The 53,193-nt window shown below is 39.6% G+C and overlaps 2 protein-coding genes across 5 annotated transcripts; both read right to left on the bottom strand.

The window, feature by feature from the left end:
* Positions 1–11,395: 11,395 nt before the first annotated feature.
* LOC122651980 (flowering time control protein FY) lies at positions 11,396–46,889 on the bottom strand. Of its 4 annotated transcripts, none has more exons than XM_043845585.1 (19): positions 46,766–46,889; positions 46,439–46,686; positions 42,518–42,609; positions 40,173–40,241; positions 39,427–39,531; positions 38,881–38,976; positions 38,701–38,783; positions 38,536–38,607; positions 38,352–38,449; positions 35,419–35,478; positions 35,261–35,321; positions 35,098–35,185; positions 34,540–34,603; positions 28,053–28,131; positions 27,234–27,323; positions 23,546–23,634; positions 22,857–23,401; positions 22,516–22,767; positions 11,396–11,836 (listed from the first exon to the last, which is right to left on the bottom strand). In XM_043845585.1, exons 2-19 carry the CDS (start codon positions 46,626–46,628, stop codon positions 11,741–11,743), a joined length of 2,229 nt encoding a protein of 742 aa, XP_043701520.1. In that variant the 5' UTR covers positions 46,629–46,686; positions 46,766–46,889; the 3' UTR covers positions 11,396–11,740. The 4 variants fall into 4 exon arrangements, with proteins under 4 accessions (XP_043701520.1, XP_043701521.1, XP_043701523.1 ...); XM_043845586.1 differs by having other exon boundaries at positions 46,439–46,680; XM_043845588.1 differs by having other exon boundaries at positions 22,516–22,758; positions 46,766–46,883.
* A 2,428-nt stretch (positions 46,890–49,317) lies between these two features.
* Positions 49,318–51,461, bottom strand: LOC122649984 (L-type lectin-domain containing receptor kinase IX.1-like). The gene has a single exon (XM_043843263.1). It carries the CDS (start codon positions 51,432–51,434, stop codon positions 49,344–49,346), a length of 2,091 nt encoding a protein of 696 aa, XP_043699198.1. The 5' UTR covers positions 51,435–51,461; the 3' UTR covers positions 49,318–49,343.
* Positions 51,462–53,193: the final 1,732 nt, after the last annotated feature.

The raw sequence follows: 53,193 nt of genomic DNA, 5'->3' as shown, positions 1-53,193 counted from the left end.
AGGCAAGTGGGTAGAAGAGCTACCAAGCATCCTGTGGGCATATCGAACTACAGTACGGATGCCCACAGGAGAGAGCCCATTCCGCCTAGCATATGGCACTGAAGCATTGGCGCAAGTAGAGGTCTGCGCCATGTCCCATAGGATTCTGCACTTCAATGAACGTACCTATGTCGACGGACTGCGGGCGAACCTAGACTTTATAGATGAGGTCTGCGAGAGAGCACTACTAAGGAATGTCGCCTACCAGCAACGTACTGCCAGGTACTATAATGTCAGGGTCAAGGAAAGGCTATTCCACCAGGGAGATTTAGTACTACGGAGGGCAAGTGCATCACAGCCACAGAAGGCAGGAAAGCTGTCACCCAACTGGGAAGGACCCTACATAGTCTCCAAGCAAATACGCCCAGGGACTTACCGCTTGAAGACTCCAAGGGACAAGAAGGTAGACCGTACCTGGAACTCAGAACATCTGAAGAAGTACTACCAGTAGAAGCATAGCAGTACTGGTAGTGATAACAGAAGCAGTAGCAGTAGACGACATCACTGTTTCAAGGTCAATTTGAATTTTATTCAAAATAAAGAGATGTTGCAGGAATACTTGTCTTCTTCTACCACTCAATCGAATCACTGCCACTACATTAAGGCGACATGCCAACACTGAGGCTTCATGCCTAAGGCGACAAGCCAACACTAAGGCTTCATGCCTAAGGCGACATGCCAACACTGAGGCTTCATGCCTAAGGCGACATGCCAACATTGAGGCTTCATGCCTAAGGCGACATGCCAACACTGAGGCTTAAGGCGACATGCCAACACTGAGGCTTTATGCCTAAGGCAACATGCCAACATTGAGGCTTCATGCCTAAGACGACATGCCAACACTGAGGCTTCATACCTAAGGCGATATGCCAACACAGAGGCTTTAGGCCTAAGGCGACATGCCAACACTGAGGCTGTATGCCTAAGGCGACCTGCCAACACTGAGGCCGTGTGCCTAAGGCGTCATGCCAACACTGAGGCTCTACGTCTAAGGCGTTAACCCACCAAGGTCTGAGGATCACCAAGGCACGACGCCACTACCAAAATCCCATGACTATCAAGGGTCAAAGAGTATCAACGCGCAAACAATCACCAAGAGACAATGCAGTCAAAGAGAAGCAAAAACGATCACATAGAAAAGTCATAGTAGTTACAAACTCAAGTTCAAAAAAGGAAAAAGGTTGAGACGTCTACAGGATCGGTACGGCCGTAGGGTCAAGGGATCACAGAGTGGTGGGTCACCTCCGACCCAGCAGGAGACATCATGTCCACCTCAAGAAGACGCGCAGCAGCACCCCCCTCAGGCAGGGCAGCCTCCACCTCTGACATCGAAATGCTCTCCACCACAGCTACACCCGGAAGCGCCGCAGCAAACTCAGAGAACCCCAAAACAAAGAAGTCATAATCGGGGGTCACCTCCAGGACATAAGCAGCTAAGTTCCGGACCCCTCCCTCATAGGCGGGCTAAAGCTGCGCCTGATACAGCGTCGAGAATGCAGAGGATGCCTGGAACTCAGCCACAGCTCGCTCACCTGTAGATGCCAGCTCCACCTCATGCCTTCCCCTCAATGAATGAAGCTCCTCCTCCAAGGCAAGAACCCTAGCCGAGCTCTCGGCCGCACCAGCAGAGGTCACACGCAGCTCCTCAGACATCTCCAGGAGCTTCCCGGACGCCACCATGAGCTCCACCGACACCCTCTGCGCATCGGCCTCGGCCCTCTCACGGGCATCGATCTGTCCCTGGAGCTCCCTCTCCACGTCACGCAAGGTGCGCTGTATCTGCACCTCACGAGAAGCGTGACCCTCCAATCGAAGCACCGCCTCAGCAATACGGTGATGGACCTACAATCAACATGGCAGGCGATAAAACAATCTAAAAATAAATGGAGCAATGAACATGACGAGACAAAAAAGGGATAACTCACCGAAGCCATATCATGGTAGAGGGTCTAAGCCAGACAAGCATCGCTAAGCCTCTGCAAGGCCATCCTCGCGGTAGGGAGCCTGCCCCTATCTACCTACTCCCGTGACATGCCGGCTTCGGCCAAGGTCGAGCCCTCCGGCACGCCCAAGGTGATCACCAGGGACTCACCCAGCGTGGGAAGATCAGTGGCAGTACCGTCAGAGGAATTCGCACCTTTCCCCTTAGAAAGGGGCAATACAGAAGATCTGGAAGGAGCGACAGAGAGAGGCAGAGGCACAGAGCCTGAAACGCCATCATCATCAAGAGAAGTACGGGGAAGGAGGACATACACACCAGAGCTCGTCACGCGGGCATGTCCTGGTCCACCCTTCCGCTTCGCTCCAACAACCACAGGCGCAGAAGCACCACTAACATCGGTCACTCCAGCAGATGGACCACCCTGAGAAGTGGCCTTCCTCCGCAGATTGCCACGGAGCAAACTGAAGTCCGGACGCGTATCCACTGCATAGACCACCCAACCAATCAGATGACATATACATTCAAATACCAACATGCCAATCAAGTACAAAAGACAATGCTCTTACCAGGACTCAGCTTCCAGAGAGACAGGAAGGCCTACGAGTCCAACTCCTGGACGTGGAACTGATCGCGACCCAGGCACAGCTTGAGGGAGTCACCCTCAAAATCACTCAGCTCAAGCCCCTGATTGACCCTCTTGAGGTCAATAACCTCCCTAACAGTCTGTAATGGGCATTGGGGGACCGTGGCAAAAAAGAAGTGATCCCTCCAATACTTCACGTGGCTAGTGATCCCCGTGAGAAGCTCCACAGAGGCATAGGGCCCCTTGAGCACGCGGCGAGCAAAGTGATAACATCCATGGTTCCCCTTCTTCAACAGATAAAAGTGGGAGAACAGGGGAACAGTGGCGGCACGCCCCAAGCGGGCGAAGAAGACATAGAAACCCAAGATCACCCTCCAAGAGTTGGGCAACACCTGCCCAGGGGTGAGGTGCCAATGCTCTAACACCAACTCGACAAAGCGAGGGATAGGAAGGCGAAGGCCCTGGAGAAAAAATGAACGGTAGAGACAGATCTCACCCGCACGGTGAGAGAAGGCATACTCACCAGGCCCAGGAGCACGCAACATGACCTTGGCGGGAATATGGAACTCCTCACGGAGGGAGACCAAGTCAGAAGGTGACAAGATGCTAGCAACAGGGCCCAACCTATCAGCAGGACCGGCGGCTGAGGATGCCGCCCCCGAGGGCCGACGATCCCTACTGGGACCGGAGACACTAGAAGGTCCCACACCTCCATCAGTAGCACTAGGGGAGGGTATAGAGGAGGGAGTACCCACAGAAGAAGGCGATCCGGGGGAACGCTCCTCTGAAGATCCAACCCCGACAAAAGCAGGGCCAAGGTCACCCGGGAACGACATGAAGGACAAGAGAGGAACGAACTACTAACTCAAGAAAGCGATCTCCCCGAAGCTGGTAAGAAAAAATGAAAGGAATGCCACCTGCAAAATATAAACAGCAGATCCATCACATACAAGAGGAAGAAAAGAGAGGAAGAGCGAGGGTCCATCACACCCACGCCGCGGCCACCCCAGGCGCGGCCACCCAGGCACGGCCAGCTAGGCGCGACCACACCTACAAGGCGCGGGCCACACCCGCAAGGCGCGGCCACACCAAGGCGAGGCCACACCCAGGCACGGCCACCCCAAGCGCGGCCGCCCAGGCGCGGCCACACCCACAGGCGTGGCCACCCAGGCGCGGCCACACCCGCAGGCGCGGCCTCACCGAGGCACCGCCCTATAAAAAAATAAAAAAAAGAAAAAGAAAAAGAAAGAAAAGGGACCGAATTTACCTCAGAGAAAAGGCGACCGCACGGGGAGACAGGCACACGACGATGATGCAGCCACACCACGGGCACGATGAAGTGACAAAGATCACAAGAGGTAAGGCACTCAAGCCAAGCACCACTCAAGCCTTCCAAGCAAACCAAGGCACCAAGTGAGCACAAACCAAACACAAGGACCCAAAATCAAGCAAAGTGGATACTAGTGGAGGTGACCCAAAAACAAGCACATGGTGGGCACCAAAGAGAGGACAAAAGACAAAAAGTGGAATGCAAGGGGGGAATTAAAGAAGAGAAAAATGTGAGACAAAAAGTAAGAAAGAGAGATGAGAAGTGAAAGAAGAGAAAGTGAAAGAAAGGAACATATACCTACAAAAAACAAAAGAAGAAAAAGTGTAGGAGGAAAGGTTTGAACCCCCAACCTCTCCTACCTCATTAGTGGATTTACAGGCAAACCCCGCAAGGAAAGTCTATTCGCAGCGGACCCCTCACTATGTAACGGCATCTACTCTCTTGGGTATCCTATCCCAAGAGAGTGGGGGGCAAATGATACATCCAATATTCACCGGGCCAATCAACGACTGCCATGTGTCACAGACGACCCGCTCCATAACCAAGGGGAACGAACCGGGGTCCCAGCACCCAGGTGCCGCCACCACTCGGGCGCAGCCTCACCTAGGCGCGGCCTCACCCAGGCGCGCGGCCACCACTCGGGTGCGGCCTCACCTAGGCGCGGCCACACATCCGGGCGCGGCCTCACCCAGGCTCAACCTGCACCCAGGCACAGCATCGAGGGCACGTGAGGTGGGGGCTACCCACCTATGACCCGATCGTATCGCTACAGACTCATGTCACCACCAGGATTCTAGGCTGCCGCTTAGAAGTCACGTCACCCAGACGGATTCAAGCACCAAGGACGTTATCACCACACGCGGGTATCTTTCCACCAAGGATCTTGATACCACTAGGACACACCCTCCCGTGGGGAGATGATCAATCAGGATAGAGCCCCGTTACCCAGGGCCTCTATCCACTCAACGGGACAATCGCCATCAAACTGGGACTCTCCACACCGCCATACGCTACTATAAAAGGCAAGGTACACAACCCCATCAAGGGACATCTAAACTCATACTGAATAATCACTATTCATCTATTTGCACCAGGAGATCTAACTTTGGCATCGGAGAGCCCTAGGCCGGAACCACACCGGTTCTCTCTGTTGACCCCTTGGTCCACTTGCAGGTGACGACACTCGCAGGACCGCTCGACGATTTCTTGACGCAACAAGTATGTTCCTTGAAATACCCTCTCAATATCCTCCCGCATGCATCTAAAGCCCCACAGTGAATGAATTCCCATTCACAGTGTTTGAAGGAAAACATAGTAGCATTCAAGTAATGTCCTTTGATTTCACCCGTTTCGGCCTATGCTTTATAAATTGCTTCAACACACAATAAGAAACAGTCTCTCCAACACATAAATGGTTGGGAGTTGACGTTCTCATCATCCTTGGTAAAATCAAGTCCACCGCGAAGACATTCATAAACCGTGCTACCATAGTTCTTAGTATATAACCCTAATTTTGGTTTAATAGTACATCCCCATAGGGGTCAACCATATTTGTTCAATTTATCCCTCTCAACTTGGATACCATGAGGCGGGCCTTGAGAAGGTTAAGCATAAGCGGAAGGGATTCACAGATCCTTCAAATGTAGAGCGCGTAGGACTTTGAACCCAAATACATTACCCATAATCGAAGTAAACATGTCAGCAACATAATCTTTTTCAAAAAGATCTATTTATTTAAGACCCTTGATATACTTAAGGCAATAAAAGAAAGATCAATTAAATTAATTAAATATTTCATTCGTATGTGACTACTCTTACAAGTAACCGGGTTGATAGAATAAAAGTTCAGCAAAAAGAAAGTAAAGTTGATTAAATTATACCAAGATTCTCTCCCATAAAATCCGTCCTCTCTCTCTCCCCCAATCCCCTAGGTATCTTCATCTACATCTTCTTCTTGCAACAATATAATTGGATTCTTCATGAGAAGTGCCCTTTTCTTATAGCGATGGCTACATGATTTCAGGAAATATTAAAAAAACGTGTAATAAGCAAAAAGTTCATATGATTTCAGTATGAATTTCTCGAGTGATTAAATAAAGTTGGATCACTGTAAATCAATTCTTAAGACTAAAGTTTAACTCGATAAACCGATTAAGCAGCAAGTGGAATGTGAAGAAGCGGCCATGGATTCAGGAATGGATGGGATAAGTTTGCAGGAAAAGGTGTGAGATAGACTTGAAGAAGAAGAAGATTATGATGAAAATATGTAGGGGTTAAGAGAGAAAACAGATTTTCTAAGAGAAAATCATGCCTTGCCATAAATCAATTTTTTGTATGGCAAACCTTAATTATATCAATTGGTTACCTGTAAATGTAGTATTCATATACAAATTGAATAATTATTTAATTCAATTGGGCTTTTTTATTGCCTTAATTGTTTCAAGGGTCTTAAATGGATAGTACTAATCCGATTGTAAGAAGACTGCCTACGTGGAAAATGTGCCAAGTTATTTGATGTAGGGGTAATCTTTTTATTTCACATGGTTAATGACAACTTTTGAAAATGACATAATGTTAAGCCACTTTTAACTTATTTTGAATTTTTGCTACCGATTATTAAAATAACTTTTGAGAACAAAACGAGGGGCAACTTGCTAACTTGTTGGGAAGTTCATGCTCCATGGTTCACCCACTTTGTAGCAAAAATTCACAATTAATAAAAAAAAATTTCAGTTCAGCATAAATTAATCTGAATAAGAATGAAAATTTTGGAAAAATTCTTGATGTCAATAAAATTCCACATGTCATACTTGGAAATGAACAAGTACCTATACCTAAGCATGTCCCACCTTAGAGATTATACAACCACAACAATAATTCAGTCTTATCCCTTATAAGTGAGGTTGGTTACATGGATACTTACCCTCCAATCAGTTCTATTTCATAATGGATACAAGGCCTAAGCTATACATCACTTCTCCATACTAGAACATCTAAAGGCCTCCATTGAACATGACCATGCCACCTCAAACGTTTTTCTCTTAGCTTATTATGTATCGGAGCTACTCCTAAATCAGCTCTAATTTGATAATTTTTTTTAAAACTTTTCTTTCCTAGTTTTACCATACATTCATCTCAATATTCTCATCTTAGCTATACTAATTTTATTTATACGATGCTTCTTAACTGCCCAACATTCTGCACCATAGATCATAGCCGGTTGTATGACTATTTTATAAAAATTTTCTTTTAGTTTTAAGAGATGACATTGATCGCACAATACTCGAGACACCTCTCCATTTCAACCATCATATTTTAATTATCTATGAAACAACATCCTCTATATCACCTTCTTTAATTATGATTGAATCCAGATGCTTAAAATAATCACTTTGTAGAATTTCTATCTCATCAATTTTCACCACCTCATTATCCATCCTAGTGTAACTAAAGTTATATACCATATACTCCGTTTTTGTTCTACTAATTTTAAAATCTTTTGATTCCAAGGTTGATCTCTATAACTCCAACTTAACGTTAATCACTGCTTTGATCTCATTTATCAAAACAATATCATCAACAAAAAGCATACATCAAGGAACTTGATCTTAAATGTGTCATACCCCGGTCCGGTTATTAAGGGCCAGGTGTGGCGGGATGTCTCTGACATCCAACCAATCCCCAAGGATCACAAGTGCAATACCCTATTCACAATCATTGCTCACAGACATAGTAATCAGAGGCAGCGGAAACAATTTAATTAATAGAGATAACATCATTAGTAAGAGAAGTCTAAGTGATATTTTATTTATATAAAAGATAAGGCTTGTGATACAACTATACAGTTCTCAAAGGTACCACAGAGTAAAAGTATACAAGAAACTATACTATAACTATATAAAGCATTTATAAAGCATAAAAGAGTGAGGAGCTTGGACTATCAGGCCAAGATCAGGAGGTTGCGCAATCATCACGTGCGCACGAAGTATCGTGCACTTCAAACTCCAGCGCCGTAAATCCAACATTAGAAGTAACTAAATCACCTAAAAAATAAGAATATCCACAGGGGTGAGTTCTCAACTGAACCCAGTAAGGGGGGTATAAGCATACAAACATAATAAATCCATGATGCATGTGCTAAACTAATATGTTCCTAGCACAGATACTAAGTCTCATGGGGTATAAGTACTACTACTAATGGTAGATGCTAACCTCGGTCCCGGAACTAACCCTTCGGTCACCCGAGCGAAACCATTCTACCATGGTGAGGACTCGCCAGTTCCGAAACTAACACATCGGACCCCGACAGACCCCCAAATGACCAACCCTGACTGTTTATTCCCATAGCGGAATTAAGGACCCGCTAACATGGGACAGAAGATGACATCTTGGAACTAACACATCGGTCTCTGCCACGGCTTGTCCAACACCTTTCCCCCTGTTGGTAAGGGGCGCAGTACTGGGTAATGAATATCAACCTAGCCCAGTGCAGTCTAAACATGATGAGGCAAGCATGATATGAGTTATAAATTATTGAATTCCATCATCATAAATTCACATCATATAAATAATCAATGCAAATGCAATGCAGTATGTCTTTGTGCAACCTATTTTAATGCAGTTTAATGCATTAAATAAAAGCTAGAAAACTACATGCTCCAGGTATAAAGGAAATGATGCATGAATATGGCATTCAGCATAAAGTTGAAATTAATGTGATAAACACGCAGGAAATTAAAGTCGAATCTCCTTACCTATATTGGAGTCTAGTTCAACTAGGGAGTTCTCCAATAGATCAGCAAAACACACAAAGACAGCAGAGAAACAGACATAAATATCATGACAAAATAGTGTTTATTAGGTCCATGAAGTGTCAGGGCAAACCCCAACATAACAGGGCATCAAGGGCTTAAAAAATGACCAGCCGGATGCAAACTCCAAAGGAGCCGGTCGACCTCCTTTGGGCCTGCAACTCCATTCTGGAGTGTGTCCGAATTTGGGGTTTTTCCTATTTTTGGGCAGATCCTTACATGTAAGGGTAAATCTTGGTGTTTTAACACCATATTAAGGTGGGTCTACCTACATAGGGGTTCAATTTTATAAACAACTTCCTAATTTTGATAATTTCAAGAATTAAACCTAATTAACTAGATTAAGGTTTATGAAATACTATTAAAAAAACAATACAGCCTGCAGACTTGATGAATTATTGAATTTCAGGTCTCATAGGGACAGAAATTGTTTCCAATTAGTCCAAACATGCTCAATCTCTAAATCCCATGCTTGGTCTTCAAGCTTTAATGGTAGAATTTCCTAATAGATGAACTAGAGATGGAGAAGAAGTGAAATAAAGAGGGAGATAGCAAGTATTCAAGGCTTACCTTAATATAGGAGCAGGAAACAAGGTTCAATAGCCTTCTAGTGGAGTCTCTAAGTTCAATTTCAGAAGTAGAAGGTAGGTTGTAGGGTTCTTCTTCTTCTTTTCCTTTCTTCTCTATTTTTCCTTCTTGCTTTCTGGTTCTTCCAAGAGAGAATTCGTTTCTCTCAGCCCCTTTAGTTTGTTGTGATTGTAATAGTAAAGAGAAGGTTATATATATATATATATATATGGTAATGGCATTTAAGCACTAAAAGGCATTTCAGTCTTTTTGATTGAAATTAGACTTAAATCAATTTCTATAACAATTTATATATCTGAAATTTGTATTTAATACACTATTCTGTCCATAATTCGATGCCGAGCGACATTAAAGGTCATCCGAGTACTGGTAACTATCGGGGACAGCATTGTCTACTGGGAAAGTGGGTCCCACATGATCAATTTTACTAAAATACCCCTGAATTTCTATTTGGTCGTACACACAATATGTATAAATTCATTTAAAATAATACTTGCAATGTTTTAAGGAAAGGCTCTGCATAGCCATCAATCCAGCATGTCAAGCTTATGTGTTGTCTTCCGTTAGACACCTTAGACTCATTTAAGGCCACGGTAGTTGGCTGATCGAAATGCCTTTAAAGACGAGTCATGAGATAGGTCTGAATTTCTTAATCAAGACGGCCCACAACTTAGAGGCTAGCATGGCCAAATATTGAACCAGAACCTGAAATCACACAGGTTCCAAAAGTTCAAATTTATTCAGAAATTTGACCGGGTTTCACAAAATGTCTTTGGTTAAATCATGATAAATATAAATGAATAAGAACTTAAGGTTGATCCTGGATGTAACCCAATTGTAATTGAGAATTCATTACCTTAACCCCCCACAGTTCTTACACTAGTCACCACACCATTATACATATTAATTTAGAACATTTCTTTTCTCTAGTACCTACTAAATTAACTCTCTAGGGACTATGTCCTAAGCTTTTTCTAGGTCAACAAAATCCATATGGAAATCTTCTTATAATCTCTAAATCTTCAAATCTTTCAATGAGCCTTATAAGCAAGTAAATAGTTTTTGTTATGGATCATTTTGACATAAAACCAATTCGATTTTCAATAATAGTATTTTCTTGTCTTAAGTGAATTTGAATAACTATTCCATAATTGTACGACTCATTAGTTTTATGTCTCTATAATTATTGTAGCTCTGAATATCACCTTTACTTTTTATAAATCAAAACTAAAAGGCTTCTCCATCCATCTGGCATTTTCCTTGTGCTCATAATCTTATTAAATAATTTGATTTGCCAAGATAAACCACAAATTCCTAAATTTATCCGCACTTCTATTGGTATCCACTTTAAGAGTATCCAAATGAAAAATAGTACGTATGATTAGGTGATTATTAACAATCTCTTTACATTATTACCTAAAACATTTTAACAACATCCAACTGAATGATAAAAGTCACTTCGTTGGTTCATTCATTCAATGCTTAAAAGGGACCTACCTAACAAGAGGGATACTGGGTCCTGAAGTTATTATAGGACATGGGTTTGTTATGGGTGCCGCAGATCTATGAAATGGTCTGTGACTGTCTAACCTGCAAGTTTTAAAACTCAGCAAAATGAGCTTCGGATCAGTCTCCATCGATTCCAATTTGAATTGATCAGGATCATATGGAACCAGTAAGAATGGACGAAAATGGGATCAGAGAGAAGGATAGATCACTGCAGATCTCAGGCTTTTAGAGTTTCTGGCTCAAAATAACTAGTAGATTTGAAGGAAACAGAGAGCTTCCTTCACTTTGCAGTGTTTTTAGTGATCAATGGAAAGAAACAGCCAAAAAAGTGAGATTTTTCTCCCATTTTTTTTGAACGATTCAGTTTTCATTCTACAGAATCAGTGAAAATCAGAATTTGCCTTGGTCAATTCCAATTCGAATCAGGCAATTCTAACAATTCCGATCTGATTTTTCAAACCTTGGCACCAGGCCTCATAGCTTCCCAATATTTTTATAAGTGTTTGAATCATGCATCTCTCCAATCTCAGAATTCAAGTTATAGAAATGTACAGAACTTGAAATGGTGAAACCAAGAGTTGTATATATATGGATAGAGAAAAATAAGAATTATATTAAAAATATTCTAAAGAACATTTCATTTGTAAATATGGACAAGATGCTCTACAAGAAGCCTCCAAACTCATGGGAAAGAAACCCAACCTAAATTTCCCACTTCTAAACCGAAGCCATGTGAAATACAATCCTGACACCCATACGCACCAAAGAGAAGTGAACCGAATAACATGAATTGCAGATTCGCTCCTTATTCTTTCTTCTTTCCCTTTGTGAATACATTAAAGAAAGTGGTGCCTTTTTTTCCTTTCTTCTCGCAGATTGTAAAATCTGATGATGCAACAGGATTCTCGACGAACTAGTACAGATCATAAACAAACAGCTTATTGAGGTGTTGAACCATGTGGGGGTGGAGGAGGGAGACCAGAGGGAAGACCAACGTTTGGCCCCAGCAACCCCAAGCCAGTTGAACTACCAGACTGCAAGAAAACCGAGACGCTAACACATTGTTAGACTATTCCAAATCATATATAAATATAGCAAAAGAATATAACAGTAAATAGAGGCACTTGACAATAAAGATTTTCTCCGAAAAAGAAAGGCCTTGATTAAGGATGGAAATTCTTTATCTTTTCCATGTAAATGTCTTACGAACTGCACCAAGGAGTCATAATGAAAGCTGGGTAAAGGCTAGGAGAGCTCAGCAGCAAAGGTACAGCCAACCAAGCATTTGTTCATCAATGTCACACTTTAAAATTAAATTAAATTAAGAAGGCAAAATTTAAACGAAAAGAGCAGTTTCTTAGGACTTTTGATATTCATACACAAGTTCTCCATGAATCTGGTCTTTTGAATACTTTGGGACATTTTTTAGGTCACATGGCTCATGTAAAGATCAGAACCCACAAGTGTGAGGATCCCCCCCCCCCCCCAAGAAAAAAAAAAAAAAGAGTTTCTACACCCAAAAATCATACAGATCCTGTGATCATAACCATCTAAAGTTTCCATACCTACAATCAGGAAAAATTAGAAAAGCTTAGTCAATTATGATACAGATCAGAAGAATATGAAGCATCTGTTCACATTATGAATAATGATGCAGTCAATAGTGGCCGAATCATCTGGACATGAGATGTGGCAAACAATGGCCACCCCAGTCCATCCAAGCATTCAAGAGGATGTGTCTCACAGAAGCCAAGCAACTTCCATTGAAGATGTGGCATATTCATATTCAGCAAACAAATGTCGCACTTACAAGTCTTGATAAAAACCAATCATTTGAACTGTTATGAAGAGGTTCTTTTAGATGAATAAGTATGTACATCCTGACAGCCACTTTTGCAAGGTAACGGTGGGAAGGGGGGCCTGGACTGGAGACATTTCTAACCTTCAGCAATTTTTGCAAAAGTGGGCATTCTTAGACTAAAGACTGCGCCTTTGTGCTGGCAACCTGATCTTCTACAATTACACCAAGTGATGGCGCCTATGAATCCCCAAATAAATCAATAAATACTCTAGATGATTACAGAAAGAAAACTTGAATTCCACGAATTTAGACATTCCGTTTCCAGAAAAATTTTCAATGTTAACCTCGTTAGTGAATACAAAGCAGATGATGTAAGGGCCCTACTAATAAAAATACCTGTCTATGAAAGCAATGGCCCGTTCTTTGCACACTCTCTCTCCTCCATGTGAAACTTCTCACATCCATTCTCAATCCTACATGGCAGTATTATTTCCGCTCCTTATTCTCTCTCTCTCTCCCGTTTTCCCAATCCCTGTCTTTATCTCATAAATCTTCTCTAAAATCTTCCCGACTGTCACCACTTAAAAAAAGAAGTAATAAATCGTCTCCTTAAGAGAGTGAATCTTCAAAGATGCATCTTCCATTGGCAATTAACCTTTATTAAGAAACTGAATAAAAAAGGTCGTACCCAATGCACAAGGCTCCCATGTTTAGCAGGGTCTGGGGAGGGTCTAATGTACGCAGCCTTACCCCTATTTCCAGAGAGGCTGTTTCCAGGACTTGAACCCGTGACCAAGCGTTCAGCAAGTGAGCACTTGACCAACGCGGCAAGCACGACCTTCTTATTAAGAAACTGAATCTGGGTACCTATTTAACCTTATACTCAAACTTTTTTGTGGTTTTTTAATTTGCACAATCTCTAAGATCTTTCTCAGCATCCACACCTCCTCTTCTGTAACTACCTTAAATTTAGATAAGGAAATCTCAACATTGAGTTTCCTAGTCACATCCCCTAATGGAAACTCCATCCTTATGATCTCATAGATCCTCCATTCTACAATTCAATTCAGCCTTATCTAAACTAAATGGGGTCAGCTACATGGATCCTTTTCTCCAATCAGCTCTGTTCAAAGCCATGCTTGTTAGTCCTAAGTTATGCATGCCTTTCCACTTCTTCAAGAGTAATTTTAGGCGTACCCCTGGCTCTTTTGGCTCCTTCAATCGAAATCGAATCACCCCTCCGCACTGGAGCATTCAGAGGCCTCTAATGTACATGTCCATGCCACCTCAAACAACTTTCTCACAACTTATCATGTATCAGAGCTCCTCCTAAATCAGCTCTAATTCGTTCATTTCTTATCTTTTCTAGTTTTACCACTCATCCATCTCAACATCCTCATTTCAGCTACACTAAGTTTGTTTATATGTTTTTTCTTTACTACCCACATTCAGTTCCATACTGAAATCATAAAATTCTTTTCCACCAACCTATTACTATTCCCTTTCTCAAAAATCTTTGCACTTCCTATGCCCTCTCCCTCATTGAAAATTCCTTAATGCCTAAACTCTAATATCCTCATCCACAAAAACTCAGCATGTCCCTTGACACCTCCCTTTTTTTAAATTGTTTTCAACTCTAAGATCTCCACAATCCCACCTTATTTATCTCTTAAATTTCCTCCAATCTCTTCCTCCATCACCTCAAAAAAATGGAAGAGGCAAAACCTCACAATCATGGTCATTCAATTCATTTTTATATTTCTCTTATTGCCTGCTATTACTCCCTTTTTCAGATGCAAGTTTACTGATCAGAACACTTGGTGAGCACTTTCTTACTCGCCTGATGATATATCTGTGGTCATGACCTGTCATCGTGTTTTGTGCTGGTTTAGAACTCATAGAGTGGCACAGCACAGTGCACGTGTACTCTGACCAATGCCACACAAAAAAAAAAAAAAAAAGACTATGAAGCTCCCCATTTCTTAGAAGGTGTATTAACTAATTCAATCCATACTTTAACAAGTAAGCTCTTCTGTATATGTGCTCCTGTTTTGATATATCTGTTGTCAAAAGGTGATTAAAATCTACGCGGACATGGGCTTCCAGGAGATGATGGTCACAGGATGAGAAGATTTGATAAAATATGGTGCTGAATAAGATGGGAAGGACAAAGCTGTCACCTTCATCTACAAGCCAGTGTACCAAGAGGCTCATATTTTTCGCTTTAGGAATACTTATGTTGGGAACAAAGGAGTCTAGTTATTGGTTTGTTAGTTTGTATGTGCTTTACATGAATGTGTATTCTGAATTCCCAGTCAGTTTAACTATGTTAGAAAACTTATATTAAACAAACATAACAAATAAGCAATGCATTAAAATAAATGACAGGGATGTAGGATCATGAACTCAACAACAACAACAACAACAAACTCAGCTTTATCCCAACTTAATGGGGTCGGCTACATGTATCCAAACAAAACAAAGAAGGGAAAACAGAGGTCTAAACAAAAAAAAGGGGAATGTAGAGATGGGAAAGAGGGATGGTAAATGAGATGAGAAATGAAAAACGGGAAGTGACAAATGAAAGATGGAAAATAAAAGAAAAATGAAAGATGAAAGTAAGAGGAAAAAGGCCCAGCCCAGCAGGTCAGGAGAATCTCAGCTAAATAGGGCCTGCTACATGGATCCTTGCCCTCCAATAGGCTCTATCCGAGGTCATACTTGGTATAAGACCTAGAATATGCATGTCCTTCCTCACAACTTCTCCTATGGTCCTTTTAGACCTGCCCATAGCTATTTTAGCTCCTTCAATCAGAATCATATCACTCCTCCTTACTGGGGCATCCCTACACCTCCGCTAAACATGACCATACCACCTCAAACGACTCTCTCGGAGCTTGTCATTGATCGGGACAACTCCCAAGCCAGATTTAATACGTTCATTCCTTACTTTATCCTTCCTAGTTTTTCCGAACATTCATCATAACATTCTCATCTCTGCTACACATAGCTTCTCAATAAGACTCTTCTTAACTGCCCAACATTCTACTCCATACAACATAGCTGGTCGTACAACAATTCTATAAAACTTTCCTTTGAGCTTTAAAGGAGTACGTCAGTCACGTAGCACTCTGGACACACCTCTCCACTTCATCCATCCCACTTTAATTCTGTGTGAAACATCATCCTCTATGTCACCTTCTTTATTTAGGATTGAAAGCAGATATCTAAAATAGTCACTTTGTGGTATCTCTCTCTCTCTCTCTTCAATTCGCACCATGTCAATGTCCATCATAGTGTGACTAAAAATTACATCATATACTCCGTCTTCGTTTTACTAATCTTAAAGCCTCTTGTTTCCAAGGTTAATCTCCCTATCTCTAACTTAGTGTAATCTCTGCTTGTCTCATCCACCAAAACGATATCATCGACGAAGAGCATACACCACGAGATGCTATTGGTTAGGTCGTCCATGATAAGCGCAAATAGATAAGGGCTTAAGGTTGATCCCTGATGTCACCAAATTGTAATTGGGAATTCCTTACCCTGACCTCCCACAGATCTCACACTAGTCACCAAGCCTTCATACATGTCTTTAATGACTCCACATTTTTACTCGACACCCCTCTCTTCACTAGAACATGTTGGATTAGATCTCTAGGGACTCAGTCATAGGCTTTTTCCAGGTCAATAAAGACCATATGGAGATCCTTCTTGCTATCTCTATATCTTTCCATGCACCTCCTCAACAAGTAGTTAACTTCTATCGTGGATCTACCTGACATAAAGCCAAATTGGTTTACCGAGATAAGAGTCTCTCTTCTCAAACGGGCTTCAATAACCTTCTCCCATAGTTTCATAGTGTGACCCATTAGCTTTATGCTTCTATAGTTACTACAATTTTGGATATCACCTTTATTTTTGTAGATCGGGACTATAGTGCTTCTCCTCCATTCGTTTGGCATCTTCCTTGTGCTCATAATCCTATTAAACAGATTGGTTAACCAATAAACCCCATAACCTCCTAGGGTTTTTCATACTTCTATTGAAATCTCATCTGGGCCTGGTATTTTGACTGCTTTCATCTTTCTTAAATCTTCTTTAACTTCCACCACAGTAATCTTTCGTACATATCTATGATATATGGCGTCTTGTTGAATAATATAATCATCCGAGTCATTTCTACTCGACCTATTTCCATTTAGTAGGTCACAAATATACTCATCCCATCTCTTCACAATGTCCTCATCCCTCACTAAAACTCTTCCGTCATCACCCTTTATACACTTCACCTGATCGAAATCTCTACTCTTCCTTTCTCATCTTAGCTATATTATATATAGTTTTTTCCCCTAATTTTGTGTTTAGGTTGATATAGAGATCCTCATATTTCTTTGCCCTAGCCATCCCCACGATCTTCCTAAATTCGTTTCTGGCATCATTAAATCTCTTTTTATCCTTTGCTTCCTTAGTCCTTTGCCAAGTCTTAAAACAAACTTTCTTGGTCTTAATAGCTGCTTAGACCTCATCATTCCACCACCAAATCTCCTTAGGGTCCTGATGACTACCCTTTGCTTCCCCTAGTACATCTTTGGCAACCTTCTTAATATAAATCATCATCTCGTGCTACATCGTATTGGTGTCTACCTCAAAACCTTATTAATAGCATAATTTATTACAATACGTTCAAAAGCAAACAAGATTACTCTTAGAAGTGAACTTTAAGAGAAGTTACTTTATGTTTCTTCTCACCCATTAGGAAACCCACACCACCTCTATTTCTTAGTATCTTGTTTCATTACTCCCCCCACCCACCCAAAACCTTCTATTTATTTATATTCCATCCAATATGAAATACTTATGTGTTACTACAAAAGTAAATAAGTTTCGAAAAACTGAGAAAGGAACAAAACATGAATTGAATAGAAACCATTGAAAAATCAAGGGAAAAACTTATATATGGTAAGCCACATGGTTGAGATAAGCCACCAAACTCGATAGGTGGTTAGGAGGCATCAACTTTATCCAGTAGTCAGTTCCCCAAATCACCAATCCATGTGGCTTAAAATGATGGCTGTTATGGAAAGGGATATAGAGATAGGGGTGAAGGAAAGATTTTTCTGTTTTTTATAACATAAATTTAGTAGCTGATCTTTATTAACTCAAGTAACAATAATTTTGGTTAACTTAAATTTTCATCTCTAACTATGTGTAGCGACATCATAAAAGCTTCATAAGTGGGAATTCTTAATACAAATTCAAATAAGAAAATGCAAAAAAAAAGGAAACATTTCTATTAAATCACAAAAAATAAGCATACTGTCTGACATAATTAGGGATAGTGAAGTACTAAGTGACTTTATTTGTTAATTAAATAAAATTGTTCTTAATTCTAATATTTTGTTGAGCATATTAAAAATTTGGTAAAGTTTCTTGCAGTTGGTCCACCCATGGAAGCCTCCATGCACTGACTACCTAATGAGCCACCTGGAATGATGATTTGGCAAATCCAACCATTGCATTGGAAGGATATGGTCTAGACTTGCAACATGTCAATTTTGACATTAAAACTCAATCATTTACCCCCCCCCATGAATTGGGATCTTTCCTTTGTATTTGGCCATCCAATTGTTTTCAAAATGTAATGAATCATCAAAGCTTTAAACGCCACATAGCCAACTCTGATTGAATCCAAATTTGATAGGTAACCAGGGTACCATGGGACCCACTTGTACACAAAATTTAGGTCCTAAATGATCTGCCACATGGTGGATACCAGATTCGACCATCTAACATCCTGGAAAGACAGACCACTAGACTGGCTCCCTAAATTTATTTTTATACATTGGTTTTCTAAACAAAGCAGTACGAATTTGTTAAAGTTTCTTAATAAAAGTAAAGTTTATTTCACATGCAATTCTAAGCTTAATAATGATGTTTATTAGCACAGGCTCATAATTAGTTACTTTACTTGAAATATTACCAAAGGGACTGCAAGGGATTGGTTTGGCTCACAGTTTAAATGATGCCATGTACAGAGGACAGACCAAACACAGGTCAAAATCCATCAACTATCATTCCCCAACACTGCTAGTTCAAAACAATGGCATAAACCAAACCTTTGTTCTGTCATTTTATTAGGATATGTCTGTCGTGGTTCAAATACTAATGCTTGTTGTATCGACCATGAAAAAACAAAGAACAAGATATCTACAGGGGAAACTCATTTGTCGTATTTTGGTAAAAAATGAATTGAGAAATTTACTAAATCATCCAGTGTATTTCCCAAACAATCATGATAGCAATCTTATTTAGTGTCATCGCAAGTTTTTAAAGATAGAGTCTAAGACGAGCATCCATCACTCCAAATATATGTTAGTTAAAGTTAGTTAAGGTTGAGAAAGCTAAAAAGGCTGCAAAGATCTGAACTTCCACACCTAACTAAAGGTTTTCTAATGTAGCAGCATCCTACGGCCCAATTGAATAGTTTGGATACGCTTTACAGAGTATTGTGTTTGTTTTGGTGATCAGAGACATAGCATATGTGGAAATTTGGTTGCTTCCATCACTGTTTTTTTTAGGAAACTTTTGATGGTCAAAACTTCTCTATTTTGTATGATATTGGTGTCTTTATCGTTAAAGCTCATCGAGTTGCCTATCCAATGGGGCAATGATTTTGTGATTCCAAGTCATATTGGGAAAGTTATGATCATTTTACTGAGGATGTTGATCTGAGACAGGGTTCTAGTTTATGAAATTCTAATTAGATTAGCAATTCTATTTTAAGCTATTCCATTAATTAGTAGCTTAATTTAATTAGGACGGGATTAAGCACTAATGGGAGATTCTATATTGTAATTAGATTTACATTAAGGAATCTTTATTATTAAAGAAACTTCCCTAGTTGTTACAGGACTCCATTTAGAGCCAAAATCAAATTCTTGTTGGGCTGGGTGTTGACTATTGAGTTAAAGAAATCGAGCCTTGAAATGTTGGTATTAATATGGACTATGAATCGTAGGAAAATTTTCCTTCCAAATTCATGTATTCCCATACCCAGGATAACAGCCTGGTTGACATGGTGTTCTTATTGCTGGTTTGGTTTTCTAACTTCTTGTCTATTTCTTCTACTATTTTCTTTCATTAGTTCTGTTGTTCTCCTTTTTTATCCATTAATTGCATCTTGTTTAAGCTCTATTTTGGGATTTTCTATTTCAAATTCCCTTGGCTCATTAACGAGGGGCTTAATTTAAGTCCGTCGACCCTTGTCTGCATCATGTTCACAAGTCAAGCGATTTCTCTCACAAACTATAATTGTGTATGAATAGATTTGAGAATCTACTGGCATTGAATGCCTTGACCAAAACTACGCAAGTTACCAGTTTGGTACTTGGTGTGACCATAAAATCAGAATGCTGATGAAACCACACTAACCAATTTTTGGTCCGCTAATAGTTTTGTGGACCTCAAAGCTAACCTCTTAGAGACTGTTGGTATCTCTCTTGGGTCCCTTCCAGTCAAGTATCTGGGCCTTCCCCTGATCCCCTCTATGTTGACTGTGCACCACTGCACCTCGACGCTTGACCTTATGCGCAAAAGACTTCAACTTTGGAAGGGCATGCTCCTTTCCTATGCTTGGCATCTAGAGCTGATCAGATCAGTTCTCCAGTCCACTTATCTTTATTGGTCAGATTTTGGTATCCCTCAGTCGGTCATCTCAAAGTTGGAAGCTCTTATGTGTTATTCATTTGGAAGGGTTTCTGAAACTTCCAGATATCTTCACCCTACCTCTTGGGCCTCGGTCTGTGTTTGTAAAGCGGAGGGAGGTTTGGGACTTAGGCGTATAAAGGACACCAATGCAGCTGGTATCATAAATTGATCTGGAAGATTGCATCCAAGAAGAAGAGTATTTGGGTACACTGGGTCTATACAAAATACCTCCGAAATGACTCTATTTGGATTGTCCCTATCTTCTCTGATGCTTTTTAGGTTTGGAGAAAGATTGTGAAGCTCAGACACTTAGCTCTTGGATCTATTACTACACGATGGTGCCTCTACTAGGCTTTGGTTGGATAACTGGAACCTTGCAGGTATCCTTCTCCATACAGTGGGTGACAGAACTGACAGATTGGCCACGGTCTCTTACATCATCTGAGGTGCTTGCTGGGACCCTCCTTCCCCCCCCCCCCCCTTATCTAGATCTCATTTGGTCAGCTCCTCCCAAATATCCGCAGATCTTCCCCAGGAAGGGGTGACAGGGTTCTTTGGAATGCTTCCCATTCAAGCATATTCAGTTTGAAGTCTGCTTGGAACCTTATCAGAACTAGTGGTGAAGTTGTCATCTAGTGCAAGGTAGTTTGGTTCCCAAGCTGCATCCCTCGCCATAGCTTCACCCTTTGGCATGATCTTCGCTGTTGTGTCCCCACGCAGGCTTTCCTCATTAGTAGGCACATTCCTGTGTCTCCCCGCTGCATTCTTTATTGGAATGGGCTAGAAGATGTTGATCACCTGTTCTTCAGCTGCCCATTCTCCTCGAAGATCTGGTCTTGGCTTCTCACTTGTTGCTGGCCGGTTCGTCGGCGGATTCTCCCCTTCCATAGAGAATGGATTTGAGTTGACATAACTTTTGGAGGTTCCTCTGTATGTGACCGAGTGGGTAAACTTGCTTTTAGTGCTGCTATTCATCAAATTTGGCTTGAGCGCAACCTTAGAAGATGGACTACCAACTCCAGATCTTTTCATCAAATTTGGGATTCCATCTCCTTTGACAACAAAAGCAGATTATCGGCAGCCCCTCTCCGTTGATTCTCCTAGAAATAGACATATTGTATCTTCTTGGAATATCCCCCTTTAAGGGCTTGTAATTTGTTTCTTTCTTTGTATCTTCTTTCCCATTTTCCTCTCTTGTATTTCCCCTTTGGGGCTCTCTTTGGTAATGAATTTTTATTCACCCAAAGGAATAGTTTTTAACGCCATAACTCTGAGCAAATGCAGTTTATTATTATTATTTTTAAATTTCCAGTCCTTTGAAAAGTTAAGTTCTATAAGAACATTCACCTTACCTGCCCCTTTCTCTTACTCAGCATTTTTCCCCTCGCTCTTAAGAAAATTTATCGATGATAAAATAACCTTCTTACTTCTTTGATGCTTGAACTGGATAACTATCACGAGACAAAAATCTCAACCTCAAAGAACACTTCCATGCTTGATCATGATAAATACCATAGACTAAGATCTCAAACCCAAAGAACAAAAAGGGTCAAAATCCAGGATAACCTCTTTAAACTCACCAGCCATATTCATGAAAACAAACCCAACTGTCAAAACCCAAGAAAATTTATCAATGATAAAATAACCTTCTTACTATTTTGAGTATTTTCATACTTGAACTGGATAACTATCACGAGAAAAAAATCTCAACCTCAAAGAACACTTCCATACTTGAACAGGATAAATATCATAGACTAAGATCTCAAACCCAAAGAACAAAAAGGGTCAAAACCCAGAATAACCTCTGTAAACTCGCCATCCATATTCATGAAAACAAACCCAACTGTCAAAACCCAAGTACCATTTACAAGGTACTAGAACATATACGAAATAAAGAACAAAACTTGAAAATGCTATTATAAGGTGTATCCAGGTTTATCCTTATCTGATAGTATGTGCTCTGCATTTTAAAAAAAACTAGAAATATCTAAAAAATGGGGAAAAGACAAAATTAGTTTAGCACACATCCATATTGTGCCCATCTGTTTATGGATTCTTTGGGGCATCAAATTAAATTCTAGCAAACAATTGCTGGTTTAGAGAAGCCTAGGAATAGGATCTTCACACTTGTTTTGATGGAAACACTAATCCTCTGCAAGAAATTCAGAACCTGGGGGGGCGGAAATATAAACCCTCTCTTACCTGATAAGCATTAAGTCCTGGAACCATAGGCAACTGTCCAGCTTGATTCCGGTTGAATGCACCTCCCATTGGATACATTTGAGCCCCACTGGCATTGGATGGACCTTGAATATTTGTCATCCCATTTGCAAAACTACCAATTGGAGGTGGTATACCATTGGTAGGAATGGAGCCAGAATGCATTGGATTCAGACCCATAATGTGACCTTGTGGCAATGGAGGGGCCATCTGATTAGCTGAACCCTGCATCCCCTAAACCAACCATAAAAAATGTAGATGAGTGACTGTTCATTCTCTCCCCTCAAAAACTTAAACTTCAAGCAAAAGGTATAAAGAAGTACCATTGGACCAGCCATTGACAGTGGAAGTGATGCACCCATTGATGAGGGTAAGGGCATAGATCCAGGCATTGAAGATGGGATCGTAGAACCCATGCCAAGGGGTGGCTGACCTGAGGGAGGGCGAGGTAAATGAGGATGGGGAAGCAGAGGCAGATGTAGTGGAGGCTGCAGCTGTGATAAATTTAGTGGTGGTGGTGGCAATGAGCCCATTTGCTGTTGGAGTCCTTGGTGTTGCAGTTGTGGTGGAATCTGTTGAGGAATTTGTTGATATGCTTGTTGACTGGAGGCTAAAAGTGATGGATGAGGACCTGGTGGGAGAGGAGGAGCCCCAGCAGGCAAAGAAACTGGAAAAGGCTGCTTCTGCTCTCCTTGATCAGTTGTGTCAAGAGATGGGATGGATAATGGCATTGCAATCCCGACCCCAGGAATATTTCCTTCATTTCGAGGCAGTCCAGCAGCAAATGGTCCTGGAGTACTTGGGCCTTCAGGTACTGCGAAATTACCAACTGCTCGGCCAGCAAAAGCAGGGTTTTGATCACCATAACCTGGAAATGATATAAAAGAAGAATGACAAATATACAGCTCCTTAGTTTTTTCTGCCTCAGTCCTCCATGCAAGAGGAATAGATAATGACAAATTTAGCAAAAACTTAGCAGGGGTGATCTAAATAATGCCCAGGGAGGAGCAACCTTGGCCATATCCCATGTTATATTTATCACGGGGAGGATCTCCTGGTCTATTTCTACACCAAAACCTTGTTGTGTGATCATTGCTACCACTGCACGGAAATTAATTAAAGTTACATTACAGGCAGAAGACCAAAGCTCAGAAAAAAAATAAACAAAAACAGCTTCCGTACAAAATTATAAATTAGGGGAATGATTTGGGCACACCACCATCATACCCAAACGGGACAGCTAAGACCAAAATTTTATCAGTTGACAATGTTGTCCAAGGAGTTTCCCCTAATGCCACATCAGTATAAGGAATGGAGTTGCATTAACTGAGAAAATAAAAGGGGGGGGGGGGGGAGAAGCTGGTCAGACCCACGTCTTTTCTTTTGCTTCTTCCAGCTAAAACAGTAAAATAGCCTTTTCCACATAACCTACAACTCACTTTCGCTCTCCAGCAAGCCGAACCAGGCACAATCCACTCTGACCACGGAATATTGGTATCACTGTATTATACTCTCTGTATGCGCTAACTCCATTGCTTTTCCAACCAACAGTGATGAGCTATGCTCCTGCCTGAAAAGTTTCAAGTTTTCAGCGCACCAAGTACAATTAAATACTTATTCCCCTCCAATATCTCCCAAACTCCAAGGAATTGATTTTCCCCCCTGTGACTGTATCTTTTCTATTTATGCCCTGTTTGTTTTGTTGGATAATTTTCCCGGCAAATGGCATTTTACATGAAAATTTTACTCCATGTTAAGTTTTCTTATTTCCATTGTCATTTTTTGCATTTTACATCAAAACCAACAGTGCAACAATCCAATTTTACAGGAAAAATTCCCCTTTCTGCCATTCAACTTGGAATCAAATGGAGCCCTAATTCAAGACTAATCGATGATTTAATGATTCCTCTAATGATCCACATATAGCCAAACACATCTGACAAATATCAATCATCAAGTTGGAGGACTCCAAAATGACACACTTCATTTCGGATTAAAAGAATTAAGGGCAAAATAGTTGGACCTCATCCTCTTTATCCTTGCAAACACTGGTAGATCTGATTTTCCCTTGAAGAATGATGTCAATAAACAAATCCAGCACAAGATTCCAAAAGCCTCCAAGTGCAATACCATCTTCCATGTTAGGTTTGGACCCTGGAAGCTTTAAAGGATTAAGTTTCCAGGATTATCCCAATAATTGTCATGACTCTGGGTTTGCCTACCTGCAGACATGCATCACAGAATGGTGGTCCTCCTTGGCCTCTCAAATAGACTGATCTGCCTTAGCTTCACCTGATTTACACACACCAAATGGGACAAATGCTTGACTTCTGAAGTCTGATCACTGTTTTAGCATGAAAAAAGAAAATGCCATGGGTCCAAAGTATCTGGCACACTGTTGTATCAATACGCTTTGCTTGTTTTTCTTTGGCAAATTAATTAAATGAATTCATGTTTTACAGCTAACACTGTAGAATTTAAATAGGGAGACTCCTTGAACAAAATTCCCATCTGTAGAAAACTTACATTGTTATCTTACTGTCAAGATGAGAGTAAGTAGGGTGTGCCCCTGGGAGCGCCCAAATCACTTCCCACACAATAACTCAACTGTTCTAGAACAAACAAATCTCAACATGATGCGGACAGGGAACACACTATTGCACTGAATGAAACAGAAAAACAGTGTCACCCAATCAAAGCGATGATATATTCAGTACATAATGTGAAAGAACATGAAAGAAGCTATTTACATCGGCAAAAGAGCAGATATAAAAGTACTGAATAGGGATGATATTTAACAGTGCATTGGTTTGAAAGGGATGTGATGCTAGTTACTTGGGTATCTATCGAGGCCCAGCAAGTTTTGTCAGGTGGTAGGCCAGATAAGGTTAAAATTTTGTGGAGAAATAAACCCACGGGTCCCCCGCACACATGTCAAGTTTCAGCCCAGAAGGAGTTGACCAAGTGGCGAACATTGAAAGAACCAGGATTATCAAAAGATTGCATGCCAATGCTGGAATTACCAAGAGATTGCATGCCAATACATGGAACAATGTATGATTGAAAGTCTAAAATTTAGCACATAGGCAATTCTGATATTCCCTAGATACGTAACTGCAGGAATGGCCAGTCCTAATGAAACAGTCAGTGAAGATGCCCCAAGGTGCAGTCTTAGGCCTCGAAGTGAGGCATGCATGTAAAATGTACAACATAAAAACTTGGGTGTCTTAGACAATAATTGAAACAAAGGTTTCAGCCACACCATTTTCTTATAATTTGTCCAACCTAGATGAAAAAGAAAAAAGAAATAATACTTGTTTAAACTAATAGTTCATTGAGTACCAGCAATTTAGGATTCACAGAACACTACTAGGATTATTTCACATCAAGTGTCCGTTCTCTATTCATCATTGAGTTGTCTTAGAAGTTAGAACCACCACCATGAAAGCAGCTCTGCTCTTATTCATTGTCAGCCATTGGTTAGCCATGGGAATCAGATTCAAAAACTTACTTTGAAGGGGCTTGATGATTGAATATTGTTTGGTCTCCAATATGTATATGAATTACAAGAATTTTTTTTTTTTAAAATTTTAAAGAAGAGAAACTATCCCACTTGTTCTGGAGAGAGAGTGTTTTCCTGTCAAACTCTAAAAAATTAGAGAACTATCAATCTAAACAATCTATGAGAAAATTATTGTACAAGAAAAATAAGCAGATTCATTGATAAGCAAATAAAGATTAACAAGGAAGCATCGAATGAGCCAGGGTCCTAGTTATGCATATGTGTTGATTATATTCATGGAGGGTTAAGGTGAGACATGCAAAATAAGCAGATTCGTTGATAAGCATATAAAGATTAACAAGCAAGCATCGACAGGAGCCAGGTTCCTTATTATGCATATGCGTTGATTATATTCATGGTGGACTAAAGAGAGAAAATTCCCCCTACCCTCGAATTTATTTTTACATTAATCTATATTGCCTCCCCCAATTTCCCACCTGAAATTATTGTTTACTTTTTCTTGGTAAATTCACCTCAATGTTATACACACGTATGTGTATATCTGATTTTAGTTTTTTAATTCAAGTATGTGTATGTTTTGGTGGGTGAAGCAAATAGAAGGCAGAGGGAATGTATTACTAATTCAATGCTTTGGATAGCCCATTAGACAGGAGGAATTTGATCTTCACAATATAACCTAACATGAGGGAACGATTTTCCTTTTTTGGTGCAGCATATTCAACAAAAATTAACCTTAGATAGACAGTGTCATGGCCTCATGGGGTCATCATGACTTAAGTATCGACGGAAAGCCCCCCTCCTCCTTTTCCTTAAGATCTCATACCAGGCATCTGTTAAACTTGGTTTGGAGCTTGATTCCAAGGGTAAGTAAATTAGCATTACTGCCTTTTTATTTCTTTTTAATAATTAAGATTGACAATTATTTATTACTGAATTGGTTGAATTTGGTGTTTGCGAAACACAATTTGAATCCATTACAATCATGCCTATGATGGGTTGGCACCCCCAAACAGAGATCCTGGTCCCATCACTGGAAGCAAGTGTTTGCTATAACTGAACACTATAACATTAAAAGTTTGAAAATTAAACATGTAGAAATCTCAAGACTATACCATGAAAAAGTTGTAAGGACAACCAAATTATATCAGAAGAAGCACTCAAAGGATCAAGGGTATACCTGCAAAGGATATAGCCTATGGGATGCCAAGCAAGGTCCCAGACACTATTTTCATGTGCACCGGGTATTTCAACCTGGGGCGTTTCATGCCTGTGCATCAGAACGTGTTTTAGAACTCACAAGATTCAAGCACAAATCCAATTGTCAATCAGAATATGTTCTAGAATGGAAGTATCAAAACAGGATTGCTGTGACAGATATTCAATGTAATGATACATGTTTGAAGACTCCAGATATCCAGGTTAAATCTGGTAGTAGAATATGCAGCAAACACCTTCTGAGAGTAATCTATTTTAAGTGCTTTACGCATAGGGCCGGCCAATTAATGAGAGTGAAGATTATAAGAGGCAGTATGTAAAAATTGCATATTACCACTGAAACTCCAACGGTGAATAACTATTCAAAGGAAGTGCGAAAGAAAGTGCAGTGGGAAAGACAGACCAGGGAGCCTGTATGGACAACGTAGGATTCATTCCCCATGAGCAGAAATGGTGGTAGCCCACAATGGATCCACCTCTTACAATCTCACCATTCCCTATGTTGTCAGGTTGCAGCCCAGTAGATCCCATGTCATGTCATAGAGAGAGCTGCACTGCCTGGTTAGCGGTTGGCTATGGAGTAGGGGGCAGGGAATGAACAACAACCATGTTTAGCCAAGATGTTGGGACATCTGGATTGTCATGTAATCCCACCCCATAGGGGACAACCCTGCATTGCAGATCTCAATGCCCCCAGTTGCAGATAGCAATGCATCTTGACAAAGGAAAAACTAAGATAGCTATAAATATCAGTACTCCCAACCAAGGATATCGAAATTACCCGACAAGCCAATGAAAGATGGATCCATCATAACTCCCACTCACAAAATATTCTTCATGAAACGGATGCCAAGCCAAAGCTAGCGAAACAGAGAAAGGGAAAACAGATAAAATAATCAGGTAAACATCTCAAGACCACATGGAAATTACTAGCAAGGACAATAACAATGCTACTATTTTTTGCCAATACTGATGTCATGAGAATATTCTTCAGAAACTAGTAGACTTTATGACTGCAACTAAATTCAAATAAAAAAAAAAGATGCTTTAGATTTTATTTCATATTGCAAATTCGTTACCTGAATTAAGACAAGGGTCAAAAGGGTGTTTCTGGTCACAGCAACAAAGAGTTATCATGCCCTAGATGAGATAATATTTCTATAAACTTATCTACTGTCCATAGTATTGAAGTTTCAGTAGAACTTTACAAAATTTCAGTTTGATACATCATTATAATAAAACCACTGTAATTTAGATTAAGGGAAAAGGAGCCTATCTGGGAGTGTGGCCCCTGCACCCATACATGAGATGAGGCAAAATGACCGCCCCACCCCCCATAAAAGGTGGAAATCCAACCCCTGTTGATGCTTCTGTGTGCACTCCCATTGGCCCCACGCTGGCGCAGGAGCCACACTCCTGGACAGAGAACACGTTCCTAAATTTATTGTGTTTGAATGTCGGCCACATGTTCAGAAATTTTGGACTTTCGAATTTTGGCCAAAATATTTGCAGCTTTTTTCCTTTATAAATTTCTAAATTCCTTTTCTTTACCTTTTTGTATTTGTATTTAACTTACGAAATGACTGTACACATAGTCGTCATGGTGCCAAGGCAAGCCATGGCGGTGTCCAAGGCATCCAAGGCAAGCACCTTTCATTATATCCAATGCAATATTTTCCTGATATTTTTAATCTAATTAATGTAAATATACATTTAATACAGGGTTCAAAGTTCAAAATATAGAACATAAGGGGGTAAAACCAAAGTGAGATTGTAGAAACATGTAAGGGAATTTTTTGAGAATTTATTATATTTGGAGGGCAAGATCATCAAGACCTGCATGCTTTGGTTTCACATCTCGGCACATAAGGTGAATAGTTGCCTTGCACCTCAAGGAGTACCTTGTCGCCTAGGCGACTCCTTGACAACTACAAGGCATAGAAATTGGTATCTTGTCTACACAATAATAAAAATAATAATAACAACATTAAAAAACTAATAATAATAATGAGAAAAAAGGGTTATATGAATTGATGAAAAAGGAAAATCTGACGATAGGATCCATACGCTATATATCATACACCAACTAGCTAGGTCCTAGTGTCCTTTCATTCATGAAATCATGATTTTACATTATTCTTACTTGAACTCACACAAGTAAATATGTGAACATAATTAAAGATATTTATGCTAGTGTAGTGACAAGCATAAGAACTGTGGGGGGTCAAGGTAGTGAATTTCCAATTACAATTGGGTTACATCAAGGAACGGCCTTAAGCTCTTATTTGTTTGCGCTTATCATGGATGATTTAACCGAAGACATACAAGATGAGGTTCCATGGTGTATAATTTTCGCTATGATATTGTCTTGGTGGATGAGACAAAAGCAGAGATTAATGCAAAGCTGGAATTATGGAGATCTGCCTTGGAATCAAAAGGTCTTAAGATATGTAGAACAAAGACGGAGTATATGGTGTGTAACTTTAGTAACACTAGGACAGTTAATGATGTGGTGAATATCGATGAGAAGGAGATCCCACAAATTGATTATTTTAGGTATCTAGGCTCAATCATGAATAAAGAAGGTGATATAGAAGATGATGTTGGTCAGAGAAGGATGAAGTGGAGAGGAATGACAGGAATGCTATGTGATCGGCGTATCCCGTTAAAGCTTAAAAGAAATTTCTATAGGACTGTCATCAGACCGGCTATGATCTATGGTGCCAAGTGTTGGGCAGTTAAGAAAAATAATATAGATAAAATAAGCATAGCAGATGAGGGTGTTGAGATGGATGCGTGGCAAACCTAGGAGGGATAAAATGAGGAACGATCATATTAGAATTGAGTTGGGAGTAGCTCCAATACAAGATAAACTTCGGGGAATTCGTTTGAGGAAGCATGGCTATGTTCAACCATAGTTGTCAAGGCATCGCCTAGGCATCCAGGCGCCTTAGTCGCCTAGTTGGTGTCGCCTTGCTTTTGGACCCTCTCTAGCGCCTTGGATCGCCTAGCCGCTGTGACAACTATGTGTTCAACGGAGACCTTGGGATGCCCCAGTTCAGAGGAGTGATTTGATTCAGATGGAATGCGCCAAAGAACAGGGGCAGGCCTAAAATAGGAGAAGTGCTGAGCAAAGACATGCATAGCTTAGGCATCGTATCAAGTATGACTTCGGATAGAGATGAGAAAGCAAGGATCCATGAAGCCGACCCCATTTAGTTGGGATAAGGCTATGTTGTTGTTGTTGTTGTGAACTCACACAGAGATTTACAAATAAAATAAAAGCTAATCAAATAGAGAAATCCACCAAAATAGTCAAACATTCCAATTCCAGAATATATTGGGCAGAATTTTGTTTCTAATAAAATAACCATCTCCATCTCAGTTTGGCCGAAATTCCAAAATTTTAGAAGTTTTTGAGGAACCCAAAATCAAAATTCCAAGATTCTGAACCAATTAAAGCTTGCTGCTGACTGCTGCTAATGTGAGACTTTTAAAAGAGGTGACTGAGGCTCCATCCTTCCTAGGCCAAAATATAAATACATTAACCTCTTTTTTTGTTTTTTTTTTTTCAGAGTGGAACAGGGTGATCTTAAATCTTAACAATGGCCTGGCCAAAGATATGATTCTTCCGAAAGCCCCTAAATAGCCTGAATACATATCAAGTGTATCTGGATGAACACAGGAGGGGCTCCAGTGTTAAAAAGGAAAAATTTTAACCTAATGAGAGACAACCTAATGGTACAGGTGAAGTCAGATTTTATTATCATGGTTAGTTTACACTTTATAGCTTTCCAATCAGATAAAGGAGTTTCTTATCATGAATAAAAATGTCATCAAATTCCAGTTGGAAGTTTTCAGAGGGCTTCAACTCATTGAATCAGGTCATCAAGACACTATTCACCCATCTATTGAAAGGAAAATACTCTTGAATTACGGAAAGGGAATAATGTAGGGCAGGGTTGAACCGGAAAGGGAATAATGTAGGACAGGGTTGAAGGTTCAACCAGTCCCAGAAACAGGATTTGGAAGTAAGGGAATTGGTTCAGCTCGATGGGTTAGGGTTTAGGTCAAGAATTAGGTTAGTTTGAGGAATAGACCTGGAACAGTAGGAAAGTCAAGGGATCAATCAAAACAATTCTGCAGCAAGGTTTCTCCGCTTCCCATTAGAGTAGCAGGCTGAGAACTAGGGTTTTGAAGGTAACTCAAGGGGGGTTTCTTGTATAGGACAATCAGCAGGTCAGAAGGGGTTGAAAGGGGGATCGAGTGGTGCTCTAGGAAGGTGGAAGGAATGCTCAAAAGATGGGAGAAAGTGATGGCTGGATAAGGCAGGAGAGAGGGGGAATGGAATTAGAAAGTATGGAAAAATAGGCTCAAACCAGGTACAGCAATAAGGAGAAGGCAGCAGTGACTCTCGGTCGTAGAAGAAAGATCTTCTAAGGTCTTGACAGCTTGAAGAAGATCGAAGATAGCATAAGCAAGGGACCTCCTGGGCTTCTCACAGCAAGGAGTCAGCCGGATCACACACCAGCTCCATCCTCCATGGATCAAACACCAAGTCACTTCATCAGAAGTAAAAAGCTTAACAGCAATGTTGAGAATCAAAATCGTGCCAGTATGGCCTCTTGGGTTGTTTTTATTGACTTCAATAAAGAGAGACTGGCAAAGGGACAAAATTAGAAAAGTCCTATAATTAGAAACTTCCAATTTTGTCCCTTGCTTGAGTTACAATAGAAACTAACTCCCTACAATGAAAATAGAAAGTAAGAATACTAACTTTGACGTAGGACAAAACATGAAAATGAGGACAAAATACTGTTCATGTGAACAGTGTCATCCCCTTAATTTGGCTTGGTGAGAATATTACTAGAAGAATCGTGGGTTCAGTTTTGTCAATGTCTTAAAGTCTTTTTAACTGAACCAATGGAGACAACTTAAAGGGTGGGGACCACAAGCTATGGAGTTCGGCTGTACCTATTAAGCCATCTAAAGTGGGGTCCACATGATTCAGTTGAGGAGATTTGAAAGCTTTAGAATCAATTAGCATTTAGTAGTTTCTAATTCATGTCATTTCTAGTTACTAAATTTTATTAGTTTCTATTTCTAAGTAGTTTCTATTTTTGTTAAAGCTTGAGATGCAAGCTATGCTTTTTATTTATATGTAATATAGCCTTTAGAGGCTCCCCACGATTTACATAGATTGAATGAAAATTTGCTGGCTGCAAAGTATTATTGTTTCTCAAGTATATGTGACTTGAAGGGCTGAAGGAGCCTGGCTGGGAGAGCCAAATCCATCTATCCCCCCAACCTTCTATTTTCTATCTTCTCCATCTTCTTTGTCTCTCCATCGATCTCTGAGTGCTACTGTGATATTGTGACTGCTTCATCCATTGAGAAGATCAATTGAGTGTGACTGCTGCTGCTGTTCTTCAGTAAAGAGGATCGAATCACTTTGCCGCTGCCCCTGCAATTCCAGATTTGGTGCTGTGACTTGTGGAGATCATATTTCAACAAGTAACCATCAGTTTTGGTCGATTTTGTGGGGCACACAACCTCCCCACCACCTCCTCTGCTCGACCCCAGTTTGAGAGGGTTCTGCCAGCTGCTGAGGCCATAACCTTCTAATTTGTGAAATCTCTCATATCTCACAAATCAACCAGTACAATTGGCTGACACTTTCAGTAGAGGGTCACAGGAACTCAAGTCGGGCACTATTTGGAGGTTTTTCCATAACCTTCTATTTTGGTGTTTCACTGATATCTCCACATAAGGCCATCAGAACTGAACCAAATTTGGAGTCAAACATCCTCTTAATATTCTCTACATTCGATCCAAGTTGGGTGACCATCACTTGGCTGGTTTGGCTAGAAACCCTAACTTTCTAATTCTGACTTTGTTCTTATTTCAAATTTCTGTGTGTTTTTTGGGACTATTATTTGGTAGAGACAAGGAAGGCCACTACCCACACCTGCGGTTGCATCTGTCCCCTCTTCTCTGCTGCTGATTCGAACGTCTTGATCTCAGCATCCTTCCTCCCATCAACAGTGATATTTGGAGGACTGATTTAGACCCTCAAGAGGTCCACTCGATGGTGCTTGGCTTTCCCAAACTGCTGGCCAGATTGCCCTCTGTACTAAACCTTCTATTTTCAAGTCCTCTTCATATCACAGTCTACAGCCATCAGAATTGGTTGAAATTTGGAGTGTCGCATCCCTTCACCTCCATCTTCACTCAACCTAAATTTGACACTGTTCTACAGACTGGTTTGATCTCTACCTCCTAAGTTACTAATTCCGGTTTTATTGCTATTATGATGTTCTGCTGCAACCTGTCACTGATCCTACTGTAGAGTGGTTCTTAGCTGAACCTTTTCCACATTAAACTTGGTCCACAAGACTTGACCATGACTTAAACTAGATCAATTGAACCAACCGGTTCATTGGTTTATTACATGACTAAAAAATTAAAAACAAAATAACCCAATAGAACCGTGGGTTACTGCTGGACAGTAGCCAACTCAAAATCGTGGCTGCTGCCTTATTCTTCTTCTTCTTCTTCTTCCTTAAATACACACTTGGTTCTGCATCAGGGAAGAAATCTGAGAAGTACAAATCAGCAAATGAGGGACCTCAGCTTTACCATCTGTGTTGATGATTTTGGCACAAAGAATCTTTTCCACATTTTCCTTAAAGACTACTAAGTTCATGGCCACGAACTCCAGAACCAAGGACCACAAGATAACAGCAGGCAAATACGCTGACCTTCATACCACCTATGTTGGTGTTCAAAATTTTCTTTTGGAGAAATGGCAAGGATATGTACAGCAGTTTCTTTTCTCCAAGCATAATTAGAGAACAGAGGGGACAAAGATAATTTTTATAAGAAATGCAGTTCACAGTTTTAGAACTTCAGCAGTTAAGGAGTTTGAAATTGGAAAAGTAACTGAGAGAGAACAGATGTCCATTTTGGATATCACAGATAGAGAAAACATCATAATAAGCACTCATGTAGCATGTTACACACGATTAGTCAGGTTCTCCGCTCGCCAACAGAATTTCAGGATAAGCTGACAAATATAAAAGCATATTTTGGCCTAGAAACGTATCCACTCCCTCAACCTATAGTTACAATCTCTTGGTTAAATCCCCCAAACCCCCTCTCTCCCAACCCCCCCAAAAAATTAAAATAAAATAAAAATGAAGCAGGAAAGACCCAACAACAAATTCACAAACAATAATGAGGTTTTCAGAAAAATAAATCACACTAACCAGTCACATCCTTGCGATGCCCACGGAAAGATTCAAGTTCCTTCATAGCTCTTATGTCATAGAGCTGAAAATTAACCATGAAAAGGTTAAGTTACTATCCATAGATAAAATATAATTTGTATGACAGCCATACAAAAAGAGATGCAGCTAAATGCTGAATAGTGCATAAAAACCAGTTCTGCATCATTTCAAACTACTGCTTGAAAAAAAAAATTGATACGTGAAAATCTTTGTGAACATTAAATTGGCAAAGAAAATCCATTATAAAATCTAAGGGATGCATATAATGTTTAATGTAAGGATGAAATCACCCATATAACCATGTTTGAAATCCATAACCAGTTAGCAGTTGGCCCATGGCAAGAGTTAACAAAGAAAATCTGAATCTTCTGGAAAAAATAAGAGAGGAAAAACATATATTGGAAAAGCATAATCACAAAACCTTATTCCATATATTAGGTTGAACTAGTAGATTTGAAAGTATGAGTAAACAATGAAGAATGTCATGTTCTTGTGAAAAAATAAGATAATCACTTCGAAGAAAGGCAAGTCAACCACCTTGATAATTTGATCCTTTGAAGCAGTTAGGACCCAGTTACCGTTCTGATTCCATTTGACACAAAGAACAGTATTTTTGTGACCATGACTGCAAGAGAAAGGCATGGCTAAGCAGAAGTATCTACTTAATAAACTACATGCTACCATCAAGTGATCCACTTACAATGAACACAGTTCTCTTCCTGTTTTTGCATCCCAAAGTTTCACAAGGTTGTCTTTGCCACCTAACAATGCAAACACCAACCAAAAGAGAGTACAGCAGTTAGAAATTACAAGAGAATAGACATCCACTTACCAAATTATATAGGTATGGCTATGCACCTGAAACTAGTAAAGACTTTGTTGGGTGCCAGTCGACACTCTTAACATCCCAACCATGACCTGTTTGAGTTCAAAGCACAATTTCAGGAATTTTAGGTTATTTCACAATTCACCAACACATGCAAAAACTTTGAACATTCTCAGTCCACTATGCAGGCTGAAAGGGATTATACATGGAAAAAAAAATATAGAATTCCAGCATGTATTAGTATCCAATAAATAAAAACAATTTGTAGTCAAAGGTTATACAGGCACAAAGATAGTGACTAGTTCACCGAGAAGGGACCATGTGGCACTTGTCCATATCAAGTAGTTTTGTCAGTCGACAACAAAATAAGACAAGAAAGGCACAGGGGTAAGCAAGATGAATCACATGATACTGACAATAAGCAAAATCAACAACTAGTGTGCAATAACTATGAGCAACACAATATCACCCTTTATATTGGCAACAATGGGCAAGGAGCATACATAATAGAGAGAGCTTTTATGTACCTTGGCAAACAAAAACTAAGGCATCCAATCACCCACACTCGAATATGGACATTAATCCATTACACTTGCACATAGCAAATATATGATCCTGACAGAAATCATACTGGCTTAAACTCTACACACTTAAATTTCTTCATGAATGCACATATAAACCTGCGTACCAAAACACAAGAACAAGGCACCTAGACAATTGCCTCAACAGTCAACACAGTGCCCTGTGTAAACTGTGGTTTCTATGTAAACAACTAAAACCCCAACACTTCTACTAGAAGAAGTAAAGAATATATAGGTCATGGGCATTGTAAAATATAAACTGTGGGTCAGATCCCAAGAAGCTAATCGAATAATCGTTATTACTTGGCTAGTCAACATGTGATAGTGACGAGTTCACTGACTTGAGAGGACAACATTCTTTGAAAATACACAGCAAAGAATTCATGGTACCAAATAGATCAATGGATCACTGCACATATACTTGGCGAACCTGACTGAACACAAAAAGTAAATCAAAATGACATTTTTTTCTGCAGGGTTGGGGGTGGGTGGGGGCTTCTATATGCCTATTCCTGTTGTCTTGGACTTGGCTGCATTCTTGGAGTATCATTCTGCTCAGTGCCATAGTTGTCAAGCCACCGCCTAGGTGTCAAGGCTCTGCTAGAGGGGCTAGGCAGGTGGTCGCTTTACTGCATACTCAAAAGGCGACCATCTTGGTAACCTGGTGTCACCGAAGCATCACCTTGAATTCCTTGGCCCGCCTTGGGAGCTAGACAGTAGATTTTTTGTGGATAGTTTCTTTCTTTTTTATTAACCTTACAATAATTTAATTGTTTAATTCCATCTCTAACTTTTTTATTCGCTTGTGTACAGGATTAGTATGCAGATTAGTTCATGGAATCAGAGACTATAAAAGATCAAAACAAAAGAAAACCAAAAAACAAAAACAGAAGGAAAGAGACAACCAGAAATTGGAAAAAACTCAACTATTCTCTTCCACGAGACGAAACCCTCGACTATTCTTCTTCCTTTCCTTTCTTTATTTCTTCACTTTTTTATTACCACAGGTATTTTTTTAGTATATTTTTCTCCTTTATTTCTCAGTTAATCTGTTTTGGGTATTTGTATTGTCTATATTCTGTTTTTCTTTTTAATTCACTTTTATTCACTTCTCTTTACCGCAGGTACTGGTTCCTTCTGTAATTCTGTTTATTTTTAGTTGTGGCAGAACTGAGAAGTTTGTTATTGGACTAAATATTTTGTGTCTAGTGTAAGCAATTGTTGCATTGAAGAAGGGTGCACATCTTTTGGTCCATAGTTGCCATGGTGTCTAGGAAATCCTAGGTGTTAAGGAAAAAATCAAGGCGACAGAAACAAAAAGTCAAGGTGTTGCCTAGGCGACCAAGGAGCCTAGACGCCCTTGACAACTGTGTTGTGGTCTACATTCTGCCCTTTCAGGCTATCTATGGTACAGTCTAAGTGTATGCCCTTCCAAGCTGGAATTTATTATTCTGATTCATTTTTCTTTCTTTCTTTTTTCCCCCTTTCTTCTCTTCTCTTCTTTGTTTCTTCTTCCCTGTTTTGTGTGTGTGGATAAGTTCTAGTTTATCACTATCATTATCATGTGCTGGTGCTGCTAATTTATTGCTATCGTGTGCCGATGCTGAACTTGAATTCAAACTCTGTTTCAACTGGATATATTGTTTCTGTTTGTTAGAAGTCAGTTCTGAACTTTTAATATATATTATACTGAATTACTGATATTTCTTCATTAAAAATGGAGATTGTTTTCCTAGTTACTCTTTGCAGAGAGTTTATGAATAATTATTGTTCAATTTATATGGAGATCTGTTTCTCACTTGTCAGATCTGAGTCAGTGCCTTGGGTTGGTGTGGTGTTAGGGCCAGATGTTGTTTCTCTATTGTCTCTCACAATAAATTCCTGTGTGTTAAAGATTTGAAAAGACAGAACAAGTATTCATGATCTATTTCCACATGCCATCCAAAAGCCACATTCATTCTTTGAAATTCCTTACCCTAGTACCAGCACACTCCATAAATCCAACTACTCCCCACTTGCTCTTCCCTACCAAATCATAACCATTTGTCAGGGAGGGCATTGCGTGTACATCTATTTTTTTTCAACTTCAAGGCCACCAAGCTATTCTGGTCTTAACTTTTCCATCGCCACTATACAATACCAGTAACATACTACTTGGATAAGATGACATTTATAATTCTCATGGCAAGAGCCACATAATAAAAACATGTTAAAATTTATATCATGGAGTGGAGAACAGGACACATGAGTGTGTTATTTAAAGAGGAGCAAACGCTAAATAATATGCTAACTGATGTGCTCAAAACAGCACTCTTGATCTGAAGATTGCTCTCAAACTTAAGGCACCAAAATCACTCCAAAACTTAGTGCTCGAGGCATGTTACCAGATAGAGAACGCTCCTCTTGGCATCGGGCAAAGTCCCAAACTTTAACAGTAGTATCATCGGAACACGAACAGAATTTTAAATCAGTCCTACAAAAGCTGTTCCACGAAGTATGTGTTAAACAACCTAATCATGAGACATGTAAGGGAGAATACATCCAGAAAAGGATAATAGAAACATGTACCTCAGGTCACGAACTGATTCTCTATGAGCAGATTTATTAGCCTTCACATTATTCATGTTAGTTTGCCAATACCTAGAAACAAGTATTTCACATATAAGAGACAAAAATTACCATAAAAACAGATACAAATAGATATGCTAGCTAAAATAAGAGAGGTTATCATACTTTATTGAGCCCCCATCATCTCCACTGACCATCCAGTTCTCATTGTGACTCCATACCATCGACCTAATTGCCTGATCATGAGCCTGCACATAAAATTGACATCCAAGCAAAATTCTGTTTACTTGTTTAGTCCTTCATAATAGGCCGTCAACTAGAAACTACAAAATTCTAACTCCATACCTGAAGAATCATTTCAAAATTAAACGACTGGCCATTCCAAAGTGTAAATTCACCGCTTTGTGATCCAGTGATGAGACGTCTCCCTGAAGGAGTCCACTTTAATAGAAGAAAATACAGTTCGTCACAAATTCAAACAATAACACCTTGGGAACAGATAATAAAGCAAAACTAAAAATATAAAAGCAAACAATTATATCCTTGGACTGTTCCATTATTCTATAACTTCAATCTTATACAGTGAAGCAAGCAACAGAAAGAAACATTTATTGTCATCATACACAAAAATGTAGGGAACTGAAGATCGAACATTTGGGTTTAAACTAGAAGCAGGACTACAACTAAAATCAAGCCAAAAATACACATAAAAGATATAAATATTTCCTGCTTAAGCCTTATAAAACATTCAAATCAACATTTCAAGAAGAGGAGGCAGCCATATTTAAGAACATCAACAGAAACACTGCTTGCACTCAGATAGATGAGCAAATGAAAAACACACCCTACTTCACTCCTCAGAATATAGGAGAAAAATCCAAATTTACTTACCAAGACTTGATTGATTGGACATTTATTTTTATTTGTTGACGCATGGACAAATTTTGCAGCAAAGCTTGTAGATGGATTATCTGCATAGGCAACAGTTGGCAACATCTGTGCACCAACAAACATGAAAAGAAACAATTAGGAGTTAAGAAGAAGTACAAACTCCCATAACAGTGGGCAGGTTCAGATAAGGGGGTAACATCACATAGACCCAACCTGAATAAGCAGGTGCTTCTCAATGGATTCGCCTAAATAAATAAAAAAAATTGAAAAAATATTTAAAAAGAAGTTTAAATAAAATTTACATTGATAGCTATATGATAATCAGGTAATTGAGGGTTTGTGTTGGTTTGGATTGGGCTCGAAAGGGCTTCAATATTCCCAGGATCCAGACCTATGCTGAAAATGAAATCCAATCAACATATTAACCAGGTCTGGTTTGAGCAGGTTAGATGGGTTTGAGAATTGCCACCCCTAACTCCCCTGATCAATAAACCATCAGAAATGAATTGATAAGTTAAGTCCGGAAAGCAGACTTGCTAATTCAACAAGCATACAATAAAAAGGGCTTCTTTTTTGCTCCTAGAGGTGGGGAGGAGCTAGAAAAACAAAGTGTAAACGCAACAGACAATAAGTTAAAATATCAAGATATGCAGTGCGATATTCTCGATATAACTATAGTAAAGGAAATTTTTTTAAGGGAGAGTACTAATAGAAAATTTCACACTTCATAAAGGATATTAACTAACATCAATTGCTGCCGCTGGTGTAGGTTGCAATGCAGTCCTGTCCCTTGAGTCCCGCTGCCACATGCGAGTCTGCAAAAGATTATTCGCATTTATTTGTACGACAATTAGCTCTTTTGCCAGAATGTATAATCAACATGCATCCCCATAGAACTTCCAAGGATACTGCTGGTTATGAAGTTCTGACATTGTAAAAATAAACTTGACTTTTGATCTGGAAAACAGGTCACCCAATAACTGTCGACACATGGAGATTGAGAATAGGACAAAACAACCACAAAAAGAAAAAAGGAAAAAAAAAACAGAGTCTCAGCAATGTAAATTTAGTTGATCAGTATTCCTGAAAATGTATCTGAATATCCCAAAAGTATGGCGTGCCAAGTTCCTTCTCAGAAGTAAAAAAGCAAACTCATATTGAGCCTGCTGATGCTTAAATGATGGAAGAGCAGTTTCTATTCTCTTGTTTCCTTGTATATTAGATTAAATTATATTGCATTGGTCAAACAATTGTACTTATAAGTATCTAGGTGTTTTAAATGAATGTTAGGGAAGGAAAGTAAAAATATCAACAATAAATTGAGGATAGAAAGGAAACATCAAAGTAGACCATGATGAGCTAGCTTATATGCAAGAGATGAATAGCAGCTTCCAAACTTCTACAAGACTACAACTGACAAACAAACCAAACAAAATATATACATGACATCTGAAAAAGTATATCAAAGACACAGCATGACAAATTGGGTCCAAAATTGAAGATATATGGAAACAAGTAGAAGTAGGTGATGTTAACATATTTAAATCTTCAAATTGTAAAAAAAAAAAGCACTCAATTGGGTGTTTTGGATTTGCACCCTTGGTTGGTAGTAAATGTCGAACCTTTATGTAATATTTGCCTATTCAACACATTGTTCGAGTGCTATGAGATATAGTTGGCAAGTAAAACAAGTAAATTATGCAATAATAGATGAAGACACATAATATTGAATAATTATTTAAGAAATAGTTAAAGACTCAAAGTAGAAACTACTAAGTATACTAAACAATGCATATTATATGGACACCCAAGTTCAGTGAAAAATGCATGTCATAGACACCCTAGTCTTCCATGTCCCAACAATACAATACTGTAAACAAGTAAATTATGCAATAATAGATGAAGACACATAATATTGAATAATTATTTAAGAAATAGTTAAAGACTCAAAGTAGAAACTACTAAGTATACTAAACAATGCATATTATATGGACACCCAAGTTCAGTGAAAAATGCATGTCATAGACACCCTAGTCTTCCATGTCCCAACAATACAATACTATGAGTCCGTGATTGTCTACTGATATGAATAATGACGTGTTGGATCGAGTCCACTCATGGTCCAATGGAACCAACGTGCATTGTCCTCCATTTGCATAACATATGAATGCTAGTATACCACGTCATAGTGTTTGCGAAGAAACGAGTAGTCGTCCACAGCTGCCCAGTAGTATTGAGTGGTGATGTGGCAAAAAAATAAAGATTCCAGGCTTTTCCCCCTTCTCCAGGTCGAAACCCACGAAACAGACGAAGTGAAGTCAAATTTCGCAAGATATGGTCTTTTTATATATGGGTTTGTGTCATTTCGGCGAGATGGTACAAACTGTACCAAAATTTCAGTTGTCGCAATTGAAACATTGCTAGTCCTATGTTTTGTATATGGTTTCATTTCGAACAGGTCGAGATATTTGAGATCTCGCCGAGTTTTTGAACTATGGACAGTAGACTTAGACAACTCTCTAAGTTAAACCAGCTAATTACTTGGTTTTTCCATTTAGGTTCTTTTTTATGTCATTATTTTATTTTACATCTTGTTAATCATACACATTAGGATTACAAATTATATGCCATTCATATTCAAATCCTAATATTATCCTTGAAAGGATCTTTCAACTTGATGTTGCTTTCAGCTCCTTGATCTTTCAAGCCACGGAAGATCGTCCCTTGTACGCGGAAGACGGTCTTCATAATTCTGCATTCAATCAACATGCCTTGTTCGTTCTCCAGCTGAACCTTTTCAGTAGCTTGGGTATCATCAATCTCTTAGCACACATGGTAGTACACCCAAACGCACATCACGCAATGGTTTTCATATCCAAAACACATAATATATAATTGGAACCTTCTAGGTCCAACAAAAATATTGAATTTGATCAATGAAAAGAACCGGACCGGTAGGAAAGTTGTCAGAGGAAACTAAGTACTTCATCACTTGATGCTAGGATTCTCAGCAAATGATCTGAATGAAGCATAATATAAAAGATTTGTATGTTGCAAAGAGTACTAATGTCTACATGGTACAAATATTTACCTGTGTGTATCGTACAACAGTGCTAGTATAATCAACAGCTCTCCGCTGAACAAGCTTTCTAATTCTTTTGGCAGCAAAACTGTCCCCATGAGCTGTAAAAGTACATAACAATTATAAATAAATATTAGTAATAACTACAGTCACTAGCACCTTTCCAACAACCAATTTTATGGGGTACAAGCAAAAATTACCTTGAGGAAACCTGCAAGAATATATCAAGACAAAAACTAAACTTATTTGGAAATTCACACAAAAAGAGGGCTAATTAAGAAAATATTGCCTTGAATAAGCCTGCAATGCTTAAGGGAACATAAATAGACCATCATCTGAGTTTAAGATATTATCCAAGTAAATCCAAGGTTCTAAATTTTGGTCTCGACCTAGATTTCAATCTTGATCGAAACCGAAATATTTCGCGAAACAACCGAAACCCTGCATGTTTCAGCTTATGGTTTTGATAGAGCATTTTGGTGGTCAAATGGTCATATTTTAGCCTGAAACTTCAGGAAAACCCTAAGTAAGAATCTCTAAACATAATGGAATGTTTAGATTGTTAAAACACACACCCAAAATGGTAGTTTAGCTTTGTACCTTAGTTTGGTAGTGTACGGCACACCCAGTTGTATGCTTTCTTAAATATAGCCTATTCTACACATAAATTAGTATTATCACACACAAAACTCAAATAAAATTTAAAATATGCATTAGAAATGTAGAAAAATTATTTAATATTACACAATGTCAAAGTGTTACAAGTATGTGTTACATCTAGTCAAGTAAAAGTGACAACCAAGGTTAAATCACCCCTACAAAACCGTTCCTCCAATTCTATGTCCGTACCACAGAGTTTGGGAAGCCTCAAAACCTTTAGGGGGAAAAGGTATACTTCTAAGTTTGAATCTTACACAAATCTTGCTCAAATGCTGCAAACTGTCAATGTTATATGCATTGTAGTAGTCCCTAACACTTTGTTCCACCAAGAAATGTAGGTGACTTGGCCAAAATTACAAAATCGTGGGTTTTTTTTTTTTTTTTTTTTTTTTTTTGAGGTTTTTTTCCTCTAACAGGTGAAACCACTTGAAACCCATGAAATGGCTTGAAATTTCAGTCATAACAAAGTTTTAATATATGCATTTTGTGCCGAAACTGGAATTTTGATCGACAATGCCAAAATTTTGGTTGAAACCTTGCATTCCTACTGAATCGCATCCAGATTCGTTTTGACCATTGTTAAAACCGAAATATATCGTGCAATCTCAGTGGTTTCGACCAATATTTTGAAGTAAGAGTAAATCAGACAAATGCAGATCTATTACTACTAGTATGCTTACACATGAGATTTTACAAAGAGGTTTTCCTGGACAAAACAACTCATTCAAGATCAACAAATACTTCCAACTTCCAAAACTAGTTCTTTGCAAGGTGGTCAAGGAAGTGCCTGTGCAAATCAAAATGATTATATAGCAAATAGGGAAGATGGGTCCAGAATATTGACCTGGAAAAAGTTTAGTAATCTGGTACAGTGGGGATTCTAGGAGGCCATAATGTATGAGGTGGGTTTGGATTGAAGTATGTAAAGTGGGTAATGGCCTGCATGTCTACAGCTTACTTCACCACAGTAAATGAAACAACCGGAAGCTTCTCCTCTAGCTTGAGAGCCATTCAGCAAGGAGTACCTGCATCTCGACTCGTTTCAACCATATGATGATGCAGTAGCAAAAGCTTGGCTGGATAACAGATATCCTGTTTGAAACCCAGATTGAAGAAATCCAAGCACGAGTCCAACAGAGGCAAAAGGGAGTAAGTAGTTAGGTGGGGATAATTTGTAGTTAGTTGGGATAATTTATAGACTATTTTTTTTATTACAAGAGAGTTAGCTATCGATAGTTGCTATTAGGAGTTTTAGTTTAAGTTCTACATTCTGATTAGTAACCCTTTTTGGAGTTATACTCTGCCAGCATTTGCCGCCAGTCTCAAACCCAGATAAAGGAAGAGCATCAGGTCGCACCAGAAAAAACCCTAGCCAAACCCTTTTAACATGGATTCTAGAACCTTATATTATCAACTCTTATCTTTAAAGAGTTTATATATGAGTATTCCCCATCGCATGGTTGAAGTCATGGTTCCTGGTTGCTCTTGTTGGAGATTGATCAATTGATCCCTTCTTCTTCACTCTTTGACACTTCAGTTCTGATTCTCTTTTCTCAGGTGTGATCCACCCTTCTCTTCCTTCTTAATCTTCTTAATTCTGCTGCTGTTCTTTATTTAACCTGCTATAGGCGGCTGCCCTGTTTGTTAATTTTTGAATTCACATTTTGCTTACAACTGTTTGGGTAGTGATTAGTTTGTTGCCAAACTTTATATCTGAACATATCTACTCATTCTCCTGCAAATAAGCCCATTGAATCTTTTTCTTACTTCAGATTGTTACTGGTTGACATCTTGCTCTGATGCAGCAGCAAACTACCAGCAAACCAAGGCCATCGGTTGGGTCAGACTAGACCAAGAATGGACCAAATGACCAATAAGCATAATTTTGAGCCTAACATGTTATATGGGCCGTGAGCTTTGTATATTTGGACGTTCTATTGTAATGGGCCAATTCTATAAGCCAAAATATAAGGGAATTGAGGCCTATACGAAATTACATGTTTATTTTCTCAAGAGTTTCTAGAGACTCAAAAGTTTTACTTGTAATGGAGCTTGAGAGGGCGAACATCGGCACAATAGTAAGGTTGCTCCATTGCGACCTAGTGGTCACAAGCTCGAGTTGGGAAATAACCTCCGCAAAGCGAGGACCGCGAGGTAAGGAATAAGGATGCATACATTATGACCGTCCCCAGACCCTACAGTTGCAGGAGCCTCATGCACTAGGTACGCCCTTTCTTTTTAGTTGTAATGGAACTTCTCCTTAGCCCACACATGGTAGAGTTTCCTTTTTTTTCTGCCCTTAGTTCTATAAATAAAGAGAAGGGGCTACACAACTCCCCCACGATTTTGAGATTCAAACATTGCTTTTGCTTGTTAGTTTTGTGAGATTCAGAGCTCCGTAGCTGTGAGATTCAATGAAGCCCTTGGTGGGATACCAAGTTGGGCTGTTGAGATGCTAGCATAGTTTTCAAGGCATCGCCTAGGCCCCGGCTAGGCATCCAAGCAGGTTACCAAGGGTTAGGCAGGCGCCTTGGGACGTTTGGGTCCCTGGGTAGTTGATTTTTTTACTTACGTTGTTTTCCCTCTGAATAATGTTGTTTCTAACATTTTTATTGGCTTGTGTACAAGTTTGTATATAGTTGAATCATGGGATTTAGTACCCAAAATAAATAAATAATTAAATAAATCAAACTTCACTAGTTCACTTCTCTTGTTTACTTATGTTTTTTTCCTCTAAACAATATGGTTTCTAACATAATGTTGTTGTTGTAATGCTGCAATGATGTTTCTATATAAATATATATAGTGGCAAATTAGTGATTAAATTCAATTTGTATTGTTGTTGTTGTAATGTTGTAAGCATAATTATATTATTGCTATACTAGATATAATGGATACATAAAAAAATACGAGGGGGCCTAGGCGCATTGTTGCCTAAGCGCTTAGGCGGCACTCCAACACCTTGGGTCACCTAGGTGTCTTGACAACTATGGATACTAGTAACTTCTAGGTGAGAGGCCTAGTCCATATTATTCTATTCTATCTTTCTTCTTCTCTTCTCAAATTTTCAGATCATTTTCTAGTGCCGATATATCAGTCTTCTCAGCTTAATATCAGGTTTGATAGACACACATATCCAACATGAATAAGACTTGATTTTAGTAATACCCAAACGGCACCAAATAAGAACAAAATTTGCAACAGTATACTACGATTGCTGTCAACACTATCAAATCCAAATAGTCATAACAAGGAGAATATAATGCTTACAGTCATAGGGCATAGAACCCGATGAGTATTGATAATCAGATGTGATATTCGTTGAAGAAGCTGAGGGCTGTCGCATTGGGGGAAGTGGCCTGAGAAAATCGCCGCCCTGTTGCGGTTGTGGTTGCGGCGGCGGCGGCTGCTGTTGCTGCTGCTGCTGCTGCTGGTGCTGCTGCTGGTCCCCGTACATCATCCTACCTTGCAGAGGAGGATGAAACCCTAAGACTCCAGTCCCCTACGATGATCTGAATCTGAAGAATAACAACAATAAATAAGGAATAGAGAAAGAAAAAATAATGACAAACTGTAACGCTAAAGTTAAGAAAAGATCTCTAGAAGCGAAGATTACAATGTCTACGAAAACGAACAAAGCATGGCAGATTGGGAAAGCTCGAGCGGGAACGAAGAGATAATACAAAATTGCCCGGGTTTTAGGGTTTTAAAAATCATCTAAGTATATCCTGTATCCTGTATTGGGTAACTTATAGACGGGTCGGGTTTAGAGTCGAATCAGTAAAGATCCGTCTCGGAATCCGATTTTTTCCAGGGTTGTCAACCGGTCGGGATCGGCCAGTTTCGATCGGGCCTTCATCGGTCTCACCAAATTATATCCTCAGCACGTGACCAATCGATTAAGGAGTTGGTCTCCAAATCTCAGCACAATGGTCGACCGTAAATAGTCGATCAGTTATCGGGCTTAATCGGTCTCTGTGCAGTCGATTGGTTAGTGGGCTTAGTCGATCTCTGTCCCATTAACTATATCGATATGCCTAATCATGCCTAGAAGAAACATACCTAGTAGGAAGATTGTAACATTCGTAGGGTATTATTAGGGCTGCAACAAGGTCGGGTTGGGCCGGACTTTATAGAACCGTAGCCCAACCCTAAGTCCCCTTAGCTTGGCCCAGGCCTGACCCAACCCTGATCCGCCCTCAGGGTCGGGCTAGGCTGACCCTGATTGGCCCTGATCATGGGGGAGGGGGAAGGAAATGCATGGGCCAGAATGGGCTGGGGAGAAAATTATCAAATTTACGTCAAATAACACTATAATAAAATGTATTATATCACTTATTGTCTTCATATGTAATATATTATATAACAAAATGTGGGTGATGTTAAAAGTTTATAATATATATATATATATTATATCAGTACATATTTTATAATACAATTTAAAACAGGGTTGGGCCAGGCCGGATCATACTTAGCCGGAGGCCTCAACCCTGGGCCAGAAATTTTCAGCCCTTACCCGCCCTCAGGGCAAAATATCTCAGCCCAAACCCTGTTCGGGCTCAGGGCGGGTTCGGGCCGACAGGGCCAAACTTACACCCCTAGGTATTATCACCTTTACCTTGCAAACAAAAAAAGGAAGAGCAAGCTCGGATCATTATCACCTACAATTCTAACACCCTCCAATTTCCTACAATCCGTCACATGGGAGTGAAATGACTACTTACCCACTGCCTTGGGAAGTGTGTCTAGGCAATGGGTAAGTGGTCATTTCAGCTCTCATGTGAGGGATTGTAGGGGAATTGAAGGGTGTCAAAATTGTAGGAGATAAAAATTCCACTCTTGGGTCACCCTCGATTGCTGATGAATCAAAAAAATATTGTTGTTTGGCTACCATACAACCTTTTACACAACTAGGCGTAATGTTTAGAATTGGGAAGTCCAAACTTCCATCATATCATAGTTTTAGTGCACGGTATCGGATTGGGTATCGGTCAGCTGTAAAACTGATATGATACCAATATGTTATCGGCATGGATCGGTCGTATTCGACAAATTTAACCTTGATTTTTCTTAAAAGAATAGGATTTTTGACTGTTTTACCCTTATCAATATTGTGTCACCAATTCAGTATCGAGGATCGACCACTAGTAAAATCGTTACATATGTAACGTAATACGGGCAATACAATACCGATACCTCAAACCATTATCAATATAGACTGATTGATTAACATATTCGCATAAGAATTAAAATGAAAACTTCAAATTAAGGTTTTGATTCCACGCATATAGGTAGATGTTTTGATTTCCTACTCATCTTATGGAGAATTAGGTCGAGAAGATAACACAATTAACTTGTATAATAGTGTTCCGTAGAGACAAGCAATTGGTTTGACTTTCATATCTAATACCAAATTGCTAACCACTAGATAGTTTATTAAAAAAAGTTAAGCAACTGGTGTGACGAACCATTTTATGTTTAAATTTCAAACCCAACACTAAATGGCTAACCTGTAGATTTTTATTTCATCAAAAAATTTTAATTTTTTTATTGCAAATTGAGGAAGAATGAGAATGTTTCAAAATATCTATCTATCTACCTATCCACCTACCTAGAAACATATTATATTGAAATTTGATTTTTCTATACACTACTGCGTAGTTATCAAGGCATCGCCTAGGCCATGCAGAAGCGGGCGCCTTGTCGTCTTGCTGGTATCACTTTGATTTTTAACTCTCTCCAATGCCATGGTCGCTTTGCCGCTTTGATAATTATGCATTGTTGTATTACAACTGATTGGGATCCTCACCATTGAATGGATAGCCCAATGAGGCATCTGACAGTTGGGCTGTGTCACACACATCTAGACGGCGGAGAGAATCCCAATCCAGTGCCGACGGGATGTGTGCAGCACAGCCCAGCTGTCAGATGCGTCATTGGGCTCTCCTTTCAGTGGAGAGGATATGGATTGGTATCATCATAACATCATGCACCCAACAAGTCTGAAATAAATGAACTTGTTGATTTTACACAGAAGCCCAATTGGGAGTTTCAGACAAACCCAAGCTAATAATTGGCATGAAATGAAAGATAAGTACAATAGATCACTTGGATCTCAAACATAAATAAGGAAAGATCATAAGTACTTACAGCCCTAAATAGCTACATTTTACTATTATATGTTGGTTTTCTTAAAATCATACAAGAGGGTTGCAGGGGATCCAGAGGAAGAAGCAAAAGAAGACATGGTTGGCATGGATGAATCAGTAGTGGTGCAGGTACTTGTTGAATACTGTGTTTGGTGTTCTCTCGCAGCAGCAACAGCAGCATCAGTAGTAGTAGTAGTAGCAGTATCGTTGGATGATACATGAGAGAATGGAAATGAGTTCAACAAAGGAGAAAAGTAAGAAGGCATAGACATCTTTGAAGGAAGATTGGGCATCTCAGTTTCAAAACTGAGAACATTAATCGCTTGCCTAATCGACGGGCGTAAACTTGGATCAAGGTGAGCACACCATAATCCAACAACCAACAATCTCTCCATTTGTTTCTCATCGAAATCCATTTCAAGTCTCGGGTCAACTGCTTCAAGAAGCCTTCCACTGCCATAGAGCTCCCAAACCCATGCTACAAGAGCTACTTTACTTGATTCCTCCTTGTGTTCCACAGCCCTTCTTCCACAAGCAATTTCTAAAGCAACAACTCCAAAGCTATAAACATCTGATTCTTTACTTGCCTTACCAGTTGTGACACACTCAGGGGCCATGTAACCCATGGTGCCAGCCAAGACTGTTGTTTGTGATCCCAATTGATGGTCTACTAGCCTGGCTAACCCGAAATCTCCAAGCTTGGCATTGAAATTGGAGTCTAACATCACATTACTGGACTTGATATCGCGATGAACCACACATTGTTCCCATTCTTCATGTAGATAGAGCAATGCAGAAGCCAAGCCATGAGCAATCTTGTGCCTAATTTCCCAAGGTAACATCGTTATTGTTCCACGGAAGATATGAAAATCAAGGCTCGCCTTCTCCATGTACTCATAAACAAGTAGAAGATCACCTCGTTCATGGCACCAACCAACGAGCTGAACCAGATTCCGGTGTCTTAATCGGCTAATGACCTTTATCTCTGATACATACTCCTTCACACCTTGTTTAGAACCCTTGGAGACTCTCTTTACTGCCACATCCATATTCAAATCACTCAAAAAGCCTTTATAAACACCTCCAAAACCTCCTTCTCCTAGCTTCCTTTTATCATTGAAGTTTTCTGTTGCCTTAACTAATTCATGATAAGAGAACTTCCTAGGCCCTGTTCCCTTCTCAAACTCATCTTCCATGGCCAATTCAAAGGCCACATCACTTTCTTCTTTCCCTCTTTTCCCCTTCCTCAACACAAACAAATAACCAATTAGACTCAACCCAATAATCAAGACAACTGAACCAACAACAATTCCTACCACCAATCCAACCTTATTCTTTGATGATGTTCCAACCACAGCCCCAGTGTTGAAGCTGGAAGAGAATTGCCAAGAGTAAATATTTTGTGTCTCAGTGGATGTGCTGGTACCAGCTGAAAACCCAATTGTAACCCATTCTGTTAAATAATCCTTCAGATTAATACTCTTAGTAAGAGTAGTTTCCCCACTAAAAACTGGATTTGCAACATAAGTCAAATAGAGACTCAAAAGCAGAGTACTTGCATCATAGCTAAGCCAAGCATTAGCCAATTTATTTGTCATAGTAGTATTCCAGTTCAGTGTTTGATCTGATATGATGGAACCGATGTTCATACCTACATGATTATTGCTTGGATCCCAGGTATCCTGATGAGTATCATACTCCATAGCGATAAATTTACCAGCAGTAGTGGAATTAGTATTAACAAGGCCAAGGAACCCACCTGTTGAATTTGGAGGAGCAGTTGAACCATTGGGAGCAAAGAAGAAGGCAAGTCCATTGACAATGGTGTCACCATTTATGAGGAAGGTGCAGTGAGTGTTGAAATCTGCTAACATACCAGTGGTTGAGTCCCATAGCTGAACTGGTTGAGTATACGTTGCTCGACCATAATTGGCAATATTGGTTTGGTTTTTGGTGAGTTGAATGATGTTGCCAGATACATGTGCATCGCCTTCGAAATTGATATCTGCTGTGTTTGATTGGAAACTGGTGAAATTGAAGGAAGTTGAATTTGCAGAGTGGATTAATCTGAAGAAGAAAATGGAAATTTGAAGGAGAACAAGGCCCAGAAGATTCATGTTGAGATGATGATGAGAAGAAATTCTTGTGTTGATGGAGTGAAACTTGGACATGATTGAAATGAAAATGAGGTAGCTAGGAGGTTTTGATTTTTATGAAACTTTGGAACACATTATATATTTGTTCGTGTGGGCATGTAAATTGACTTTTGACAAGTTCAACTCTATTTAGAGAAGCATTTCTCAATTTGTTTTCAAAGTAGAGGTCTTATTTGGATCAATTCAAACCTGCAGGTTCAACTGGGGAAGGGAACCTCCATGTTTCAACCCAACCAAAAAACACTGCATCGGACTAATTTGTTTTCATAGTTTTCATTCCCATTGTGTGAAAACACAGCTTTACAATTATTTTTTAGATACGGCACCTAATCGTGTTTAGTCAACATATATATATATATATATATATATATATATATATATATAAATTTGGATTATTTTTTTCTTTCAAAAAGAGCAAAATCTCATAAACAAAGATTGAAAAAGTTTGGAAGAATATATGAATGGAAAAGACAATATTGAAAGCAAGAAAATTTTAGAGAAAAATTTACATGTAAAATATCATTTGTAGAAAAATTTTAATGGTGACGCAAGTAGGGCCTTTACAAAATTAACTAATCTTGATGACAAATAAAGAGGTGTTTGACCATGTCAAGGATAAAACTGCTACTAAGTCAAGAAGTATTACATTGTCAAATCATCTTTCATCAAGTTACTGTAACACCTACGTAAAATGTTGAAGTTTAGATGAATTTTATTTTATAAATTTCTAAATAAATAATACAAGATAGATTCAAAGAAATAGTCAAAGATGTAGAAGCTATGTACAAAAAAAATCAGAATAAAATATTTGCAATAGAAGATACAAGATAATTAAAGGATACGAACCTAACATTCTCATTTCATCATGGTGTGAGGCATGCACACATTGCAAGGCCAAACATTCGAAGCGTGAGTCTTTATGGTTAAAAACCTTGTGGCGTTTCCCAGACCCAAGGCAAGCCTCACACACCTTTTAGAGATTGCATTTTTTCCCATAGAAAAGGATATTATTATGAAGAGGGAGCATTCTCTGTGGGATCAGGATCGTTTCCAGGGAGCAGGGAATGCCTAGGGCACTACCAGCAGCTAGGCTGTGCCGCACACATCCCTAGGTGTGCATTGAGATGTGTGCGGCACAACTCAATCGTTGGATGCCCCTTAGCAGCACCTTGGGCACACGCCTCCTTGGAGACGAGCTAAATTCTTCTCTGTTGGGGAGCGCAGGGGCCAGTGAGAGCGCGTGCGGAAGCACCTTAGGGGCAAAATATTGGCCTTTCATAGAGGGCAGGTTGGTCATTTTGCCCTCCACTGTCTGGGCATGGGCGGTACAGTCCCCCACAGAAAACTTTTCTCCTACTATGAATGATTCCTTTTTTAATAAAACAGGGAAAGTTGAATTAAACTGAAAGCTTAAAATTGGCAACCCTACAGGAGAGCCCTTTTGTTGCCAAAATACATAACTACCTCACATGAAATGTTTTGAGCCAAAAGGCAACACCCTGTCTTCTGGTACAAGAAAGCCTTTCCTTTCTTTACATTTTCAGTTGAAAGATTGATCCAAGCCTAAACATCCATTATAAAATCTGTAACCGTAGCTTAGTAGTTCTTTTATATAAGGGATTTTCTTATTGACACCCCTCAAGCAGTCATAATACTTGAAACCTTATTTCTTTTATCGTCCACTATTACACAATGTTTTCCGATAAAAGTAAGTATTATC

This window comes from Telopea speciosissima, chromosome 2 (genome assembly GCF_018873765.1).
Source record: "Telopea speciosissima isolate NSW1024214 ecotype Mountain lineage chromosome 2, Tspe_v1, whole genome shotgun sequence".
Lineage (NCBI taxonomy): Eukaryota > Viridiplantae > Streptophyta > Magnoliopsida > Proteales > Proteaceae > Telopea > Telopea speciosissima.
The sequence above is the reverse complement of the archived record's forward strand: the minus strand, read 5'-3'. Positions and strand labels throughout refer to the sequence as shown.

Coding starts and splice junctions, on each gene's coding strand:
- LOC122649984 (XM_043843263.1), bottom strand. CDS start 51,434: ATGAATCTTCTGGGCCTTGTTCTCCTTCAAATTTCCATTTTCTTCTTC.
- LOC122651980 (XM_043845585.1), bottom strand. CDS start 46,628: ATGATGTACGGGGACCAGCAGCAGCACCAGCAGCAGCAGCAGCAGCAA. Junction 23,635..27,233: donor ATAGGCTATATCCTTTGCAG/GTATACCCTTGA, acceptor ATTTCCGTGCAG/TGGTAGCAATGATCACACAA. Junction 22,768..22,856: donor TGTCAATGGCTGGTCCAATG/GTACTTCTTTAT, acceptor TGGTTGGTTTAG/GGGATGCAGGGTTCAGCTAA.